Genomic DNA, 60,948 nt, shown 5'->3' with positions numbered 1-60,948 from the left:
TGTAATAATATAAGTTGTAAATAAAAATATAGTATAATTTTTAAGAATAATATATTATTCAATTATTCTAAATTCAAAAGTTTATATTTTTCAAGGATAGATTAATAGTAATTCATATTTTTAAGTGGCGGAGTGAGTACTCTCTCTCTCTCTGTCCTAATTAAGTTGCGTCAAATTTTTAGTGATACCGAAAATTAAGAAACTATGTTGAAAATTAGGAGAAATAAATAAAGTAAGAAGAATAAAGAGAGACTAAAGTAGGTGATGTAATAAAATAAAAGTGATTTGATCTTTTATTTTTTGTTAAAAAAAAATAACTCAACTTAGTTGAGGCCCCTAAAAGAAATATGACTAACTTAATTGGCATGAGGAAATATTATTTATTTACTATTGTACTTATTTCAAACAATATTTAAGGTGGTGTTCAATTTTTCTGGATAAAATAATATCAGGATATTATGATTGAGTTGTAAGATTATTTTTTCAGGGGTTAGGTATGACTAATTATATCCATCTAAGATTAAATTATCTCATAAACCAAACACAGTACATATAAGGCAAAACACATCTTTAAATCTTTGTACTTTGATTTTTTATTTCAATAGGTACATTTTTTCCATTTTAGTAAGTCCTTATACTTTTATATTCGATATATTCTAATCTTTATTTAATAGAACTGTTAACTTTTCCGTTATAAAATAACACATCATATATTAATTATTTAAATATATTCCACGTAATATTCTAATTGAAAAATATCAACACAACATAAATTTTTTTTAAAAAAGACAAAAATAAAATCAAACATAATTAGACGGCGGCGCGCGCCATGGAGATAATTCCGACCAAGGCGGCAGAGAAGGAGATGATCGGGTTGACCTGGTCGCCGGAGACGGGTGCACGGAGAGGAGGAGGATGGTGATGATCACGGCGGCAAGCATCGATAACACCAAATTCAGCATCTTGATGTAAGTGTTGATGGTCGGCATCACGATTGTGTCCAGCATGAATACCAAAACCGTCGTTCCGATAACCTCTCACACCTATTCTCGCCATAACTGTTGTAAAATTGAATTGATTAGCTTCTCCTTTTTTTTTAGAAATTAGGTTTCGAAATAATTGATTTCTGGAAAGAGGATTTATCTTCACCTCTGATGATGCAAGCTCGTTTAATCCGAGTAGCTCGGTTAGGGTTAGAGATTGGAGAAAATATTCAGTGGTCCTTCCACACCAAAGTGTCATGATGAGGTGGTGTACTCAACCATTTAATTCTTAACGAATGTCAAAATAAATGACTAGACATGCCAACTAATAGAGTTATTTATGGAAGATATTCATTAAATCACTTTTATAGAAGATATGCATTAAATAACTTTTATAAAATAATGCATAATTATTAATATTGAAATTATCAATATTTTTTTCCTCCTATGTATACACTACATACTTATATATATAATAATCATATTTTATATATATTCATTATCTTTTGGCAAAAAAAAATAGTATAATCACGGAGTGCAATACTTTGTTAGTATTATTTAAATTTTATGATTATAATTTTCTTTATCTTATATGTTTATACATAAAAATATATATGTAAGTGAAAATGCACACAAATAAAAAGTATGATTATAATTTAATTTTTCTATTTTTGTATTGCATTTAAAGAGTTATATGTACTTAGTAACTTGATATGAATTTAAAAACTAACTTATAACTATTTAAGTACGTAATTATATTTATACATAGGAGCAAAAAATATTGCTAGCAATTTTTAGATTTTAAAATTATACAGTATTACGTAAAAGTGGTTTAATAAATTTTGTAAGATTTAATGCATTAAATAGGTTATATATTTACTTAGTAACTTAATATAAAAATAAAAATTAAATTATAACTATATAAGTGTGTCATTATATTTATATATACTATAAGAAGAAAAAATATTGACAATTTTCATATTTTAAGAATTAAGAATTTAAGATTATGCAATATTCTATAAAAGTGATTTAATAAATATCTTCTAAAAATAACTCTATTAGTTGGCATGTCTAGTCATTTACTTTTCCATTTGTTAAAAATTAAATGGTTGAGTACACCACCTCATTATGACACTTTGGTGTGGAAGGACCACTGAATATTTTCTCGAGAGATTGATGTTTCTTCTTCTCATCGTGAGGCCTGCAATTAATTAGAGATTGGTATTTTTGTCTTCTTTTTTATATTTATGTTATGATGCTATTTTCCAATTAGGATATTACGTGGAACGGGTAATCAATTGCTATAACTCATTATTTAATTGCTAACTACAACTAATTTAAGGTCATATGATTTTAGAAAACGTGTGGTCTACAATTTGCCACGTGTAATTTTCGTTTTTATTAATTAAATCGAAAAAGATAAAAAAATCCAAATTAGGATTTTGGATGAAAATGTCGATATAGTGTTCCGAAAATATCAACACAATGCTTTGAGAATGTCAACACAATGCTTTAAGAATGTTAACTCAATGCTTATATTGACATTCTACATGTATTATATTGACATATTTTATATAGTATGTTGATATTTCTGCTGTACGAAAAAATTAAAAAATTTTAAATTTTTTTTCAAATTTTAACTTTGGAACATATGCATGTAGGATATCATTGGAATCCTTATGAAATAATCTTTAATTTGATATATGTTATATGAATTTAAAGTTTTGAGATTTTTTTTAAAAGTTAGTTATAACTAAACATTTAGTTAATTGACATTAATACCATCTTGATATTTTTTGGAATCAATCATATGACCTTATTGACGTTTTTCGTTGATCGTATTGACATTTAGGGATTGATGATCTAAGCCTTCAATTTGAATATCTAATGACTATTATTTAATTGTAGTTAGCAATTAAGTTATGAGTTAGCAATATAACACTCCACTAGGTGAAATATATGTAAATAATTAATATATGATGTGTTATTTTATAACGAAAAAGTTAACGATTCTGTAAAATAAGAATTAGAATATATTAAGTACATACTAAAATGAAAAAAAATTATACAATAACCTATTAAAATAAAAAATCAAAGTATATACATGTGTTTTGCCTACATATAATTTCGGATAGAGAAATTGGTCTCTAAAATCATGAACTTTGCCTAAAATTTGGTATTTCCCATGAACTTTGAAATTGGTATATAATATCACGAACTTTGCATTTTGTTTGGTATTTCCCAAACTCACTCAAATAAGATATTTTTATCAAAATCTTATTTAACATAGGCAATCGTGATATGTTTTATAATATTTAAAACCACTTTTTAAGTTCATAACATGTAGCATAAAAAGTCACGTTGAAAACCACGTTGATTTAATTGTGCCAAGTATGATAAAAAGCCTCGTAAGTTAGTCAAATATAGCAAAAACATGCCGTGGGAAATACCAAACAAAATGCAAAGTTCGTGATATTATATACCAATTTCAAAGTTCATGGGAAATACCAAATTTTAAGCAAAGTTCATGGTTTTAGAGACCAATTTCCCTTTCGGATATAATCTTGAACATCACCTCATTGAAAACCGAGTGCAGTAAATTTCGGTACTTATTTGATAAAGATTTTTATAATCATAAACCCCAAATAAAAGAAGAGTCGTGTAGAGAGCTGATTGGTTCACATATATACAGGTGGCGGGATTTTCGTACAAATTATGGCTCCCTTCCAATCTAAGCGCCGATCCGTTTCTACCGCGCTTTCTCCCTCTCTTCTCTCTCCATTCCCTACTGTCTCTCACACTCAAACCCTCTATCATTGTCAGAGCCTTTTTTCATTCAATCTGAATCTACATTTAACCGCCTTGATTTCAGGTTGCTTCTATTTACTCTTTCCACGTTTCCTTTTCGTATATTATTTTTTAATTTCAATAATTGACGCAAGCTCCTTTCCCGTGAGTTCCCTTTTCCTTCACACCATTGACATCACATGCAGCGATCGATGCCTCTCCAGTTTCCGAATTATCTATTTTGTCACTACTTTTTTCCGCTGATTTTAATTGATCATCTGTAGAATTTCTGTGTGTAAGCGCCTTTGCTGAGATTTCTGCGTCTGTATTCAGTGATATTTTGGAGTAGATTTAGGCGTTAGTGCAATGGAGAAGGAGAGGGTAAAGTATCCGATTGGAGCAGAGCATTACGAGCTGATTGAGGAGGTAGGGACGGGAGTCAGTGCTTCGGTTCATCGCGCACGGTGTAAATCGCTCGATCAGGTTGTCGCCATCAAAATTCTCGACTTTGAGCGTACTAATTGCGATCTGGTAATCTCTCTGCTTGATTTTTTTTAATTGAGTCGCTTAGAAAGCCCCAGCTTATAAGCTAGTTCATACTATTTGTTTTTTGGATTTTGACACATTTAGACTACAGTTGAAAGAGTGAGCTAGTCTATCACTGTTTCACTGGTAAAGTAACAGAGTCTTGTTGCTCTTCTTTGCTCTATTTCTGGATATTGGTATGTTAATAGTTTGATTGGACGGATTAGATTGATAGTATCTTAATAAAATATGACTGTATCGATAATTTGATATTACTCCCTCCGTCCACGAAAATTCGTCCCGGGTTGACCGGGCACGGGTTTAAAGAAATGTAATGGAAAGTGAGTTGAAAAAGTTAGTGGATTGTGGGTCCTACTTTTAAAGTATTAGTTTTATAATAAAATGTGAGTAGGAATGAGTTAGTGGAATATGGGGTCCACTACCAAAAATGGTAAAAGTGAAATTGGACAAATTTTGGGGGACGGACGGAAATGGAAAACTGGGACAAATTTTCGTGGACGGAGGGAGTACTATTTTGCTCAACCTTGCTTGATCATCATCCTGTCAAGTACCGTTAATTTAGCTGAGATCCTCCGGTTATCAACTACTATTTGATTATATTGGAGTTCTTATATATGATTCATATGGTGCCTTATCATCTTATTTAGCTACAACAGTATATTGATCCTAGAAGCTTGCTTTTCTGTTTATCAGTTGCTTTTTGTTTGCTTTTATTTGTCTCTTTGCATGATAGACTTATCAAATTATCTTTCTGATTCTATTGTTGCATTTTAACCCAGAACAACGTTTCACGCGAAGCACAAACAATGGTCCTTGTTGACCATGCCAATGTTTTAAAATCGCACTGCTCCTTTGTCAGTGATCACAATTTGTGGGTCGTAATGCCTTTTATGGCTGGAGGCTCTTGCTTGCACATCTTAAAGGCTGTACACCCTGATGGTTTGGAGGAGGTTGTCATTGCTACAATCTTACGAGAGGTGTTGAGAGGCTTGGAATATCTTCATCAACATGGCCACATTCATCGGGATGTCAAAGTGAGTAGAAACAGTTAGGCAACTGGGTAATGTCCAATAATTTTGTAATTCAAGCTTCTCATGCATATTCAAACAGGTTTCTCAAAAAAATCAATATCTTCGTCATCTTATTTATATTTGATTTAGTACAAATCTACTTGTCAAGCTTTTGAAAACTAACATGTCTTAAAATGAGAATTTGGAGACATCAAAATCATCTCCCAGAATGCTCTATACAGATACGGATGATAAAGTTTGTGCATTTGTTTAGTAATCAGCAAAAAATGAGAAAAGATTTCACAAAGTCATTATCTATTAAAATAGCCATGTTCTGAAAATTGATGAAAATTTAATTAAAAAGTAACCCACACTATCAGTAGTAATATCATGAACTTTTCCCCTTCATGTTTCTGTTCATTAATCTTAAATTAACAGAAGAATGGTCATCCTTCTTAAGGACTACCAGTAGTCATTTCAATTGCTTGTTATTTCAATTTTAAACATAATTAGCTTGCCAAATTCTTCATATTCTATTATTTTAATTTGGGCCTGGCTTTCAGGCTGGAAATGTTCTTATCGATTCACGTGGTGGAATCAAACTGGGAGATTTTGGTGTCTCTGCTTATTTGTTTGATGCTGGTGACAGACAACGCATGAGGAATACTTTTGTGGGTACTCCATGCTGGTATGCTTTGAAATTTGGTGTGGTTTATGCATGGCATTGTCGCTTAGAATTTTGATTTCCTTTATGTTCACAAGTTAATAAATTGTACAAAGGTTTGTGGAAAGGATTGCTGAGTGTATGATGTAGACATATAGCATACCCAGATATGCAAGTTTGAATTGTTCTGATATGATGGTGCTCTCATAATTTTTCCTAATTTCTTTTGGCTTCTCTATGATGAGAGTTGTTTGTGTTTTGTAGGATGGCACCTGAGGTTATGGAGCAATTGCATGGTTATGACTTCAAGTCTGTTCATCTTTTTTCCAAGATTCATGTTTCTGTTTAATCTGAATTTTCTATTGATTTCTTACCTGTTGGATAATTTCTGCAGAGCTGATATTTGGTCTTTTGGCATAACTGCTTTGGAGCTTGCGCACGGGCATGCCCCTTTCTCAAAGTATCCTCCAATGAAGGTTTGTTCAGATATAGTGACTATCTTGTATCCCCCTCTTATATGGACAGTTAATCAAATGTTATAAATGTTATCATATTATGTAGGTTTTGCTCATGACATTGCAAAATGCACCACCTGGTCTAGATTATGAGAGAGACAAAAAGTTTTCTAAGGTTTGCTTTCTCATGCATGTAAAGCCCAATAACAACTTACTTGTTAAATTAAGATGCTATCAATAAACATCTTCTGTGTGTTTGCTAGTCCTTTAAGCAGATGATTGCGAGTTGTTTGGTGAAAGATCCTACAAAAAGACCTTCTGCAAAGAAGTTGCTAAAACATTCTTTTTTCAAGCAAGCAAGATCTAATGATTATATTTGTAGAACTCTTCTGGATGGTCTCCCAGATCTTGGCGCTCGGCTTCAGGCTTTAAAGGTTTTTCCTCTGCGTTGATACAAGCATGGCCTAGCTGGAGTGTCTTCTTTCCTTTAGGTTATGTTCTAATTAAAATTTATGCACTCACTTTAGAGAAAGGAGGAAGATATGCTTGCACAAAAGAAAATGCCAGATGGACAAAAGGAGGAAATATCCCAGGTTTGATTTTTACATCACTGGAGAAACACATGTTTAGATGAATTTTATTTTCATATCACTTAGCTGCTTACAAGCTTCCTCCTGGGGCTACTGTATTTGAAAATAATAACCAAATTATGTGTGAATTAGAAATATGTTCTTCAGCCCTTGGTTTCTCAAAATTAAAAAGAAATATGGCCTTGGCATGTACTACAAATATCTCACTGGGATTGATAACTCTGTTATAACGGTCCCCTCCAAGATGTGTAATTTAAATTTATAGGGGTATATGTTAAGAGGGCACTTTTAGTCTTGTAATTAACACATTTAGTTAAGTATTTTGTTATATGATTAAATCTCAAGGATATTTTTATGTAATTGGACTCAACTGAAAATTCTTTAGCTGTTCAGTTTTACATGCAATAATAAAGGGTATAAAGAGTAAAATTACCCACTTTCTTGGTATTCGATTTTTTTATGGATGGAGGCAGTTTTTTGGTTATGTATTGTACGGGGTATTACATTGGATTTGGAAACTCTAGGTTGTATGTGTATGTAATGTGTAATCTGCAATGCAATTTCAGATGTTGAAGAGACCTACTGCAATAAATACTTCACTTACTTCATTCTTTCATATATTAGGGTACAGCCTAAGAGCTCCTTAATTATGACCTTGCATCCTAGTAGTACAGTAATTATGTGTCATATGCAGCCAGTAGGATCATGACTGAAATGCTATGATCATGGAATAGGTAACAAGTTTTGTGTTTATGAGCAGAATGAATACAAACGTGGCATTAGTGGTTGGAACTTCAACCTTGACGATATGAAGGCTCAAGCTTCACTGGTATATATGCTTCCTGATTCTCATTTGATTTATTTATTTACTGCAGGACACTCATGTGAAGTATATACCTTCTTGGCTTCTTATAGATACAGGATGACGATGTTATTCCTGACAAAGATGAAGAAATACAAGTTAAACAAAATCAATGCCAGCCATCCTCGTCCAAAAGTTCATTAATACTTCAACACCAGTCTTCCTTTGCTAGTCAATATTCTGATGCTGCAGATTCTGTAAGTTTATAATGTTTTCTCCTAGGATGCACTTTTGGTTAAATTTAACATCTGATTTCTTCACAGGATGATTATACCCCTGCTTCCCTCTCATCCGTGGACTCTACAACTTCCAAGTACGTTATCACGACTTGACAATCTCTCTAGTTCTTGTAACATCACACATGCTTTGTATTACTTCCTGTATAATCTTTTGGCTCTGCTCGTATATTTTCTCGCTAATGCATTTAATTAATGTCATAATCCTGTCTCTTCTGGTTGACAAACATAATCACACACCTCAAGTTTCTCACTTTCACACTTGTAACCAAAAAAAATATTATCCTGTTGCAACTGGTTCTCTTATGCTTTTAGTTATAATTCTGCCCATTATTTCTGATCTTTGGTACAATGCCCTGGCTAAGTTTGATCAAATCCCCTTCTTAGTGCTAAATGTGAAAAATCCGATGATGATAGTTGTGCTCCTGGCTCAACTCCGGAGCAGGCAACAATGAATGCTTCCCCCAGCAATGAGAATCACACCGAAAGCAACTTAACAGAAAAGCTGGTCACAAATGTGAACAGAAAACCATTAGATGGGGTCGCAGCAAGTACTAATCAAAGGTATTTCTCTATACTTTGTTCTCTCTTCTTTCAGTTCTTCATTCCAAATGATTTTCTGTATGCTGCTTAGGAATGAGTAGTAGTCGACTCTATTAATATACTGGTTCACCTGCCAGCCATCATCATAATGGGCATCTCATATATCGCAGAAAGTTTTAACTGTATAAAAGTTGTATCAGTACTTTTATTGATTAAATTTGTGATATTTCCCTCACCTTCTGGCTAAAATACTTTTATACCCTTACAACACACCTTCCTATTGTATATTGATTTCAGCCAAAGAGGATTGAATTCTTATCTGGTTTCCTTTATTCTTCTTTGCTTTTCTTTATTTCTTTAGAGGTAAAAGGCTTCTTCTGCTCTAGGATGGTGTATGATAGTGATATTACTCCCTCCGTTCCTTGATAGCTGAGGCACTTCTTTTTGGCATGGAGTTTTAAGAAATGGATGTTTAGTGTGTTAAGTGATTAGGTAATAAAGTAGATAAAGCCAGAGAGTGAAAAAAGTAGAAAAGTGAACAAAGTAGGGAATAAAGTAGAAGAGAGAATGAAGTAAGTAGGAAAGAAAAAGTGAGTTAATTACCACCATAAATGGAACTGACTCAATTATAACGGAACTTCCCGAAATACAAAAACGACTCAACTATGAAGGAACAGAGGGAGTACTTTACTTTTACAACTGTCGAGAATGAGAACGTTTCTGCTTATCAGGAAAAGGCTGAAAGTCTATTCTCCTTTGCGTAGTGAAATTCCAATGTATCAGTCTCTTCTGCAAATCACAGGCCTTTGCCTCATCTCATACCAATTAAGCTGCTTATACACGCACTCTCTCCTTGAAATAAGCTGATATCTATTCAGAACATGACCCACACTCTATATTCCAAGTCCCAATCTTACTTTAATCTGGGCTCTTCTTATAGAAATTTTTTTAACAGTACACGTCCAATCAGATTGACATTATCTTTTTTGATATCTGTGTTTCTTAGCGACAAAGTCCAAAATCAATGTCAGAACATGTCACGTGGAGCACACACCAATCTCCAACCTTCAGAAGCACAACATGACACAATATCCAAAGGTTCAAAAGCAGCAGGTAACTCATCTGCAAATAGAAGTTCTTCCAATTGTCGTAGCTGTATTCTTGAGTGTCAACATGTTTGTGAATTTTCTGATGCAGTTAATGGAGATGATATGGATGAGAAAGCCAAAAACCCTGTTATTCAGCAAAAAGGACGATTTAAAGTTACATCAGAAAGTGTTGAGACGGATAAGGTTTATATCCAGATATCATTTTGATTAATCCTCTTAACTATCAATTCAATTTGATTTTTCCTTCATGTAGGTGGCTGCAGCCCCTTTACTGCAGAAAAGCCACAGCATGCAGGTTTATTTTGAAACTTGAAACATAATTTATTCTGTTCACACGCTTAACTTTTCCATGAGACTGACTAAAGCAATTTTAGTTTGTCGGATGATTGTATGAGATTTGTTATAAAATTATTCATGATCTTTGATTCGCTGACCTTTTAATGTCATTATGAGTCACTGAATCGATTGGCTGACCTTTTAATGTCATTACGAGTCACTGAATCTTCTGTTATTTGCATAGTGTTCATACATTGAGATCCATCATCAGCTTTTTATCTGTCATACATGTTTCTGAAGCATTTGATTATTTGTTTCAAGGATAATCTTAAAGAGAATATGCCAAAAATAGAAGTGTGTATTTTTTATAGGACAGACGAAAATCAAAATAGCAATAGTAGTCTGTTTTTATAGGGTGGAGGGAGTAGCAATTAAGAGCACTCCTAAATTCTCCAGCCACCATGATTCCAAAAGTGGCCTTCTGCTATCCACGTGTAGTTGACTTCCGTCTAAGATAGATGTCTTGCATGAGATTACAAAGTTTCCATTTTGATTGTTAGAAATTCGGGAATTTGGCAAATCCAAATTATAGCGGCCGGGTTTTAACCAAAGCTCTTTACTCCCAAAAGATTCAAAGAAATAAATGGAAGAAGCAAAACCCAAGAACAGTAACATAAGATAAATGGGGAGTATTGGAGCAGCAGTGTATACAAGGCACCACCACTTGGCTGGACCACGATGATGCTGGGTGTATTCTAAGTGTGGCGGAGAAGGTTACTGCTACCACTCTTTTATAGTTATTGATTACAGAGAGAGGGAGAGTTGGCAATGGAGTTTAAATTAAATGTCATCGTTAACTCATATACCTTTGAAAGTGGTGTTGCAATTGCAAATTGGGTCTTAAGTGGTGATTTTATTGGCAATTAACCCATATGTATGTCTGTAGATGCATGTCTGACTGTTTGTCTGCACTACGCATGGATGAACGAATTAAGCATGACCTTTCTTTTGCACGAATACCTCTCAAAATGCGATATATGTATCAACAAAGAAATTATGTACCATGGGTGCCAGTACTCCCCCATATCTTGCTACTATCAAGATTACTTCAATCAGCATTTTGGATATTCCAGGTGATTGCACAGCTTCCAGCAAGTTCTTCACCATGGCCTTCTGAAGCTAGTCCATCACAACACCCTTATAGTCATACACTTTTCGCGCATCTTCAGAATGTTCTACTTACAAACACTCTTCAAAGGGTATGAGCTCTTGATAATACTAGTACTACATTATTACTATTCCGACTGTTCGATTAAGGTCTGGTCTGTTTTGCATTTTCCCCTAACAGGATAATATACTTAGTGCAATGAAGCAAATCTCCATTGGCGACTTTCCAGGTATCATCCATTACTGCAATATTGATACACACCAACATAGCATGTAAAGTTCTTCTCACTCGAGGTGCCCATCAATAAATATTTGCAGATGCAGGGACCATGCCGATGAACATACAATTGGCAGAGAAATCCATGGTATGATAGCTTAGGGGCATGAAGCAAACTTAAATGTGATTGATGATCGAGTTACACGTTTACTTGCCCAGATTTAATCTACTGATGTATGGTTGCCCTTGAATTTGTCGATCCACAATGCATACTAAAAATTATATGTTGCACACTTTTGCTTTTGTAGCTGGAGGCTGCTCATGAGAGAGAAAAGGACTTGATCCGCGAGATAACCGAGTTGCAGTGGAGGTATTATTTTCTCATCCATGATCAATGTAACATCAACCCATAATCAACTTAAACTAGTTTGTAACAAACTTGGCTATATTATGTAGGCTTGTACGTTGTCAAGAAGAGATCCAAAAATATAAAACAGAGAATCACGGTGAAAAAGAACACAGATGCATTTGATGATATTATTATTACCCAAGTTTGATACATTTATTTGAATGTGAAGGTTTAGCTACATTCAGGTTTCCTTTACTCTTTGCTTATTTTTTATTAGCAGGCTCGAAAATCTGAAGTTGTATAGTTTAGCTAAACGTTCAGAAATCTTTTCATTCGTACCAACCGTCTATTTTCTTGTTGGTGTATGAAACAAAATACTAGTAATAGTAACTTTTAAAATATTGCTTCCTAAACTGTCATTTTACTGGGCTCAGCGGTAGACCTGATTTATATGCTACAGTATTTTTACATACTAGTAGCATTAATTACTTCCTCAGTCAAGATAAATATGGAACATTTGGTTTATGGTACGAAATTTTATGTAGTTTTGTTTTGTGAATCACTAAATAGAGGAAAAAATAGAGAAGATATGATTCTATTTTAAGAAATATTTCATTTTTAGTGAGACAATCCAAAAAGAAAAACGTTTTATTTTTTAATGATATAAAAAAAAATGTTTCACATTATTTGTATCAAAGTGTTTGATTGGTATGAGAGTATAGTGCAAGAAAACTAGATAGAGATAGTGTTTTTGGATCGAAAGTAAGATAGTGTCAAGATAGTCCTTTTAAAATGTTGTTTGATACACAAATTAGTTTTGTAGATATAGAATTGTTTTGACAAAAATACCCTTATGTATTCATTTTCTTTTAAACATCTTAAATGTATTTTTTTTAAATTAATTTAATTATATAATTAATTAATTAAATAAATTGAATGATTCACGATTAATTGGTAAATATTATTATTAATTACAGCAAAATTGATTTGATTATTCTTCATTAAGGCACATAATTAAAGCTTACTTATTTACATCTTCTTCTCTAAATCCAAACAATTTCATCCTAGATCATATTCAAAATATCATAAAAAAAATAAAGAAGATTTGTAAGACAACACAAACCCATAGAATTTTGTCGATAGAACACACAACAAATCGACAAGCTCCCACCCCAATCCACGAGAAATGGATGAGTTGCGAAAAATTAAAAAAAAACTAATGTAGTTAGAAAAATCCTCATCTACGGTGGATGAAGAAATCTTCTACAGGCGGAGGAAGAAATCTGTCGACGGGCGAGAGACTACAATCAAACAGCGGCGAGCCTTCGAAATCGTTTGGTTCTCGTCACTTCCCCCTACGAAGAACATAAAAGAGGCCCAAATCAACAAAATCAGTCACGAGGCGGTGGATGTGTCCAAGAAGATGGAAGCAATGTGGTCTTCTTGATAGAGTAGAGAGAGGGTGAGAGGAAGAGGGAATTAGAAGATAGATATGGTAAAGTTGAGTTGCAGAAGAGAGAGAAAGTGGGAGTGAAAGTGGGAGTGAAAGTGGGTATCATGAACAAAAAGCTTACTATCGGAGGATTTTAGGGAGAGTATCCACAATGACTTTAGACTAGCCACAAGCTCCTTCTGATAAGCTAGCCACAACAATCAAAATTAAAAAACTATTTAATTTTAAAATTAAACACAAAATATGGAATTAAATTTACGTCACATATACGGGAAAATTCATTAATTTCATTAAAATAAAAAAAGTAAATTAATTAAAAAAATTACATAATAAAAAAATACATAAAACAAAAAAAACTATCGTCGTGCAGCCCACAACTTTTCAATTAAATCCTTTTAGAGTTGAATATGAGCATCCACTTGGCGCATGTCGGCTTGTGCCTGGAGGCGGCCGATTTCATCGTGAGGTACCCCCTTCGTACGTTGGGGGTGGCCACGCCGTGGCTTGGACCGGCTTCATCCAATGGCGGATCCAGAAATGAAATATCGTGGGGTCGAACCATATTATAAATATTTAAATAATATTTATATTAATTATTTTTTAAAAATATATTTTAATATCAATAATTTATGCGAGTATGGATATTCTTAAAACAACATACTCCCTTCGTCGCACCCTTTGAATACAGATTTAAGAAAATGATGTTTAAAGAATTAAGTAAAAAAAAATAAAATAGAAGATGAGATAAAGCAAAGAAGCAAGATAAAGTAAACGAATAATTATGTTATACTTTGCCAAAAAAAAGACTTATATTATTTGGGACATCCATAGAAAATACGAGTTGCTTATGGCGGGATGAATCCACGGCAACTTGGCGAGGACTGGCCATTGTTACTAGAGAAAATATGTACACATGAATTTGAAGAATGATAAAGTTGTCGCTTGTTAGTTGAGTGAATTGATCATGGAAAGGCATGATAGATACCTTAAAGTTCAATTCCAAGATAATGGGCTTTCTTGAATTAGGTTGAATTGTTGTATGATTAGCATATTCTTTCTTTTTTTTTAAAATCCTTTTTCCTGTAATTTACAGTAGAACATTTTTGCAGGAATAATTTGTTTAGTTATTGTCAACACAAAGGGTGGGGTTATGTGATGCAGTAGGCAAGTACATGTAGCTTCTTCACCACCAATATTGTTTAACCAATTGCAATTGTATGACTGAGTCTTGTTTTCTTTTCTTTCTTCCATATTTTCTTCTTATTTTCAGCAACATATGTAAATACTAATGTTTTTTTCTGACTTTATTGATGGTAAAAGAGTAAATTTAGGCATTTACACCTTTAAATGAATAGAAGAATATAAATTTTATGAATACGGATAAACAAAAGATGCACTGTTTTCATTTTGGTTATAATTTTCCCTCTTCACAGTATCTCCATCATTTATGATTTCCCAGTATAGCTTCAATCAAATTCAGTCACAAAATACTAACACTATTTGCTATCAAAAATATATTTCTGGAAGAGTTGCAACCAATTGTGTTTAAAATGATAGCAACAATAGAATACAACAACAAAGCAACAATTATTGGTGTTAATAGATAATGAATATAGGGTAAAAACAGATGCTTTGTAAAATTAGTGATGATTTCTAATGGAATGCATCTTCTCCCATGTATCAAAAACTTGATTCCTCTGTGCTTGGACTCCTCAAGTAATATCGCAGACTGTTTGCAAGAACCTGCCGCGATTTTTGGGATCAAAACGACACATCAATATCACAGTCGACTCAACAAAACATCGATGCACATTGTCACTTCTATGCTAACATACCTGCTGAAGAGGTTTAATAAGGGCTTTGCCGTTGTAGCTTACATGAAATGTCGCCTTGGCCAGCAAACCCTACAAAGGGGAAGTCACATTTATGCGCAAACCAATGCAATCTACGAAGCTGTAAAATACTAGAACAACCACTGTGAAATAGCCTGTCCGATGTTACCTCAGTGTCGAACTCTCCAGATTTAACAGTGATATTAATATCAGTGATGATCTTTACGAGATCCACCAGCAATCCCGGACGATCGGCTGTTTCTATAGTGAGCAAGCTGCAAACATGTGTAGTGGTGTTTCAAGGTTCGAACTTCTAACACATTATCATTCCAAATGGGTGAGCAATGGCAACATGTGAAAATGGAGAGAGCCGGGCAACGTGTGTTACCTTTGCTCAGGACCATCATCGTAGACATGGATATGCGTTGCAATATTCACATCGATCTGCATTTATTGCATTCATAAAGAATGAGTACATGACAAATAGGGAGTAATTTTGATCTTTCCAGGCTCATCGTCATTTATAAACATTTTTATGAAATTTTAAAAAATGGTCATAGTATTTCTTAAGACGTTGACAATCATCAGCAGACGCAACAGCACGTTGCGTAAAGCTATAATAGAGGATTCAACTTCATCAATTCCAAGCAATTGAACCTTGAAAATCCATGACTTACGGCCATAATATAATTTCTGAAGATAGTTTAGTACTCTTTGAAATACTGAGTATAAAATTATACGATATGATTCCTTTTCCATCTAAAATTCTTTGAAGCTATAATACAACATCCGTCCACAAAAACTAGTATTGGTTGTGGACACATGGGTTTTAATGAAAATTGGTAAAGTAAGTGAGAAATAGAGAGAAAAAGTAGTTGAAGGGTTGTAAGTAGAAACTGAGACTGAGAAAAAAAACTTACTATATACATATATAGACTTCTTTTGGTGAACAGTCCAAAGTGAATATACAGGACTATTTTCGTGGACGGAGGTAGTAATATTTAGTAAATTTATATAACTTATCTAAAATTCATAACTTTAACATGTTTTGCGTATCGCACTATCGCACATAACATTGTGCTAGTTCTCGTAATAATGTCTAGCTTTTTTTATGCATTCATGCATTTAGAGTAGTTTTACATATTGTGTGTATAGAGGTGTAATCAAATTGAGCAGAGCTAAATACTTGAAACCTTGAGCTTGGCTGCGTGCTTATTCCTTACAAGCTAATTAGAGTTCAAGCTAAAATTAGGAATATATTTTAAGTTTACAATCTTATTTGAGCATAACTATGCTTCAAAAAGCTTTATGAATGTAACGACATTAAAATATCCATCATTTAGTATAAATTCTCAAAAAGTAAACAGTACAATATACTATAACTTGTGATTTTCTTCCCAACTATATCTGCATTTTACGAGTTAACTTGAGTTGGTTCTTGTTTTATTGAGTCACACTAAATGAGCAGAAGCAGTCTAAGTCACGAAAAGCTTGGAAACCCTAGAGATATAGTTCTATTAATAGATGAAACTGTATCGTTTTAGGTTTATGATACATAATACTTACATTTAGAAGCATATTTACCTATGATAGAAATTGAACTTACCAATATAAATAATGCATATAAACACAATGGAAAGACCAGATGGTGGTCTGGCATTTCAAAGAATGACAAATTCCATTATTGAAACTCGTATGAAGCATATGCTCTATTAAGTCCTTATCTCCATATGCGACAAAAGCATCTTCACGGCTTCTGTAGTACTATGGCAGTTTCCTACGTAATCTAGATAAAATCTGGTCTTTAGATGTTAAGATTATAAATTTATTCACACTATTCCACGCCTCTTTAATTGTACATGCATGAGAGAGAAAGAGAGAGTTAATACCGTTTGTGGTGGAGTGACGCCAAATGCAGCCCCCATCGCCAACTGAACACTCGACTCCTGGAAAATTAGCACAAGAGCTTTAAGCAAATAAAACTGCGGAAGAAGGTGGCTTGTAAAAAATTTTAAGAGTCAATACCGGGTGAAACTCAAGCAGATTGTTGATAATTGTCAAACGGATCGCCTCAAGAAGCTCCGGATCGTCAACCTTTCTTCCAGTCGAACTGAAATACATGCAATGAAATACGAATAACAGAATCAGCCTAATAATGTAAGGATATGGTTCTATCATAATCCCACTCGTGTTTGAACATTAAAACATATACTAGTAATTAGTTATTTGTCTTACAAATATAAAGAATGATCCACATGAATATTAGTAGTTCACAAATTATAGTGCTTCAGATGAGATGCAAGAAAATGCTTAGAAAAAGAAATCAACAAATATGAGGTCACGTAATTTTGCTGCCTAGTTATGATGACGTTTAATAAAGTAAAAATCATCAAAAGAGCCAAAATATGCAAAATTTATTTACTTGTGCCTCCCAAAAGATTGACTACCATTTTCAAAGGTTTAATTAACTGAAACTCTGATTTATTTAGCCTATAACAATAGCAACTACTTGGAAATGGAAGAGGAAAATGAATTTTACGAGACTTACGCTTTAGTAATGGCAAACTTGTTGTGTTTGCCCGTATCATCTAGGTATACATTAGCCTTGACAACATTCAGTCCAAGACTCTTGAGAGAATTCATCTGAAACATATGCAGTTACCAGAAATTAATAAATGGGCCGCAAAAATTCTATAGAAATCACTGTGTTTAATCTTGGTGTCAAATATAGAATGTTTCTAAACTCCAATATTTGAATATATAAGGTGCACACGCCATACTGTATCGAGGAGAGCTCCAAGACGATCCCCAAAGGTGATTTCAACAATAGTAGCATCTTCGTCAGAATCTTGATCTATTATTACAATTGGGGTGGGAACTACATCCGTATCCTTAGAACTTCCACCCTGTTTCCAAAATCCCAACCATCAAGTTGTCATACAAATAAGTAGGAAACTGATTTGAACTAAGTATAACGGCACCAGCCAACATTCGATACCTCCACAGCAGTAGGTGGTGACGCTTTTGGTATAAATGCACTACTCATGGAAGACGATAGGCTGACACAAAAGCACAAGTGCAAAATAACATATACAGTCGAGCATTGAATACTCAAACTAAAGTACACCTAACAAATAGTTTAGCCTAGCCAGCATTCTCTTCCAAACATAAAAAGTAATAGGCTACCATTTCTATACCACATCAACTTGGTAAAAATCTTGACTCCAACATACGGAATACCTCTCCTGCTTCTCCTCTTATAAGGCCTTTTAGGGGGAGTACTATATAACAAAGTATTGCTCAAAATCATTTTTATAGGGCAAACATAGCTATAAGCTCATTAGTTTCAGCTGGTAATAACAACTTAAGACAGTCAAACCAATTTCTTTGATAGTCACCATTTCTACAAGGATGAACTCCAATACAAAATCAGATTGGTTCACTAGAGAAACACCATAAAATCTTGACATTGCCTTAAAAGCAAGTACAAAATACACAAAATAAAAAGTTTCTAATAAGTTCAACAGCATAAGCTCGTTACTTTTAGCTGGTAAAATAAGCCCAATATATGAAGATATTCAAACAAATTTCTTTTGGGATCAGCAAACTCAAATATTTCCAAAAATTCATATGAAAAACACTTGAAGGAAATACCTTTTCTTGGGATGAATGCATGGCAACTGAAGTGGATCCAACCCAAAAGAGCAAAAAAATGAAGATGCCCTTGAATTAGGTTGCTTCAAATTGGTGTAGAGCCCAAAATTACTGCAACTAGAAGCCATAGATACAGCCATTCTGTATGCCCAGCAAAAGAAAAAGATTCAATCTTGATTGAATCCTATCTCTTCCCAATGCTAGATAGAGTGAGAGTTTGAAGATAAAAAAAAAAGATGGATTTCTGGGGTGGGAAGAAAGCAGGTGTGTGGCTATTGTAGGAGTTCTCTAGTAGCATCCGCCATCACTCACGAAACCAACACTCGACCTGTCTTTATACAGAGCGATTTTTGTCAGCGTCATACTTTAATTTCTTTTTATTTTTTGAATATTTGCAAAAGATAACGAATTTATGGGCGTCTTTGTTCGCTTTCCAATTTCCATTTCTTTTCTGGCTCTAAGCTTGGCCTCAGAAAATGAATCTATCCATTCGGGAAAAAATTTATCCATTCGTATGTGAATTTTCAGGATGGAAAGATAAAACAAGGTAACCAAGGAGATGATCTTTTTTCTTTTTTCTTTTTTTTTTTTATTTGTCAGATATTTTTATGGAGTAGACATCACTGGTTAATTTAATGATAGAATAATATCATACGAGCCCACGTGTCTAATTTAACTTTCAATAAATTAAAGACAAAAATATGTATGTTGCATCAATACAGAAATAATTAAATAAGACAAAAAGAATTCAGGTTGTCCACTCGAAATACATGTTAATAAGGGATTAATTATGTTTTGGCTAAGGTTTAATTAGGCTGGCCGGTTCTGGTTCTAACCGGATCGGTTAATCGATTTTAATTTTTCATAAATCTTAGAATCGGAACCGGAACCGAAACCAGTCGGTTCCGATTTGGAACTGATCGGTTAAGAACCTGTCGATTCCGGTTCCAAATCGGAACCGATGTATAATTTTAATCCGAATATATTTATAATTTTAAATAGTTCAATACTACAAAAATAATAATTAAACATCTAGAAATATACTTCCTCCGTTTCTTCATAGTTGAGTCATTTTTCCATTTCGGGAAGTTTCTTCATAGTTGAGTCATTTCTATATATGATAATTTTTTTTTTCTCTTACTTTACTCTCTCTTACTTTATTCTCTACTTTATTCACTTTATACTTTATTCTCTCTACCTTTTCCTCTCTCTTACTTTTTTATATATTTATTTAACACATCCAATATTCCTTTATAAAACTTCGTGCCGAAAAGTTTCGCCTCAACTATGACGAAACGGAGGGAGTAACAAATAATACCTAAAAATTCAAAAAAATACACAAAAATTACAAACCAATAATGCAATAATATTCATGTATGGGTAGGAGTGATGTCAAGTGGAGTAGGTCGAACAAGTCTATTTTTTAAAAAAAATATAGGAGTTCTATAATTTAACAATTTTTTAAAAAAATGAGTTTTAAAATTAAATTACATTTTCTCTTTTTTTAGCTAAACAAATATTCAATGGAATTTCCAATACTAATTGATCTTGTTGTGACTTTTTGGATTATAATGGAACAATTAATAAATTATTCACGAACAAATTAAAATCGTATGTTAAATGAATTGTTACGTAAATTTATTATGAAATTAAATTTCTATTATATGAAATGATATTTTATTTGCATAAGTTCTTTTGGAAATTAAAAACAAACTTATGACGCTCTATTCATAGTAGTTAATTCATAAAAATTGGATTAGTTCATAATAATTGTAGATTCAAAGTATCATGGTCTAAAAATCACTCAATGTTTCAAATTATTATACTTCAATTTAATATTAATTCAATTAAGTTAGAATTATTAGTATATTAAATTATATAAAAAAATTAAATTGAATTATAATCCGGTTCCTAAACAGTTTCGATTAGAATCAGAACTGGTTTATTTAAAAAGTTAGAACTAGAACCGGAACCGATTTTCCGATTCTCGGTTCATCAATTAACTGATCGGTTCCGATTCCGATTTCGGTTAATCGAAAACCGGATAACCGTTTAAGCACCCCTAGGTTTAATAATAATTGGCATTGAAATTTATTAATTTATTAATCTCAAATAGAGAAGAGAGCATTCGCAATGGTTAGCCCGCCGAGATGCGGACCTGTCCCGCTGGGATGGACCGTCAATAGGTTGTCGTTGCAGTGGTCTCATCCCGAGGGGCTCCTTCCCATCTGGTAGGTTTAAAGCGCACAATGACGTGACCCGCTCCCAGCTGCGCAGTGACGTCCACTCCACCCTCCGCGAATGGGCGTCATTTTGTTTGTTGGAAATTTGATATAAAAAAATAGGAAAAAATCAAAAAAATAAAAAAGAATTCTCACTTTCCCAATATTATTGTTTCATTACCGTTATTTCAGTTTTTTACTCCCGTACCATAGAACAAGTTATCATATTTCATTTTTCGCCCGTCTAATAGAAATAGTTCATATCCATTTATGACAACATTTTTCTCATTCTCTTTTACTTTAGAATGAACTACATAAATAGTGCATGATTTTTCACTTTCTCACAAAAATGGTACATAATCTTTGTATAGCGTTTTTGTACTTCGTGACAAAAATAATCTTAGGTACCAAACATGTGATTTTTGAGTAATAGAGGGTATATTTGGAAATTTCAAGTAAATAGTACCAAAAATGTGATTTTTTTTTCTTTCTTTGTTCCTTTTTCTTCTTGGTTTCTAGAGTGAACTATACAAATGGTCTATGAACTTACTATGCGCTTCGCACGCAAACGGTACTTGAACTTTAAATATATCATGGATAGTCCTTGAACTGATGTGTAATCACATTTATGGTACTTTTTCATTATTCGTCACAATTTTGCATTAAAAATGCCCCCAAGATATGGAGAGTATTTTTGGACTTTCATATCTAAGTATTGGATATGATATTATCTCTATCTCTATCTCTATGTTGAGTATTGAATATGATATTTTCTTATAAAAAGAGGACAAGCCTCAAAAGACTAAGTCTTCATTATTTTTTAGATCTTTTAAATTGCTTTTTTTTTTTTTTTTTTGTAAGAGTATGAGAATGAATAAATGATGATTATTCCTTTAATAAGATGTGAAAACTGAAAAGAGGTTTTTGTGTAAAATCAGCCGCACTAAGTATGTAATCCAACAAACAAATCCAGAGGGAAAGAAATTGTAATTTAGGGATTTCTCTGAAATCTGGATGCCAATGATCTCCACCGTTACAGCGCCGGCCGACACGGCGGAGGACGGTGTCCCTGCATTCCAAGCCCTCACACCGCCGGACTATGACGCCCTTCCTCATTCTCCAAACCTAGAAACCCTCCCTCCGCCCTTCCTCAACTCAATTTCCGAACTGAAACACTTCTCCGCCGCGATGTCCGCCTTCCTCCGATGCTACGATGACCTCCACACCCACCTCCAATCCATCAACGCCTCTATCTCCGCGATGCTGCCGCCAGAACGCCCTCACATTTCCCAATCGAAACCCCGAGCTCCAGCGGAGAAACACCAGGAGGATAAAAATAAAATCCCCTCGAAATCAGAGCTCGAGGGCCTCTGCAAAGCGATGTGCAGCCGCGGCGTCCGGAAATATCTGGTCTCTCATCTGTCTGATCTCCCAATGCTGAAGGAACAAGTGCCGAACGCGTTGAGGCAGGCGCCAAACCCTTGGAAGCTTGTTTTGGAGTGTTTGGGCAAATTCTTTTTGCAGGGGAGTAAGGCCTTCACTAGGAACTCCCCGATGATCCCTGCTCGCGAGGCATCTATTTTCGTGTTGGAGTGCTTCTTGTTGATGATGGGATTGGGTGTTGCCGGTGAGAGCGATAATGGGATCTTGGACATTGGGAAAGCGGACAAGGAGGAGGCGGATGCTGCAGCCGTGGCGTGGCGGAAGAGGTTGATGACTGAAGGCGGTTTGGCCAGGGCTAACCAGATCGATGCGCGGGGGCTTTTGCTGTTTGTTGCGTGTTTTGGGGTGCCGGCTGTGTTTCATGTTGAGGATATGCGGGATTTGGTGATTGCGGGGAATGCCAAGGAGATTGTCCATGTGTTGCAGAAGTCTCATTTGCTTATGAATAAAATTCTGGGTAAAATTTCTCTCTCATTGTTGATTTAGAGCATGTGTAGTTTAACACTATCTGATAAAACACTGTATAAAGGTTGTGATAATGTAGTATGTGTGTACCTATGTGGTCTTTTCTGTCACAAGCCAGGGATAGGCGAGGCTTCGCATTTTAGTTGATGTTATGAAGAAGTAGAACTAACAGCTGCAAAAATGGTCAAAAGTGAATCATTTTTGCTGATATAAGCAAGGAAAATTCTGAAAAGAAGTGTATAATAGGCTCAATTGATGGAGAAGATCACTTTAATACTTTATGCTCATAGCCAGAATTGATGGTATATGAGTCCTATCTTGCATGCCTGCGGAGCTCTATGTTAGAATAATAGGACTATACATGGAGCCTAATAACGGTTGAGGATCTATTTCCTATCAAATGCTGTCAATACCTTCCGAAAATGCTAAGTACACTCTTCTTATCTGTAAGGTTATAAGCGCTTATGTTAAATTAAAGCATTTAAACACGTTCTCACACCAGTCAACTCTCCTAGAATTCTGAAGTCGGTGTTGATGCAAAAGTTAATCATAAACCTCATAGTCACTAGCTCTGTACTAATTATGATCACTACAATTTGAGATGTCTTTTTATTCAATAAACTTCGGATGCGATAGAAGAATCCAAATGTATGCCCTAGACTGCACACAATGAAAATATAGATAATCTAAAGTATATGCCCTAGAATGAAAATACTTTTTTCATAATATCACAACCCCATTTGAACATTATAAGGTGCTAATTCCTTGGTAAGATTCCCAATCTATTATTTTTGGCATTGTCTCGTTTGAGTCCCTAGTGGAAGTTTTAGGATCTGTCTCTACTCTTTATGCAAGATGAGGTAGAAACTTATAATGAGATAATTTAGTCACATCATCTTTTTGCCTAGTGCTCTTCAATAGATTTTTCTACTTTGAGTCTTTGAAACAATTGAGTCTTGTCTTAGGGTGGATTTGAACCATCTTCAGTGACACTCCATACGTTGTGAGAGTTAATACATAAGCTCATGAGGTTGATCCAATAATTGAATTTTTATTCCTTTAAATGAGGCATGGATGAAACGATATAGTGCTGGCCATTTCTTACCCTCTCTCTCATACATCGAACCCTACATCTATTGCTCTCTAAAACCCTACCTCCACCGGCTCCAGCGCCATCCGGCCACCTCCTGTTCAGCCTCTAACACTGCCCCAGCGCAGCCCCACCACCCCAGCCTCTAAGACTATTGGTAGTAGATAGAGGGAGTAATATGTTTTTATCATTTTCTGAATTTTTGCATTTTAGTACCTTGTCTCAGGTTTTCCCGTCATAAGCTGTCATACGCCGTAACATCATTGATAACATTGTTTATATGTGCACTTTTTCCCCTTAAATGTCAAAACGCCTTTGTTTTGATACTTGGGTGGAAAAGAATTTGACATTTGTTTCTCTCGTTCATCTCTCTCTTTGTGCAAATTGACCACAATAAATTAGTTCTACAACTCAGCTGCATCATTCTCATATTCTTCAAGGGCATCCTCCTCTTTGCACAATTATTACTTTGGGAAAAGAAGAAACTGACCATTCAACCATGCATACCAGAAACATTTGCTTGATTTTTTGCTTTTCAATTAGCTAAGAAATCCTTCAGAAACAATTGATAAAGAAACCTAAAGGCCATCTTGTTTTTATTTTTTTTGAACCTAATCAATGTTTTTGCTGCTTACCAAGTCGTCATGTATCTACCTCTTCAAAATCTTGATTTGAAGCCGCCCTTAAAATTTCCACGACCAATTAGTTTTGGTGAATAGAGGGGAGGGAGTGGATGCATTGTGATTGTTGAGACAAATTGAAGGTGAATAAAATTAGGCATACTATTATGAGCTGCATTATGGTGCTTGATTGCTTGATCTGTAATAAGGAGTTTTGTAATGTGTTTGATGAGAGCAAAAGAGAGGAGGTCTTTAGTGAGAGGCTGAGAGCAAAAGAGAGGAATTAATTCTCCTCCATCCTCAATCTTGGTTACCCGAAATATCCAATTTCCATACTTTGGCTGATTTTCTGCATGTGCAACAATTTTACAGAGATAGTTGAGGAGATGATGAAGAAGAAAATGGAAGTAGATGCTGTTGATATTGTTTATACATTTGGCCTTGAAGAGAGGTTTAATCCACACACAATTTTAATTTCATTTCTACAAGAATCTAGTGAAACTTGGAAAAAGTCAAAAAAGGGACCACAGGGTTCACCAGCTACACTTGTAAGTTAATAATCTAATACTGTGTAATAATTCATAAACAGTTTGTGTCATCCATAGAATACTTCCCTTTCCCCTCGAAATCGGTGGACATTTTTGATCATGGTGTTTTATTTTATCCCTTCATGCAGAATGCAGCAAATAAGAAGCAGTTGGATATTCTGAAATCTATCAGGGGGTGTTTGGAAAGGCACAGCATTGATCCTGCAAAGCTTCTTCCCGGATGGCAAATCAATGAAAAAATTGTAAATCTAGAAAAAGACATCACTGAATTTGATAGGAAATCGGAAGTAGACAAAGCATCTCAGAAAAGAAAACCGAGTGAAATCGAGACGCCAAAAGTCCAAGATGCAAAACGTGTGCGCCATGTTAATCATGGTACACAGCAGCAGAAAGCTAGTGCTCATGTTGATAGCAGAAGGGGTTTGTTGGATAACAGACATTCTAACCGTGTCAATAGTTATGCTGCTCCAGCTGTGATGTATGGAGGACCTGGTGCAGGGTTACTACCAGAAAGTATGATTCCGTCTGGAGTTGGGGCTGCGAGCCATGGTGGCATGCTTCCGACATATGCTCATCAGGAGCCAGTTTTGGCTGATCCAACAGGGCAGCTTAACCGTGGCACTCATCCCTACATGTGGCATCGGGATTCAGCCATACACGAAAGGTATACTAGCCAACCTCCACCTACAGGGCTAGGGTTGACTTCCTTATACAGGGCATCATCATCCGTTGACAGCTTCCCAGGGAATACTACCTCATTAGTAGGTCATGGAAATCGGGGTTCTACATCTGATCTATATCAGTTTGCTGATTCTATAGCAGAGAGTGAATTGCATCCGAGTAGTGTTCCTCGGAGTGGGGTGTCTGGTTCTAGTGTTGTACCGTCTCATCTTTCATCATATTTTTACCAAGCTTAGTTACAGTCGTTCTATAGTACATGTGATGATATGTTGCTCCTTGTGCTCTTGATTTAAACTTGTCCTCTCTCCCTCCCATTCTAGGTGGAGCATTTCTTATTCGGCACGGAATTTTATATAGTGTTGGTTTGTGAGTTAGATGTAGAGAGAATGAAGTAAGAGAGAAAAAGTAGAGAAAGTGATGTTTCTATTTTTAAGAAATGTGTCATTTAGAATGGGATATCCCAAAAAGGAAATCGTGCCACTTAGAGTGAGACGGAGGTGATGTGTCCCTTGCTTTTCAAGAATGTCTATAATACTTGCAGAATGCCCACTCAAGTAAAGGTCTCACATAAACAAAATGACGCAACTATTCTTATGTTCACTTTTGCTAAAAGGAGAAAATATCAAACATTTTAATGTTTTACACAGACTTCACTGTAATGGACATGATCATCACATTTATACTTGCCATTAATAAAATTCTATTTTCATAAAACTACAAACGACCACTTTTCAACGAGCGCAATTTTTTTTTAAATGACAGTTAGATTTCTCCTAAGAATATAACCAGTTGAAAATTCGATTGAAATAGCAGGAATAGCTCGAAAAATCTAATACTACATGACAGCGAAGACACGTTTTTCCTGTAAGTAGCTGCAGAAATTCATGTTTTTTTTGACAAGTACTACATTGCTCGCAGTCGCAGCAAACTATGTCTCATAAATACTAGGATGTTAGCAAGTGCTCTCCTTGCCTATTCATAGCTACTCTGAAATCTTCGTCCGAGAAAATATCAAAGATTACAACCACAATTTCGCAACATGAAGTGGGCATTAATCATGACCAGGAGGATACCCGATGAATACTGAGTGCTGAATATTCATATGGAACAAACCTATTCCTGAAATGAAAAATGTAAACAGAGTATCTGTTAGATTCATATGTTGAGAGAACAGATCAAAACTGATGGGCTCCATATAATCAATTATATGAGGGGAAATTGGTGAGAGAGAAAATGAGAAAATAGAAACATGACATCCAGTATTCTTACGTAATTGTTAATTTTTGCTTTCTGCCACAAATTAGATAAAGATTATTTTCAATTATACCTACACATCTATCTATTATGTCAATCGTAGACACTTTTGATGCACAGAGAACTCTATTAGGGGTAAAACCTCACATGAACAATGCAGATTTTATCTCTTCTAAAGAAGAGACAAACATTTGTGCAGGTTCACACAAAAATGGGCGAAGCCTACACACTCAACTGAAATGCTCAATTTTCTTCTTTTAGGTCATTCATTTTGTCCCATCTTAAAGTATTAGATATTTTAGTGAAACTCATCGCACCTATATGATCAGCAATTCATACTAGTCCTTAAATAGCTTCAAGACAGCAAATTTAATTTTATCACAATCTAACAGTGGAACAAGCATGAGTGCAGCTAAACCAAAAGGACCACAGGTCCACAGTCTATACACATGTAACATTTAAACATGAATATACCTCTTCCATTTCTGATGCCTCATCTTTCTTTTCTTCAGACTCACTTTCTTTAGGTTCATTATTCGCTTCTTTTTCATCTGTGATCATATTATCCTCCTGTTCAGTAGCCTCACCGTTAGGTGCATTGCCACCATCACTGATGTTGAACTCAGCTGGAAGCTGTCCTGATTTTAGTGCCTGCATTCAAGAAATATTAAAACTCTTGTGGTAAATTTCTAAATGAGGTAGGTGGGGAACGAGAACATGAAAAAAAAATCAATATAGACTAATGGACAAGGACGAAAATCAAATATTTTTTGTAAAGGAGTGGCGGGTTGTATTTCATAATTCAAAATTCGACTATCCTATCCTATTTGTATTAAGGGTTGTGAGATTACCTGTTCCAGTCTTGCCACCTCTTCAAGAGTTTGTGAATTCACAATGGCAGCCTGCAAAGTATAAGAGAAATTAAGGAACAATCGATGGTGAGAGAAAAATATAACCAGGTGGACAGTTGGATAGAGGAAAAAGAAATCTCAATGCATTTTGTTTTCTGAGACAAATCTGAAAGCATTCTACAATCAGCCAAAACCCATAATATACGAAAAACTGCTTAAGCCCATCATTTAAAGGGAAAGAATATGAGACACTCCAATTTCACTCACATTTATTACTCCCTGTTAAGAATTGGCATGTTCTTTTACCCTTTCTAAGTCTAACACTTGGCATGTCACAAATATAAATTTCTGCAGTTACCACCAGACTCATGGTGACCCTTGAAAGATAGGGAGAGTGACAAAAGTCTCAAAAAATATAGAATATTCATATACCTTAATAGCCAAAATTTGTTCTGGTGTAGGTGCAGCTGGTTTAGCTGCCTGTTGATCCCTTGCAGATTCTTGGGTACTAGGAGTCTCAGCAGGTACAACCTTAGCAGATTGCCTTTTAACCTCTTCTTCAGCTTCTTCTGATGCAAACAAAGTTTTGGCTTCAGCACGCTCCTGTATGATGTGTAACAGTATTTTGTAAAGTCAGACCAAAAAATACTTCAATATAGTGTGAAGCAAATTGAATAAACAGAGCAGGGTAAACTTGGAGAAAATGAGAAACAAGTTAATCCCCAAACAGAAAGAGGTCTGTAATGAACTAATGATAATGTTTGCACTCTGTAATGGCACTATAAGCATAAAAGAGAGAAAGGTTATCTGCCCATAAAGTAACAGTCATAACCTATAATGTAAAGTGACTTAGCTATAACGCAATTTTAACATAGCTCAAATAAGCTATAATAAGATACAACTTGAACATTTTATACATAGAAGGGTGCACCATTATAATATGATTCTTCTCAAAGAACATCCAGGACAGATGTAATCATGTAATCAGTGTTGTTATGAGCACGGGGCCCACCAGGGCTAATAGGTAAAAACTCAGGTTGTGGGGCGATGGGGCAACGGAACGCAATAAATATGTAATTATGTTGAATATTCACAATGCAATAGTATGAATTAACCGTGAGAAGTTTCTTCTCTGGTACTAGGATCAGCAATTCAATAAACTTGTAAGGAGTAATGTTCCAACAACTTCACTTGTCCTAATCCATATCAAACTTTCAGTTTCTTCTTACCACTTTGGCCAAGCCAGAAAATAACAGAGAAAATTACAATTTAGCAGTTGATATTGGAGGTGGGTGACATGGCAAGTCAGGAGTCTCAACACTTCCAACAAAATTATTCAGTTTATCAAAAAATGCTATTGCAGAGGCTTCATATTCTGTAAATTCAGAAACACCATTAGTTCCTTATACATTGAGCAAACTAGGACACAAACAGCTGCAATTACAAGGGCTAAAATGCATGCATCATTGTATTTCCTTTTAACCATGATATCAAAACAAGGGATTTCATCAGCTCCGAAGAAGTGATGAAATAAAGAGTATACAAAACACAAGCAGTAAACATTTGATTGATATAACCCCTTGAAACCTAACTGTAATATATTAGGCTAATAGAAATTTAAATATTTAATGAACTCAGTAACTTCTGGTTTGTGTAACTGAGTTTTGAACACAAGGAACCCAGTTTTAAGACCACTGAATCATATTTAAAATCAGACACCGGAAATTCGAGTATAAAGTATCGACATAGTGCAGCGGATGCTTAACATTTCAAGTTACTGCCAAAGTATCTTAGAAACGGAGATTTTAATTACATAGTATAGGAATCTATTCTTCCCCCCGAACCCGCTACAAAGAAAGATGTTCACTTCTTAAAATATCTTATATATGTACTATGTAGGAGGAAATAGAGGAAGGGGTCAGATTTATCCCGACAGAAGAAAGAGTAACAACACAGTTTATAATGCCACAGGGGCGGGTATAGTAAAAAACAATAATACGAAAAGCAAAAGGGGGATATGAAATAATCATAACAGATCCATCGGATGGACATCAAGTGGTTGATACATTTTAGTTCCAAATATATAATTTGGTCAACTTAAATTATTATTCATTTTCATATATTTCCTAATTTTCATTTTTCATGGTGTCAAATTTTGACATTAAAGCACAAAAGAAATGTATATACTGATATACTCAGATCTTCAAACACAAGATCCAGCATAAAACCAAAGGTGAATGACAACCGACTGAAGCCTATTATATTTAAAGAATCAAAATTTACATTTCATCCAAAATTACTCACAAATGTATGATTGCATGCCACCGATGTTTAACTTATATTGCTTCATTTGGTGTCAATTTCTAATAAACAAGCATGTCTTCCAAAGACAGTCAACTCCCAACCTCAATGACACACCATTTTTGTGGCATTTCAAAACATCTTAAGTGCAGCAGAACAATGGGATATTTATATTTCAAATACTAACCTTTTGTTTTACTTTCTTAAAGTCCAGAACACGCAAGGACTTCAACTTGTGGATAACATACAGACGGTAATTGGGTTTTTTCGTGATATTGTTGTCAAGCAGACTAAGGAACTGCAGCTTGGGAAGTGATGCAAGGGGATCAATCTCAGCCAAGTTAGTTAACCTATTGTTGGTGAGGACCAAGGTGTGCAGTTTCGGTAAAAACTCTGCCCAAATTCCAAAACAATAACTATATAGCTCAAGATTTCTTATATAAAATATGTCTAAAGTAGCAAAATTGAATTTGCTCAAGTAAAAAAGAAAATAGGGTTTATACCTCCAAGGTTAGGAGTGATGCGAGTGATTCGGTTATTGTTCAATAACAAGGTTCCAAGGCGATTCATGAGAGGGAAGTTCTCAAGCTTGACAATCTCATTATCAGATAAATCAACGGTGTCGAATTGGTCCTGTTAAACGGAAAGTAAAGCAAAATCACAAACGGAAACTAAACATACTCATCGCTAAATGCCAAATGAAGTAGAAAGGGGAAACTGTTCACCTCAGTAGCACCAACGTTCTCTATAACAGGAATTTTGTTGCCTGCTCGGAATTATAGAGAGAGAAACATACACAAGGAGTTACAACACAGAAACATTATGCTAAAAAGAAAGTAGGGTTTGGAAAAAAAAAAAAGAAGAAGAAGAAACCTCGGAGATCAAGTTCTCGCTCGCGAACGGCATTGAAGAAATGGGGGCTTTTCCAGATCAAATCCGCCGTCAATCTCACCATTTTATCACCTCTCTCTCTCTCTCTCTGCCGGCGGCAACAGCAGGATTCAGAATTAGAGGTTTAAGAATCCGAATAGAGGGATCCGAACCCGGATTAAATACTCCACTTTTGAATAAACTTAATAATGGGATTCATTTATTGGATAGTATTAATCAATTTACACCAACCTTTCTCTTATGTAAAAATTGATGGAAATATATCACTACTCTAAAAATAAAAAATCTCTAATCTCACTTGTTTTATCATCTTTTCTCTCGTCTATAAGAGTACAGTACTATATTATCTTTATATAATTCTCTAAACACAATTTTATGGAAAAAAAAAGCTGTCTCAAATAACATGGGACAGAAAAAATACTGTATAATCATTTCAAAACTATGACTCTTTAATTTTGAAAAGGATGAATAGATAATGATTACATGGATGACTAAACAATGTCATTTCGCGCTTAATAAACTAAAAAAAATAGTATAATTTTATTCAAATCAGGGAATTGAATTATTTTTAAATTTCATAACATGCCACTTAAATTTGGAGAGCTACATGACACACTAAAATTTGATCAAACTAATGCTAGGAAGTCAGTGGTTCGGTTAGGGACCGAACCGAACGGTAGTTAATCAACTACCGAAATTGACAATTTTAATAACTAAAACTGTAATTGGTTCGGTTTTCGGTTATCCGGATGAAACCGAAATTGCTTAAAAATATAAAAAAACGTGGAAAATGTTGTTGCAAGCTGTCGAACCCAGGCTAATGCGCAAGGAAAATGCCCAACCAATCATTTCGTGTATATAGTAACATGCCACCTATTCAATTGAATAATGTGTAGTAGTAGCAATTAAAATAGTTACGCCATTATGCAAAACACTTCTTTGCAGATAATTCTATTTGTTGACCATATAAATTCCTTTTGATTTGGATATAATTATCAACATATTTTCCAGTTTTAACTCCATTTATGCTCTTCTTTTCCCCCTCTACCTGGTCTTAGCTGGTTGTAGCAATTATCAATTTCAAAGTTTAAATGGTTGAATATATATAGCGGAGAATCATTCACCAGCCTAATTGAGATGCTCAGGTTAGGGAACTTCAAATGGTCAGGAGGAACAAACTATTATGTAAGTACAGAAAAGATAAATTTTTATATTGAAAGTTCAGAAAATAAATTATGACTGTAGTATACATGATTTGCTGTATATCTTACAAAACTATAAAAAATATGTATATGGAATACTAGTTTACAACAAGGTGGTAACACTATGGAGAATGAGGGCTTCAATTTACGCCCAATATAAATATGAATCGATTATTTACATGTTGGGTTAAAAAATATACAACTCGATCTCCTTATAATTTGGAGCTACTATCGGATAATTCGATCCTATTTGATTTGTTGGTGACGACCGGATTCCCAGAACTATCGACATCGATTACAGCAATGTCACCAGCCTTGTATTCATCAGAGAGTAGAGATTCACTTACCAGATCTTCAATTATAAGTGTGACTGCTCTTCTGAGAGGCCGAGCCCCATAGCTCCGGTCATAGCCTTGTTCGCATATCAACTCCATAATCGCTTCTGATACCTCCAGACCGATATCCAAAGAAGCCAGACGATCTTTAACTTCAAGTAGCATTATATCCAATATTTCAAGTAACTGGAACGAGGGGAAACAGTTCAGAAGTGTGATTCTCATGACTTCGAAGTTTGCATTTATATCCCAACAGATATAAGAAATGAAAAAAATCACTAGCCAAACCTGAGGTTTCTCAAGAGGACGAAACACCACTACTTCGTCTATTCTGTTTAGTAATTCTGGGCGGAAATAACCCTTTAGCTCTTCCACCAGCAATGCTTTCAGCCCACCATATGATGCTGACTCATCTTCATTGGTAAAAAAACCAAAGGAGTTGTGTCTGCCCTTAGCAATGGCAGCAGATCCCACGTTGGAAGTCATTACTACCAGTGCGTTTTTGAATGATACTCTTCGACCCTATTGAATGAATCTTTAGCAGATTAGTGGTGCATGAAAAAATAAGGCCATTTTCTAAATAATCATTAGTGGAAAGAAACCTGAGAGTCTGTTAGGTGACCATCTTCGAACAATTGTAGCAAGATGTTGAATATATCTGGGTGAGCTTTCTCAATCTCATCCAACAGCACAACAGTGAACGGCCGTTTTCTTATAGCTTCAGTTAGAGTGCCTCCTTCTCCATAACCGACATAGCCAGGAGGAGATCCGATTAGCTTGCTTACAGTATGCCGCTCCATATATTCACTCATGTCCAATCTTAGCATGGCAGACTCCTACAAGATAAAAGTAGAAAAGTATTTTACTTTCACAAACCTAGTCTTGATGCATTCAAATTCTCATATCAGGGTTTGAACTTGTGAAGATCATAATAAAAGAAGGTGTAGCAAGGAATGATTTTCTTACAGAACCAAAATAACTTGCTGCCAAAGCTTTAGTGAGTTCAGTTTTCCCAACACCAGTAGGGCCACAGAAGAGCATCGCAGCAATTGGTCTATCTGGGTCATTCAGGCCTACGCGGGATCTTTTCACAGCCCGACAAATAGCAGTGACAGCCTCATCTTGACCAACAACTCTTTTCTTCAGCTGCTCATCAAGGCCCACCAGAAGCATTCTATCATCAGCTGTTAGTTTGTTAACTGGGATTCCTGACCAGAATGAGGCAACAGAAGCTATATCCTCAGGCCCAACCACTGTAATTCTGCAAGAGATGTAAAGACTAAGTTCTTAGCTAATCTAGGATCAGTCAGAGATGACATAAGGCAGAACACATACTCATTATCTGAGGAAGAGGATACCAAAGACGGATTATTAATACGTCCTCCATTCTCATCCAAGCTTGAGCTGTCATCATTTTCTGCCACTGTTGTTGCCAGTGACTGGTCAAATGCAAGAGATCAGATACGGGCATTTGAATATTAGAAAGAGTCAGCAGAAAATATATATATAGCACTTGTAACAATGCGCAAAACGTATTTAACATACTGCTTCATGCATGGCCTGCACCGTTCTAATTTCTTGCCAATAATCACTAGGTGACTTTGAAAGTACAGAAGTTCGCTCTTCCTTTTTGCGCTTGGATGCTTTCATTCGAGCTCTACTTCCAGCCTCATCGATAAGATCAATAGCTTTATCGGGAAGATGTCTATCTGGAATATATCTAGCAGACAGATGTACAGCAGCATTAATGGCCTCCAAAGTGTATAAACATTTGTGGTGGGACTCATATTTTTCACGCAAGCCCATCAGTATCTGAACAGCGTCGGCCTAGAATATGTTTGAAAATACATCAAGGAGCAATAGTCAAAATGTGACAGTTTTGAGTAATGTGTGTATCCTGATTGTCAATAAAGATGATCTCAAACCTGACTCGGTTCATTAATCAAAACAGGTTGGAATCTCCGTGCCAATGCTTTATCCTTCTCAAAATGCAAGCGGAATTCATCCATAGTTGTGGATGCGATACACTGCCACAAGAAATTAAAAATAAAATAAAAATAAAAATGCAAGCAAATAAAATATAAAGATCTGCCTAATTCTTTGCAAATGCATCCAGCAAGACAACCAACATATTCATTCTCTAAAAGGCCAACCCAGGAAACAATATCCTTTCATCTTTTTTTTCATGTTCTTCGATGGTCAGCAGTGTATACATTATAGACTTAATGAAACGAAAGTAACAATGATTACACCCACAGAAATGTTGTAAGGCCAGGTACTGATACCAGAGATTGGTGTGCAGAATGCAAGTAGCTGTATGATATTTGTCTGTGGATAGAGGAGGTTTCCCTGTTTCCTGATGATCGTCCCTTGTTCTGATGCCTTTTAGTCGTTGAATCATTATTTATCTGTTTATTGTTTTAAGGAGTCTAGTTAGTAGTTTGTTATGAGTCTTTAGTAGCTTCTTATAAACAGGACTTTGTTTCCTACATTTTATTTGTTAAGGAGTATAGTTTGATTTCATTTGTTGTCGCCTTCTCAGAGGAATGACCTCTTTGTCCTGAGGCAGGATATTTATCTATGTTCTATTTCCAGCAGCACCACCTTTACTCCATATCAATTTGGTGTGGTGAATTATGGTGTTAACCTGAAGCACATAATCAAGGGTTGATGGATTGGAGACAGCGGTGGAACAACTTGATACCAAGTTCGATAGCATCGATGCCATGTTCAACGACATCATCACCGAATCCAACACTTAGTGCCAACTGCCAAGAAGTGAGATGTACAATTCTGCAGGATATACGGGTCAGGTGATGACCAGGGTCCAATCCACATGGGGGATCTTCCCTGTGTTGCAGGGTTGCATCTGCCACCTTCACTTCGTGCAACCCCTTCGTCTCATCCAACCCTCCGCCAACATTGTGACTCCGACAGCACCCCTTTTTCATTCCTGCCCAGTTGTTCCACCATTTCAGCCCCCATCCCTGCCCCCTGCCCCCTGCCCCAGTGTTTCATCCCAGCAGCCGCTACCCACTGACAATTTTATCTTTTGCCGAAAGTTTCAACCATCTTCTCGGTTCAAAGTGCAGCATCTGCTTCCTCTTGTTTGTTGCCATATATTCTTTTGTTCTGCATTCTGACTCTTGTCCGGAAGCGTGAGTATGAGACTCCACCAGACAAAGAAACGTGTTTATATTTTGACCCCAGCCTTGAGGCATGGCTGTTTTGACAGTGGGGCAGTTGATATTGATCATCCAAGGATAGAGAACGTTTCATGTTCCCTGCAGGTCGTCCCTTGTTCTGTTATCTTCTAGTTGTTAATTAATTTATTTAGCTGTTTTTTTTTGGTTTTAAAGAGTCTAGTTAGTACTTTTAGAGATAGGTTTTATCTTTTAAACTTGTCAGAAAGAGTTTTATTTCATTAGGAGTACTCAATAGCTAAATAAATAGGGCTTTGTTTCCTATATATTCTATTTCTTCAGTAATATAGTTTGATTAGCACATTTGTTGTGGCCTTTTTGGAGGATGGACCTCTTTGTTCTGTAAGGAGGAGATTTATTTTTATTGTATATTATCGTTCTGTTCTTCCTTTTCTTTCTTCTTTTCTGTTATATTTCCAGCAGCATCCCCTTTACTCCATAACTCTCTAGTAGGTATGCATCTTAAAGAAAAATAATCTTCCAAATGATGCATCAACTAGAAAGATTAAGATACAAGTATACAACACAGAAGGATACACTACAGACTTTTCACCTGAAATTCACTCCGTCCAAGTGATGGCTTCAATAGATTGGCTATATCCAGACCAGAACCCTTATTTGCCCGTCCAACTGTGCCGGAACCAATAAGCGTGTGGACCTCATCAATAAATAAAATTATATTTCCTGAAAAGAGGCAACATCAAGCTAAGACATGATCTCAAAGTTTTAAGAATCCATTCACACTCCTAATGAAGTGCTTACCTGACTGTTTAATCTCTTTTATTAACATGGACAGACGTCCCTCTAACTCTCCCCTCTCTTTTGCACCTGCTATTAGGAGACCTATATCCAAAGATAATATACGCTTTTCCTGGACAAAAACACAAAATGACAAACCTCAGCAAGCAACATTCCTAGTAGTAATCGATTATAAATAGTAATTAAATAATACTCCCTATGTCCCATTAGAAATGAAACGTTTTCCTTTTTGGGTTGTCCCAATAAAAATTAAACGTTTCCTAAAATGGAAACAACACTATCTCTACTTTTTTTCTCTCTTACTTTATACTCTCTTCATTCACTCACAAAACAACACTGCATAAAATCCTAGGTCGGAAATCAAATGTTGCATATTTATTGGGACGGAGGAAGTATGTTATTGTGTGTTCAGATCAAATATGATAGAAGAATATTAAAATGCTCGCAAGGAAAATTTATTTGGATGGCCTAAATGACGGATTAAAGAAGTTGATTAAAACATGATCTTACTCCAAAATTACATCTACTCCCTCCATCCCACTATAATTGAAGCATTTCTTTTGGGCATGAGATTAAAGAAAATGATGGTCAGTGAGTTAAGTGGAGCGAGAATAAAGTAAATAATAGAAGAGAAAATAAAGCATGATAGAGAATAAAGTATGAGGGATTAACTTATTGCTCTTTGCCAAAAAAAATTAAGAAATGACTCAACTATAGTGGGACAACAACAAAAGGAATAGTACAACGGAACTACAATGGGACAAAGGGATAATTTTTCATAATTTATCTTTCGGAGCTTTAAAACTTAAGAAGATAGTAATTAAAAACTTGTAAATAGCTTACCTCAAACATCTTATAAGCTGTCGTAATAAGTTTATAAGCTCAGCAAAACACATTCTAAGTTTAAGTAACACCCATCTAAGTATGTAACCATGCATTTGACTATCTCAGAATATACTAGAGTAACATAAACTTTGAAGAAGACTTTTGTCTTTTGTAGAGAGTAAACCCACCATTAGAAGGACGGGAACAGTCCCATCAGCAATATTTAGAGCCAGTCCTTCTGCAATAGCTGTCTTTCCAACCCCAGCTTCACCAAGAAGAATTGGATTACTCTTGGTCCTTCGGCAAAGAATTTGAATGACCCTCTGTACTTCAGTATCTCGACCAATTACAGGATCAATGGATCCCTGGCTAGCACGGGCAGTAAGATCCACACAGAATAGGTCAAGAGCTTTTTTCTCTGTTAAAAGAGTAGTGAATCTCAATGTAATTATTGTGTTTCAGAAAAACTTATCCAGAAACACCATGGAATAACAGGTAATATAGATCCTGACCTGTTTCCCTTTCAGGGGATTTCGACTTGTTGTTTTTCTCAGGAAAGATATTTCCCTGTAACTTTTTGAATGCAGTGGAAGCTGGTTCTCTTCCCTCTTTGGCAAGCTCTCCTTGAAGTCTGGAGACTGCCGCTGTTGCCAAACGGTTTATATTGACACCTAATCTGAAACCATTTGAATCTAGTTCAAGAGATAACACATGAAAATCACTAAGCAACTATGTCCTCTTCAACTCAATTAGCATAAAGCGATGCAGAAAAATAGACTCAGTGAATTACGAAATAGCATCGTTATTTTGATTTCCAAATCCTTCCCAGCTTACATGTTGTGGCCACATGAAATAAACAAGTTTAGAGGAGAATTACCTACGCTACATATTTTTTTCAGGTTTCTATTATGATCCAATATCAAATATGTAGCATTGACTAAGAAAACCTTGACAGTTGACATTTTATCGGATAAAGATAATGGAATTATTGTCCTCTAAACATTTAATTGTATTACCTATAAGGTAATTACATATTCTGAACGAATGGATCAAGAAAGTATTAGCTATAGACATGCTAAAGTCGTCTATAAGAACAAACCATTCACATTTGAGGTTGGCAAAATATATTGTAGGCATGTAAATAGAGAGACAGCTACTACAAACCACACATCCAAATGCAGAAACTAACTAGAATACACCAATATGCACAAAGGGGGAAGCAATGAGCATCACAGAAAAGATTTTCTCCTTAGAAGCATCAGCCAGCTTAGCACAAGACAATCTAACCATCACATAAAAATTGATCTGCTACATCAGGCGTATGTATTTACTCCAAGAAAACTAGATCGAAATCCCTACATGGCTACATACACTCTCAATCACATACCATAGAAACTAAAAAATGATGCAAATTGCAAGTAATGAGAAAGTCAATACAATGCTAAAATTGTTGAATAAACACCGGAGTACCTCTTAAGCACACGGTTAGCATTGCCATCATCGACGGTGAACAATCCAACAGCGATATGCTCCGGTGCTATGTAATTATACCCCATAGTCCTGGAGTAGTCAACCGCAGCCTCAAACACGCGCTTCGTGCTAGCAGAAAACGGCACATCCGTAGCTGAAGTCTCCGACTGCTGCAAACTCCCGTCGCTGTGATTATCTTCCTCCCACAAACTCCGCACAGCAGCTCGTGCAGCATCAACGGTAATGCCAGATCCGAGGAATCCACCGGAGGCGCGATCCTCAGCAACGAGGCCTAGCAACAGGTGCTGCGTGTAAACCATGTCCTTGCCCATAGCCTTGGCTTCTCGCTGCGAGAACATCACCGCCTTGATCGATCTCTCCGTAAACTTCTCGAAGATTCCTGAAACCACGAAAAACGAGCGCCTCCTCGTCTTCTTCAGAGCACCTGCGTTATTCCGATTGAATCCGCAATTTTGAGCAAGCGAGAGTCCGAAATAAGAAGAAGAGCTGCTGCTGGTGCTGCAAACACTAGAAGTGGCGGCAGATGGAGGGCAATTAGGGGGAAACGCTACTAATTTATGGCGACGGCGGTGCGCGGCGGATGCAGAAACACGGCGGATCGGACCGGAACTGAGCACGGAGTTGACGGAGAGCGGCGGTGAACACGACACCTCCATTAAATTTGAAATTATGTACAAAAATAAATATTGAAGATGAATGTGTGGTTAAGAAAAGAGAGGAGGAGGAGGAGGAGGAGAAGAAGAAATCAATAGAAAAATGAAAAATGAAAAATGAAAAATGAAGTTTATATAGGGGAATAGTTGGCGTATGAAGAAGGATCTCTACATATACAGAAAGATGGAGAAGAAAGGTATTGAAGGAAAGTCAAATGATCACGGCAGCGCAGCGCAGCACAACAACACAACACACCCCAATTTTACTGTATTTCATATACTTTCTCTTTCGCTCGTCGGTCAATAATGTCTGTGTGCCCAAAATTTATGACAAATTTAAATTAATTTCACGTTTATTACATGATTATTATGCATTAGGGTAATTTTATTGGTTTGATTATTATTCTACAAGTGGATTCAGATTGTGACAAGTTGATTACTAATTTACCAGCGTAATTCTAAATTACAGTTGATCAAATTTCAGATAGCAAGGTTAGGAGTGGCTACAAATATATCTTATCGAAATCACCGTACCTATAGCTTACCGAAAATTCGATATGTGAAAAAGTCATATATTTACCTTATCAAAATATTCGGTATACCTTATTTTCAGTATGACGAATTTTCATACCAATACATACCTCATTTTCGGTATACCGTACTCTTGGGGTATTACCTGACTTTCAACATCAACGAAAATAGAATATTTGAGTTTTTTAAGAATATTATTTATAGTATTTGATAATTTAAAAAATATATTAAATATATTTTATATATGATTATAATTATATTTCATAGTTATAATTTAAAAATTAATAAAACATATTTTATATATACTATAATTATATTTACTCCCTCCGTCCGGCATTAGGAGTCCTGAAGATCGGTAGTTAGACTGTGTGCAAAGAAAAAGAATAACAAGTTTCTTAGGTCCAGCAAATCCGCTAGATCACAGGGTCCAGGAGCTCACTGGTCGTTGGAAAATCTCGGCCGTCGGACACACATAATACTTCTTCAAAAACCCTCAACCACTTATACTAAAACTTAGCACAGGGAAGTAGGGATCGATCCCACAGAGATGGATGCGTAATGAACATGCTCAAGGATTTGGAAATTATTTTTGGGTTGGCTGCTGCCACGCATTTTTGGGTTGAGGAAATTAGACTAAACTTGGAATTGAAATCTGTTACGCTAACAGCTAGATCTAGGCAAAACAGAAATCATGCATGTAAAATGAAATCGAGACAATCACTAGATCCAAGAAACTATTCTAAATTACCTAGACCTGAGAAATAAACTGACGGTGAGGACCATGACTGAAAAAGCAGAGTACGGACGAAAAGCTGGTAAAACAACTAACTAAAGTACTAACTAACAGCGACATCATCTTCTTCAAATCAAATTTCACAAAAACTCAGAAGAAACAGGTACAAAGCGTAATCGGAAAACAGAGCAGACTGGATTTTAGCGATTTAACGAAAAAAACAATTACGAACTAAGCAGATCTACGGCTACTAGACGAAGTAAAACAGAAAGTAAACAGAAAACTCAAAATCCATGCACAACTCGACTTCCCCTATTCAGATCCAACCTCGGATGCTAAATCCACTTTGGATCCAAGCATCCGACACAAACTACAGCCAAAAACATTCCATAACTACAAAATCATCAAACAACCTCCGATCAACAACAACACCACAGATCTACCACCAAATTCCCCAGATCAAGCACCAAAGTGACAAAAACAGAGATTAACATGCAACTTGCCGAAATAAAACTTCAAACAAGAGGATCAACGTAGATCAACACGAGATAACAAAAATATAACAGAAACTAAAAGAATGCATAGATAATCAGTAACAGCAACAACCAAATTGACTTCCAAAAGTGAAGTTCGAACGAAATAAAGTGCAAAAGAACCGAAAGTAAATAGATTGTATCTTCGCCCTCACGCGGACGGTGTTACGACGGACTTTCTCTGAAGATGAGACCCTTAAAACCCTAAACTACCCTAGAACTCCCATTTCCCAAGTGTGTGTGTTGTGTGTGAGCTAAGAGCGAAAAATCGTATATCGTGTGTGTTGCATGCTCCTTTATTTATAGGCGTTGAAGTGGGGCCCAGCGAGGTATAGATAGACTTTGTTGCCCTCAGCTATTGACTCCCTTCTTCTAGCCTCCTTTTCCTTCAATTCTGCTCACTTTTTTCCTTCATTCCTTCGCTAGCCCGTTTCCTCCAGCTTCTCCTGGATCTAGCGATTCTGTCGCACACCTGGCTTAAAAACTGTGTTAGACCCAGTAAAATATAGTGCTTTTCACTATATAACCGATGCATGAAATTAGGCTTATCAAACTGCTCACACTTAAACCATACTTGTCCTCAAGTATAAAGACAAGAAAAAAGAATAAGGCGAATTTCAAAGCAAGGTTATCCCCTGACCGACTCTTTAGACTCTAGACAGACTCCTAGACCTAGACACAACTTGAAACTAAAACACTTAAAGAAAAACACATAAACACATAAACACATATGCATGAGCTAGCTTCAACTTTTAGGCAACCGTCCCCACAAGATTAAGGTCAATCCAACAGGCTGCACTCCTCCAAATAGGCCCTTTCCCTTCCTCTACGTAGCCAATCTGTCAGTTCGTCAAGATAGCCTCTAACTCACCCAATTGTTGGATTCACTCGATCACTCATTCCTCACCAGGGATGTTAGGATCGATTCTCTCTTAAGTTATTGCCACACCACTGAAGCGTCGGGTTATGAGAGTTTCCTCCTCTTTTCCTGGGTCAGGTTATTATTGTTCCTGCCCTTAAACAACTTCCCCCTGGACTTCGTCCAGCTTATACCTCCTTCTTTTTTTATTTTCATTTTTTCCTTTTCTCCTTTTTTCCTTTTTTCTCTGGACTTCGTCCAACTTATTCCTTCATTTTCCTCTTCTCTCCTCTGGACTTTGTCCAGCTTATAACTCCTTACCCTGGACTTCGTCCAGCTTATACCTTCATAACCCAATTCCCCTTTTTTTTCTCCTTCATGACTATTCTCCCTAAGCATTCAGTGGCGGCCCCTTTACATGTGTTAGCTCGAAGTTATTTAAGGCTTATAACTCGCTTTTATAGTAGGGCTTCACAACTAAGTAAGTGAAGGCATCCTCTATCGTTCTTGCTTCATTCAGATTGACTTGGCTTATTAAAGGAAAAGACTTCTAAGTTGAAATACCTCCTATTTTCAATTATTTCACTAAGGAGATCATGCCGTATTATATTCACTGGCTCATGCGACACAAACAAAAAAACTAGACCTAAAGACTCTTATCATGCTGACGATTACATGCATTGACTCCTCTCCCCCTCCCACTTCACTCAAGCTTGTCCCCAAGCCATCGTCGTGAAGGGGGGAAACAGAGAGATCAATGCAACACACAACAACAGTTTATGAAATTAAAAACTTCTCACACTTAGACCGAACTACGGGCTAAGTGGGAGAAGACTCAACAAAACAGAAAATATAAACTTCTCACACTTAGACCAAGCATTGGGCTAAGTGGGAGAAGACACAACAAAACAGATAGCATTTAACAAATGGACAACAAATACAAAGACAGATAACTGAAAGCAAAAATTAAAAGTTACTTGGTCATGGGGGTGATTCACTTCTGGGGCTGGCTCCCTCGAGAGCCGGACTGGGGTGGGATTCCGGGTCGGGCCATCTTCACTTTCTTTTTCGCCGGCTGCTCTGGCTCCACTTCTTCCTGTTCTGGCTGGTCGGATACTGGCTTCTTCATCAGAGACTTTGATTTTGTTGGGATTGACACTTGCTTGGGGACGGGTGGGGAGACCATCTGCTTGAGCGGTTGCGGTGGTCGCTGGACGGAGGGGCTGCTCTGGATGGGTTGCTTGACTTCACTGCTGGACCCGGGAGTTACCTTCGACTGGGTCAAGGGGAGTGTCTTCTGCAACCATTTCATCATCTTCATTACAAGGTCCACCGCCTCCGTCATGCGCTCGTTCTGTTTGGCGGATTTCACCGCCAAATCTGCAATATTGCCCCTCAGGGTCTTCACCTCCTCCCGGCTCCCGTTCAATTCTTTTCTTATCCCTCCAAGTTCCTTCACCATTTCCTTCCTCATTACCTGTATCTCTTTTCTCACATCCTGAATATCCTTCCGCAGCTCTTCAACTTCTTTACTCGGCATGGCCTCCGCAACCTCCTCTGTCTCCGCCTTCCTACCGTGTAGAAGAAGGTTTGTTTTCCGTGCGCTTGAAGCAACCCCTTATTGAAAAAGTATTCAACACTGAAAACCTCAGGGGGTTCGCACATTACGACTAAAGGTGCGGCTTTGGCTATCTTCATTTCAACGTTCCGCTGGAGGTAGGCGCCTAGGAGGTGGCAGGTATACATATGTCGAGCAGGGTTGCTGGTCATTTGATGACATACTTGAGCCAGCCAATAACCCAGATGTACCTTAACGCCCTTTGCCATGCACCAAGTGAAGTAAAGGTCGGTAGTTGTAAAAGCTGAATTAGCAGTTCCCATTAAGTTGTAGCTGATAAACGTCTGAGCAAAACGGAGGATTCTGTCCTCGATGTGAGAAGCCTTGGAGTAGCTTGACTTGAATGTCCCTGCCTTGGAGTGGGTGATCAGTTCCCATGCTGCTTGCACTTTAAAACCCGGCGTATTCTTCGGCACACCGATCATCCTCTCGTTCCATATTCCTTCATCATCCTCAGCCAGGGTGAACAACCCCATTTTCAAGGACCATTCCCGGATGCTCATCTCGTGTTCTTCATTAAAAAGCCTGAAAGTTATGGAGTCCGCGTCAAGATCAGTGGTGTTCTTCAATCGGAACGTGGAGAAAAATTCCCTTGCTAGGTCCACCGGCACTCTCTCCTGGCTATGCTTTAGCAACCACTCGAACCCTATTGAATAGATACATGCGCAGAAATCTTCATCGCATGCGATCATCCGAAGTTCTTTGGAGCTGTACTGCTTCCCAGACTTAGCCATTTTCCCTGCATTGCATCGTTCCTTGTACACTGTGGCCCTTTTCTGATCGTCGAACTGCTTCATCGACTCTAGCAATTCCTTAGTCAGCCAAATCTCTGGTCGTCCCGGGACAAATTCCTCTTCAGATTCCCCAAGTTCAGAGTCGGATTCATGGGTAGGCTTGTCTTGTTCCTCGGCAGAGGGATCTTCGGTCACTGGGGAAAGGGTCTCCTCAACCTCCTGGACGGAGGGAGATTTCCTTGACCATGTAGACGTGGTCGCCGCTGCCTTTCCTTTTCTCGCTCTCTCCTTGACCAGGCGACGTTCCTCTGCCTCCTCAGCATCTGGAACTAAGTCATCAACTTCGTCGAGCAGACTCCTCCTGGCTCGTCTCCTCTCTGTCCTCTTATCCACTTGGGGTTCATCCTCTTCCTGGTCATCCACCAGGTCCACGATCAAATTCAGCCCTTCCTCAACGGGCTCTGGTACTCCAGTAACATGTAGATCTGTTTCTTCCACAGATTTTTCCGGGGTTTCCCCCACATCATCCATCATCAGGGTTGCTCCCTCAATATAAACGGGGGTTTCCCCCTAACATCACTTGGGGTTGCCCCCTCTTCCATGGGTTCAGGGGTCGCACCCCTAAAATCCGTAGGGGTCTCATCCCCAGTTTCCATAGGGGTTTCCCCCTCAGCCATCAATTCTTGAATAGGGGTTTCCCCCTCCGCAACTTCTACCACAACAGGGGTTTTCCCCTCAACAATACTTTCCACAACAGGGGTTTCCCCCTCAGCATCTTTCTTACCCTCAGAATTAGGGTTTCCGTCACCTTGTTATTCGGTTTCCACCTCTGTTTCGTCGTTCGTTTGCCCACCATCCTCCGGCCGTTCGTGCACCGCCTCTTCTTTATCCGTCTCCCGTGAAGCGGTTTCTGCATGTTGAGATTCAGAGTCTCGAGGCCCTTCTTCTTGGAAAACTGCTGGTTGCGCCGCCGAATCCGCCGGAATTGTCAGTGATGGTGTGGCCGCCGCGGATGTCATTAGGCTAGCGGAGAACAATGCGTACACTTCCTTCGCTTTCTCGACGCTCCCCAAGCTAACGGGAGTCTTGAGGAGACCATCTACATGGAACAACCCGAAGGCTATGTGGTAAAGGGCAAGGAACACATGGTTTGGAAGCTTAAGAAGGCCATTTATGGCCTCAAGCAAGCATCTAGATCATGGAACCAGTGTTTCGATCAAACTGTTCAAAAGTTTGGATTCGAAAAATGCCCTAATGAAAGCTGTGTGTATAAGAAGGTTGAAAAGGGAAATGTTGTGTTCTTAGTTTTGTATGTAGATGACATTCTTCTAATTGGAAACAATAAAAAGATGTTGTCATCAGTGCGAACTTGGTTGTCCAGCCAGTTCGAGATGAAAGATATGGGTGATGCATGACACATTCTCGGTATCAAGGTTCTTAGGAACCGAGCTAAGAGAATGTTGTGCTTATCCCAAGAATCTTACATCGAAACGGTACTTAGACGCTTTAGCATGCAAGATGCCAAGAAAGGTTTCCTACCTTTTAGACATGACATCCATTTATCTCTAGAGATGTGTCCTAAGACAACATCTGAGATAGCAGAGATAAGAAGAATACCATATGCCTCGGCAGTTGGTAGTCTCATGTATGCTATGCTTTGTACTAGACCCGATATCTGCTTTGCTGTTGGCATGGTAGCAAGATATCAATCAAATCCCGGCCAAGGACATTGGACTGCCGTAAAGAACATACTCAAGTACCTTAATCGGACTAAGGACTATGTTCTAGTTTACAATGCAGCCGAACTCTGTCCTTTAGGATATACAGATTCAGATTTTCAAGCTGATGTAGATTCGAGAAAATCAACTTCCGGATGTGTGTTTACCTTAGGAGGTCGAGCCGTAATTTGGAAGAGTGTAAAGCAGAAATGCATTGCAGACTCTACCATGGAAGCAGAGTATGTGGCCGTGATAAGGCTCGTTTCATGCATCGGTTTAGGGTTAAAATTCTGTGCATTTGGGGCGCTAATGTGCGTTATTGAGTTCAGGTGCGTAGTAAATCTGTCGGACCCAGGAGTTGTTGTTACCTGACCTGGTAGATGCAAAAGAGATGAAATTGAAGCAAAAGTCAGAAGTCGTCGTTCAGACCTGGGAGAATCAAAAGTTGGCGACAGGAGCAGAATGGAGCGAGAGCAAATTATCTTAAAGAGTCTTACTCAAGGGCAAGGGCGTAAAATCACCGGAGGGATACCCTAGGGATCAGAGCCTCACATATATAAAGAGCTCAACCTTGAAGAACAAAAGAGAGGATCGGTCAACAGCCACTTCTGCACTTTCTTAGCTCTAGCTTTCGTTCCATGCTTTAGTTCCACACTTCAAGTTTCTCATTTCGACTGCTGCGCACTTGGACATGGAGGATTCTGGCCACCGTGGTTCTCATCGTCGTCATTGTTATTTTGCTGCTGTGTAACACCGCCTTGTGGAGGCGAAGAAACAATTTTATTTGCTTTCGTCTAGTACCTTGTTGGTTTTTTAAGTTTCGCAACTCTAGTTTCTTGCTTTGATCTACTGGATTCAGACCTATTTCAAGTTATTATGGAAGTTTATGTTTGCTTTTGGTTGAATATCTCTGAGTTTATGTTCATCTCTAGTTTTTAGCTCTCTTTTTTGTTTGTTGTTGGATGTTTGGAGCTGAGATCTGTGTTTGTTGTTGGAGGTTGGGAATTTGCATATGAAGGTGTTTGGATTTGTTGAATCTTGGTGTTTCGGAGTTGGAGTTTCGCATATTTGATGCTTGATGTTTACGTTATGCATGATTATGGCTATTTACTTTCTGTTTCTGCATCCTTTAGGTCCAGTAGCGTAGATCTTTTAGTTTAGGCTTTAATTTCTCGTTTTAAGTGTCGTTTGAAGTTTAGATTTAAGGTTGCTCTGTTTTCATGGTGTTTAATACCCTGTTTTCTCTGCTATTCTCGTTTGGTTCCCGAAGAAGATGAAGTTGGTGGTAGTTAGAACCAGATCTGCTTTATGTCAGTACTTTTCTGCATGTACTTTACTTTTTCTGCATATCTGCTAGACCTGTCAGTACGATCTACTTTGTCTCTTTTACTTTTCTGCATGCTTTTCCAGACCCTGGTAGTTTAAGGAACTTGTCTTGCTTTTTCACTTTATGCTTGTCTGTTCAAATTAGGAAAGTCTGTCTAGTTAAGTTTACCCCAGCTGTCTTAGAACTTTAAAATATCCCACTTTCTCTGAGTCATGTATGTTCCGTACGCTTTCGTTTCTTAGGTCCAGTAGGTAGAGTAAAGTTCTCCTGATCTATTAGACCCAATAGGTAGAGTAAAGTTTCGCTTATCTCTCAGACCCAGTAGTTTAAGTTCTCGACCCACAAAAATTGCGTGGCAGCAGCCAACCCTTTCCCAAAACATCCTCAATTACAGTTCCGTGACACCTGCTTCCTCGTGGGATCAATCCTTTACTTCCCTGTGCTAGTTGTAGTATAGTGGGTTGAGGTTTTTGAAGGGACAGAGTGCACCCAACGACCCCTTTCTGATAAGTCTCATGGTTTTCTAGCTTCTGAAGTCTAGTCGAATCCTCTGGACCTATTAGATCGAGTGATATCACACACAGCACAAACCTGCACTGCACTCTTTGGACCTGTCAAATGGCGCCGTTGCCAGGGAGCTGCATGGTGTTATTAGTGTGCTTGCGAATGTTTTGGTCTAAATAATTTATTTAACATGTTTTCTTTTGTTTCTTTTTTCAGTTTATGAACAGGAGCTACCGGTTCGGACACTGGAACAACTCACCTGGTTGGAGAAGCGCCCAGACTAGTTGGCGGGTCAAGGAAACTATATTCCCAGTCACCACCAGATCGGGGCTTACAACAGGGGATCCAGTTCACCTGAGTTCGGAGAGCGACGAGGAGTCAACTTCGTCAGTTAAGAAGGAACCAAAGTCAACCTCAGAAACAGAGGAGGAAAGCGTAGAGAGCATGGCCAACGCAGGCGACGACGACCCAGAGATCGGCTGGCTCACTGCCCATTTAGATGGCGAGCCTGCCCAGGCCATCGTCTCTACCCAGCGCCAGAGGGCGATCGACATCAAAACTAATGTACTGGGCATTATCCCCACTTTCTCGGGTCGGAGGAATGAGTGCCCCTATGAGTTCCTCAATGAATTCAGTAAGCTTTGCAGCATTCAGAAGAGGCCCAACGATGCAACAGAGGAGGATTATCGATTACGCGCGATCCCGTTCGCGCTAAAGGGGGAGGCTAACACGTGGTTGTTAAGGCTGCCACCCGACTCAATCAATACGTGGAAAGACTTCAAGTTGGAGTTCTTGGATTACTTCTTCCCTTCTAACAAAACAAATGCTCTCAAGAAGGAGATCCAAGAATGTAAGCAAGAATATGATGAATCGTTGAGTCAGTATTGGTCCAGGTTCAAGGGGTTGCTCGACGCTTGCCCAAACCACCGGATGATGGAAGCCGAAACCTACTATCTATTCTATGAAGGGGCGAAACCTGAGTCCAAAGATCTGATGAACACCGCTAGTGGAGGAAATTTCACCAAGAGGAAGGTGAGCGAGGCCCGAGAGATACTGGGAAGATTAATTGATGCAAAAAAGGCATACGATTCACCTCGTACCATTCTAAGGAGAGGGAATGCGGATGCAGTCACAATACAAAATGAAGAAAGGATGGATGCCCGAGTGGATGCAAGGATGGATGTCAGAATGGAGCAGCTCGAGAAAACTATCCTAGCTGCCCTAGGGAAGAATGAGTCACCGGGTCCAACAGAAAGAGAAAAACAAGCACTGGGTCCAGAGGATGGTTACAATTATTGCGGATCTCAAGGAGGGATGGATTGTCCAGCCCATATAAATGCAGTAGGAAATTGGAACCAAAATAATCAAGGCAACAATTGGAACCAGTGGAAAATCAAAGACGCTCCATGGAGGGACAATCCATGCTTTAGGTGGTCCGAGGGGAGTCAAAATCCTCAACTCCAGATTACTAATTCGGAAGGAAACCAAGGAAACCAACCTAACTGGTCCGGAAGGAGTCAAGAGGGGCAAGACAACTGGAATCAAGGAACACAAGGTAATTGGAGTCAAGGAGGTCAAGGAAATCAATCCAGCTGGAACAATAGGAACCAAAATAACCAAGGAAGCTCATATGTACCCCCACACCAGAGGAACAACAACTATCAGGGGCCAGGGAATAAGTACAACAATAACCAAGGAGGTCAAGGGAATTTTCGCCCGCATCAAGGGGGTGGACCGAATCATGGTCAAGGGCCAAGTGGTAGTCAACCCAACACTCGGGTCCAGAGGAATCTGGATGATATGGTCCATGACCTAGTGAATTCCCAACAGCACATGCAAAACAACTTGGTGGCAAACAATGACGTGGTTCACAAACTCCAGGATGCTCAGCAGGAACACAAGGCCGCGATGGATCTGATGTCAAAGCAACTATCTCAGATCGCAACATCCCTGAGCGACATGCGAGGGAATGAGGGAAGGATTCCAGCCTCAGTAAAGCCACCAGAAAGGGCAAACATCAGCCAAGTTACCCTGAGATCTGGGAAAGCATATGAAGGACCCAAGCTGAAGGAAAATGATGAAATGTCAGTGCCAAGGAGCGAGGATATTATCCACCCGGTCCAGCAAAAAGAAGAAGTTGAAGCAGAGGATGATCTTCAAGCCGGTGATTTGGGAGGATCGTTGCCTCGGATGGAAGACCCATTTTTCTTAGACCCAGAGCCTGAGGTAAAAATTGAAAAAAAAGAAGAAGGAGAGGCGGAAGAACCCTCTAAGGAAGATCCTACCAACACGATAAAGAGGGTGAAACCTTTTCCATACAGAGGAGAAGCCAAGAAGAAAAAGGACAACCCCGTGGATTTAATGGAGATCTTTGGAAAGATGGAGATCAACCTTCCGTTCCTAGAGGCTTTGAAGCTTCCCCCGTTCAGCAAATTCATTAAGGAATTCGTTGCAGGCAAGGCAAAATCTGACGGGAAGATCGTGATCGGGGAGAATGTGTCTGCAGTAATTCAGAAAAGGATAATGCCTTCAAAGAAAACTGACCCAGGTATGTTTACCTTACCTATCACTATAGGAGGTGTCAGAATCGAGCATGCAATGTGTGATTTAGGTGCATCTATTAATGTGTTACCGCTTTCCATATACAAAAAACTGGTAGGAGCGAGAATGACTGATACGAAAGTGGTAATCCAACTAGCTGATAGATCATGCATTAGCCCAGAAGGAGTGTTAGAAAATGTGATAGTAAAAGTTCATAATTTTTTATACCCTGCTGATTTTCATGTGATAAAGATGAGTGACAATGAAACAGCTGAGTCTAGTGGCGTTCTTTTAGGGAGACCATTTATGAGGACCGCTAAGACTATAATCGATGTTTTTGATGGCACCATCTGTTTAGATTACAATTGGGAGAAATTCACTTTCAGCATTGATGAAGCTATGAGGAAACCATTAGACGTGGAAAACCTCCATTTTGTCGATGTCATTAACCCCCTGGTCCAGGAGTTTCTTGAGACCGAACTATTGCAGGAACAGGTGGACACCTCGGAAATGACTGAATCCATGAGGAGAGAAGTTGCAGGATGGTGTGAGGCAATTATGGGACAAGGGCTGTCTGACGGAGAAATCACAAAGGCAATAATGGATTTCTGTGGCAAGGCAAGATCACCTGGGTCAAAGGAATCAGTTCAACTGGCCAGTATGGAAAAGTTGCCAGAGTTGGACAAGCTGGTCAAGAAAGGTACGGAGAAAAATCCATTACCCCCTGAAGTACCCCCTCCAAAGAAGGAATTGAAGAATCTTCCTCCGGGTCTGAAGTATGCTTACCTGGGAGAAGGCGAATCCCTGCCTGTCATAATCAACAGCCTTCTGACCCAGGAGCAGGAAGCTAGACTATTAGAAGTGCTGGGGAGGAACCAGAAAGCAATAGGATGGACTCTGTCTGACCTAGTGGGGATCAACCCCGATCTATGTATGCATCACATCCGTTTGGAAGAAGGAGCCAAAGCATACCGAGATCCACAAAGAAAACTCAACCCCAATATGAGGGAGGAAGTCTTAAAGGAAATATTGAAGCTGCTAGCCCTGGGGATCATTTACTCTATTCCCGATAGTGAATGGGTGAGTCCTGTCCACATGGTGCCGAAGAAATCAGGAATACAAGTAGTCAAGAATGACCGCAACGAGCTTGTGCCCACAAGGTTAGTCACGGGATGGAGAATGTGCATAGACTACAGGAAACTCAATGCAGCCACACGCAAGGATCATTTCCCACTACCCTTCATCGACCAAATGCTGGAGAGGTTGGCGGGAAAACAATACTTCTGCTTTCTAGATGGTTACAGTGGGTATTTTCAAATCTATGTCAACCCAGAGGATCAGGAGAAGACCACATTTACCTGCCCCTTTGGAACGTATGCCTACCGGAGAATGCCTTTTGGTCTATGCAATGCACCTGGGACATTTCAGAGATGCATGATGAGCATTTTCTCAGACTTGCTGGAAGATTGCATAGAAATTTTTATGGATGACTTCACCGTCTATGGAGATTCTTTCGAAGCTTGCCTGGGGCACCTAGATGTTGTTTTGGAGAGATGCAGGAAGAAGAACCTGGTGCTAAACTACGAGAAGTGCCACTTCATGGTCAAGGAGGGGATAGTGCTGGGACATGTTGTATCAGAGAGGGGCATCGAGGTAGATCAAGCAAAGGTGGAAGTCATCTCTAAGCTTCCATACCCAACGAATCAGAAGGAAATTCGTGGATTCTTGGGACATGCAGGGTTCTACCTAAGGTTCATAAAAGACTTCGCGAAAATTGCTCAGCCCCTAACACGACTTCTGCAGAATGATGTTGAGTTTAAATTTGATGATAAATGTGAAGAAGCCTTCCAGCTACTCAAGGATCGTTTGGTCACAGCCCCGATAATCCGCTCGCCCAACTGGGATTACCCCTTCGAGGTAATGTGCGATGCGAGTGATTTTGCCATAGGAGCAGTTTTAGGCCAGAGAATCGAAGGAAAAAGTTATGTCATATTTTACGCCTCGAAGACTCTCAACCAGGCCCAGAAGAACTATGACACCACCGAGAAGGAGATGCTGGCTGTGGTGTACTCATTGGAAAAGTTCCGACCATATCTACTGGGGTCAAGGGCCATAGTGTTCACTGACCATGCAGCCATTAAGTATCTTCTAGCCAAGAAGGAATCAAAGCCAAGGCTAATCCGATGGGTGCTGCTATTGCAAGAGTTCGACTAGGAAGTCAGTGATAAGAGAGGGACCGAGAATAGAGTGGCTGACCATTTAAGCAGAATTACCCAGGGAGAAGATGAGGAAGCCGTCCCTGATGCTTTTCCAGAGGAGCACTTGTACTACTTATGGGAATCCACTAGACCAATCAGATGGGTAGCAGTATTAGCATTAACTGGGCCCGAAGAGTCAGAGAAACGTAAAGGTAAGCTGAATGACGAGCCTTGGTTTGCTGACCTGGCGAATTATTTGGTCACTGGAGAACTACCTACTGCACAAGAAGTCACTAGGGCCCAGAGGATGAAGATTAAAAGCGATTCCAAGTACTACTTTTGGGATGACCTATACCTCTGGAAAATGGGTCCAGATCAAGTAATAAGAAGGTGTATTCCAGAGTGGGAACAAAGAGACGTGCTAAACCATTGCCATGCATTAGCGTGTGGTGGACATTTCGGCCCAAGAAAAACGGCGAGAAAAGTTCTGGATAGCGGTTTCTACTGGCCTTCGCTGAATAGAGATGCTTATGAGTTCTGTCAGAACTGCAGCAGGTGCCAACTGACCGGAGGGATTTCTATGAGAGATGAGATGCCACAGACTCCAATAATAGTTTGCGAGATCTTTGATGTTTGGGGCATGGACTTCATGGGCCCATTCCCATCCTCGTATGGAAATACGTACATATTGGTTGCTGTAGATTATGTGTCCAAGTGGATCGAGGCCAAAGCTACAAGTTCAAGCGACGCGAAGGAAGTCTCAAGATTCCTAAAGGCCAATATATTCAACCGGTATGGCGTGCCCCGAGCGATCATCTCGGACCAAGGGACTCACTTCTGTAATAGGACGATTGAAGCGCTGATGAGAAAGTATGGAGTCCACCATCGGTTATCTAATCCGTATCATCCCCAGTCCAATGGGCAGGCTGAAATCTCGAATCGAGAAATAAAGGGGATCCTAGAGAAGACAGTGAATACCTCGAGAAAGGACTGGAGCAAACGTCTAGACGATGCTCTCTGGGCCTACAGAACCGCTTACAAGACACCAATAGGAATGTCACCCTACAGATTGGTATTTGGAAAAATGTGCCACTTGCCCGTGGAGATAGAGCACAAAGCATACTGGGCAGTCAAGGAAATGAACATGAAGGCTCAGGCCTGTGAGGAAGAGAGGAAGATGCAACTGCAGGAACTGGAGGAATTGAGGATGGAGTCATATGACTCAGCCATGTGGTATAAGGAGGGGACCAAACTCTGGCATGATAAAAACCTCCGGGTCAAGGAGCTGCAGGTTGGGCAGAAAGTACTCCTTTTTCAATCAAAGCTCAAGCTCATGCCTGGGAAGCTGAAGTCAAAATGGATAGGGCCTTACACAATCGTTAGCATTCGACCGCATGGAGCAGTGGAAATTCAGGGAGTCAATGCTAACTCTGTTCCGTTCCTTGTTAATGGTCATAGAGTGAAAGTGTTTAGGGATAGTTCGGAGTTGTGTGAAGTGGAAGAAATTCCACTCCACACACCTTCCACTATTGCCTAGTAAGCCATGTTTAAATATTCTTCGGGAATTACTGGGTCAGGTAGATAGGGTAAAGTTTTCGATCAGCTGACTGGACCAGTTAATTCCCAAGAATATTTAAAACATTTAGGTGTAAATAACATGAATAAGTTTTTTTATGAAAATATAAAAAAATTATATACTTCTAAAACCCAAAAAGATTTTTGAAAGTTCTGATCGTCTGTGGAAATGCACAAGCGTGAAAGGCTCATCTCTTTGACCCAGATGTTCAGCAAATTTCATTATTTTTACTAAGTGTTTCAAGTTACCAGGTCAGAGGGAAGTGAGGAAAATCAGGGGGAAGTTTGAATTTTGAATTTTAAAAAGCTGGCGAGGCGTACGGTTGCTCGCGTCAGAGACGCGACCGTTCGCCTGCAGCCAATCATGATATTCCTTCTTTTATTTTATTTTTATTTTTATTTTATTTCCGTTTTCTTTTCCTTTTAATCATTTTATTTTCCTTTCATTTTCTTTTTCCTAAAATAACTTCCCTAAACAAACTATATAACTTCCCTCACCTAAAATTATTTTCTCATAACTCCTAATTCCCAAACCTTTTTTTTTCTCTCTGCAGATCCGAGAACCATTAATCACCGCCGTTAGCCACCACCACAAAGACACCGCCGTAAACCACCACAGTAGATAAAGATGCAGAGAAATCCATCGGTGCGCACAGCCCGCGGGAAAAACCCACCAAAGAAAAAGACCACAAAGAAGGTGACGGAGGCGACGAGTTCGGCTCCCATGGCAGAGAAAACACCCACGCCGCCACTAGAAGAAAACCCCACCGCACCGGAACTTCCACCGTGCCCATACCGACTGTAGTGCAACCACAGCAAAACACGGGACAAGAAAACCCCGCCGAGGCGAAATCCGAAGAAGTAGAACCGGATCCCGAGGAAGTCATAGAAGAATTCATGAGGAAGTTCGGGAAGGGGCCGAAGGCGAGCAAATTCTTCGCAAAAATGTCGGAGGCATGCTGGAAACAAGAAGAGGTAATTCCTGCCCTAACCCCACTTACAATTCCACCAAGACCCCATACATTAATCGAAACACCCACTGCACAAACCTTACCCACAGACACAGAAAACCCCCAAATTTTACCCGAAACCCTAACTCAAGAGACGAACCCCCCACACAATATTCCTCAAACAGAAACTGAGCCCCACGCCGAACCCTCTGAAAATATAGAAGAAACTGATGCTGAGGAGGGTGATAGGATGGGTATGGAGGAATTAGAAAGAGAGGAGGGAGGGGGTAGTCTAGGTGAGCAAGAAGAAACACCGGATGTAGAGGCCGCTGGGTCAGGGGACGAAGGGGAAAAAGAGGAGGGTGAGGATGGTAGCGAGGGTGACAAAGTAGAGGACGTGGAGCAAGAAGAAACAGGGGATGTGGAAGAGATGGAGGAACAGAGTGTAGAGGAGACTGTTGATGATGGGAAGTGTAGTGAGGGCAGCGTAGGAGAAGAAGGTGAGGCAGTTGTTGACAAGGAGGATGAGAAGGAAGGTGAGAGTTTTGATGAGGAAGTTGCTAAAAAGGAGACCGAGGAGGAAGAAAAGGATAAAGGAGAGGATGTTGAGAAGGAGGAAGAAAGAGACGGCGGTGAACAAGATGCCGTGAAAGAGTGTGAAGGGATAGAAACTGACATCGTCGTGATAGACGATATAACTACTGATGAACAAGGGACACCAACTGATGAGAGGCTGACGAGGAGGCACTCCCGTCGTAATAAGAAGCCAGTGGATGAGGCAGAGGTAGGCAGGCCCGAGCGCCTAAGGCTGGAGGACACAGAGGAGGCAGGGGATGATACCCCCCCGGTCCAGGAGACTGTGGCAGCTGAGAAGGAGATCTCTCTAGAGGCTATGGAGACGAGATACGAGGCTGAGAGGAAAAGGAAGGGGAAGCATACTGCTAAGCCCCAGCAGAAGAAATCTCGCCCCGCAAACACCACTGTGGTGATTAGCGAGCCGGAGGCGATCCGTGTGCCGTTTGCTCATCCAACAGACAAAGAGGAGCCTGAGATACCAGCCGTGGAAGAGAGCCCATTTGAGACGATGGAGGTCCTTGTGACCAAGAGGCTGTTGGAAGCCATGGTCCAGTTTGAGAACCCAAAGCTGCAGAAGGCATGTGATGGCCGAGCCACGAATGGAAAATCGGCAAAGTCCGGAAAGAAGTTGTGCCTCTCAGACCTGGAGGAACTGGGAGTGGAGAAGAAGTTCATTTCCTACTTCAAAAGCATCGGGTTTGAGTGGCTTCTCAACCACAGCAATGCGGAGGTGCCGGTGGCTCTGGCCAAGGAGTTCTTCACATCATTCAAGTTCAAACAATCTACGAATCTCGATGCGGACACAATCTCCTTCAGGATATTCAACGAGGAGATGGAAATGAGTATAAGGGAGTGGTCGTTGAGACTGGGGCTACTGACAGCCGAGGAGGAGGAAGAAGGAGCGTGGAATGAGAGAGAGATCGGCGCGTCCAAGAATACAGCTGGCTTCGATGCTGAGGAGGCCTGGAGGATGGTTGCCCACAAGAAGGTAGCCAAGTTCAAGACAAGCACATCAAAGGGGATGCACATCACTGACCCTGTACTCCGATTGGCACAAGTATATATCGGGTACAATCTCTTGGGTCAAGTGGGTGCAACCCTCACTACTCCAGAACTGTATTTCATGTGGTGCATGCTAAACAATGTGAAGGTCCACCTCGGGTACTGGACTGCCTATGCGTGCCAGAGAGTCAGAACTCACTCCGACCGCCATCTCTACACGTGCAACTTGCTGGGAGCATACCTCCAGAGAAATGTGTCAATGAAGATAGCCAACTCGGTCATCAACCTGCCAATGTGTAGCGATCCAGGATACTTCGATCTCCCGTTCTTCTTCAACAAGGGATTGACGATAATGAAGGACGACGTGTTGAGATTCTACGAAGTAGGGAAAGCTGACGGAGTGAAGATAAAGACAGAGAAGGTAGATGATGAAGGAGAAGAGAAGGTGGAAGACGAAGGGTGGCGGACGAGAATGGAGGAAACGATGTTGAAGCTGGGAGCAAATACGGTGCAGCAACAAGAGATCTTGCTGAAGCTGCACCAAGAGGCGGTGGCTCAGAGGGAGATGATGGCCGCGCAAGCTGACAAGATGGCCCAGGCCGTGGAGACAATGATGAAGATGGTCACTGTGGTTGACCAAAAGATCCTCCGGGCCCAGCAGCACCGCATGCCTCCCAAGTTGCCCACAGAATCTAGGCAACTGACCCCAGGAGCTACCCCAGAGAAGACAGCCCCCAGCACCCAAGGAATGCACCAGAGAAGAAGAGAAAGGACAGTGAGACCACAACCAGCGTACCAGTGAAGAAGGATACCCCCAGGCCAGGGGAACAGAAGGCCAAAAAGGATGATGAACCCAAGACCAGCCAGAAGAAAGCAAAGACGATGCCCAAGAAGTCTGGTCCCACGGGGGACCAGAGCCAGAATTGACCCCCCCCCCAACCAAGTAATTTTAAATTTTAGTTTATCTTTTTACGCCTTTTTATGTTTTAGTTCGTTTTTTTTACAAAGCATGCCGTTTTTTTTATGTGTCTGTGAATACTTGTGTTATCTTTATGTATATACGTGTTAACTATCTTCTCACACTAAGCCCGATGCTCGGTCTAAGTGTGAGAAGTTTGTTTTTATATAGCATGCTTTGGTGTTTGTTAATTTGTGTACCTTCTCCCACTTAGCCCGATACTCGGTCTAAGTGTGAGAAGTTTATTTTTTTTAATATGTGTTTTGTGAGTCTGTTAGGTGTCGCACTAACTTAGCCCTGTTTTCCACTTCACAAAAAATGCTTGGGGACAAGCATGGTGAAGTGGGAGGGGGGAGGGAGTTAGTGCAAGTTAATGTCAATTATATGTGTCTGTTTACTAGGTCTAGGAGTTAGTAGTAGTCAGTTAGTAGGAAATTATGTGTTTATGCATAACTGGTGAATAGAAAGCAAAGTCCCTTAGTGAGAGTGATTGAAGAGAGAATGCATGTCAACTTTGATGCCCTTTTCCTTAATAAATCAAAATCGGTTTGGATGAAGTAAGGACGATAGAATATGCCTCGACTAATCTAGCTGTGAAGCCCTTCATAAAAGTGAGTTATAAGCCTTAAACACTTCATACTAACAAAAAAATGAGAGGGCTGCCACTTGATGCTTAGGGAAAGAACTTAGAAGGAGAAAAGTTTTGGTGATAAAAGTAACCTCTCGGGCCTAAGGGAAGGGTACTGGAGGTATAAGCTGGACGAAGTCCATGGTCTAAAAAGGGAGGAATAAACTGGAACAAGGTCCAGATAAATAAAAAAAAAAAAAAAAATTTGGAGTTATAAGCTGGACGAAGTCCAGGGAGGTATAAGTTGGACGAAGTCCAGGAGGGAAGGAGAAAATTATAATAAGAGCTAAGACAGGGGAACTATCTGACCCGAGGCATTAGTGGTATGGCATATAAAGAGCGAACGATCCTAACATCCCTGGTGAGGAACGAGTGATCGAGCGAATCCAACAGTTAGTGAAGTTAGGGGCTATCTTGACAAACTGACAAACCGATTAGATAGAAGAAGGGAAGGGGAAGATTCGGAGACTGTAGGTTCTTGAATTGACCTTAATCTTGTGGGGATGGCTGCTAGAAAATGAACCAGTTTGTGCAAATTATATGTTTATGTGTTTTTATCTGTTTTCTTTGTCTAAGTCCTTAGCGTCTAGGTCTAGTAGTTTGAGTCTTTTTCTTTTCTCTAGTAGAGTCGGTTAAGGGGAAACCATGCATTGAAACGTGCCTTATTCCTTTTTCTTGTCTTCATACTTGAGGGCAAGTATGGTTTAAGTGTGAGCAGTTTGATAAGGTTCGTTTCATGCATCGGTTTAGGGTTAAAATTCTGTGCATTTGGGGCGCTAATGTGCGTTATTGAGTTCAGGTGTGTAGTAAATCTGTCGGACCCAGGAGTTGTTGTTACCTGACCTGGCAGATGCAAAAGAGATGAAATTGAAGCAAAAGTCAGAAGTCGTCGTTCAGACCTGGGAGAATCAAAAGTTGGCGACAGGAGCAGAATGGAGCGAGAGCAAATTATCTTAAAGAGTCTTACTCAAGGGCAAGGGCGTAAAATCACCGGAGGGATACCCTAGGGATCAGAGCCTCACATATATAAAGAGCTCAACCTTGAAGAACAAAAGAGAGGATCGGTCAACAGCCACTTCTGCACTTTCTTAGCTCTAGCTTTCGTTCCATGCTTTAGTTCCACACTTCAAGTTTCTCATTTCGACTGCTGCGCACTTGGACATGGAGGATTCTGGCCACCGTGGTTCTCATCGTCGTCATTGTTATTTTGCTGCTGTGTAACACCGCCTTGTGGAGGCGAAGAAACAATTTTATTTGCTTTCGTCTAGTACCTTGTTGGTTTTTTAAGTTTCGCAACTCTAGTTTCTTGCTTTGATCTACTGGATTCAGACCTATTTCAAGTTATTATGGAAGTTTATGTTTGCTTTTGGTTGAATATCTCTGAGTTTATGTTCATCTCTAGTTTTTAGCTCTCTTTTTTGTTTGTTGTTGGATGTTTGGAGCTGAGATCTGTGTTTGTTGTTGGAGGTTGGGAATTTGCATATGAAGGTGTTTGGATTTGTTGAATCTTGGTGTTTCGGAGTTGGAGTTTCGCATATTTGATGCTTGATGTTTACGTTATGCATGATTATGGCTATTTACTTTCTGTTTCTGCATCCTTTAGGTCCAGTAGCGTAGATCTTTTAGTTTAGGCTTTAATTTCTCGTTTTAAGTGTCGTTTGAAGTTTAGATTTAAGGTTGCTCTGTTTTCATGGTGTTTAATACCCTGTTTTCTCTGCTATTCTCGTTTGGTTCCCGAAGAAGATGAAGTTGGTGGTAGTTAGAACCAGATCTGCTTTATGTCAGTACTTTTCTGCATGTACTTTACTTTTTCTGCATATCTGCTAGACCTGTCAGTACGATCTACTTTGTCTCTTTTACTTTTCTGCATGCTTTTCCAGACCCTGGTAGTTTAAGGAACTTGTCTTGCTTTTTCACTTTATGCTTGTCTGTCCAAATTAGGAAAGTCTGTCTAGTTAAGTTTACCCCAGCTGTCTTAGAACTTTAAAATATCCCACTTTCTCTGAGTCATGTATGTTCCGTACGCTTTCGTTTCTTAGGTCCAGTAGGTAGAGTAAAGTTCTCCTGATCTATTAGACCCAATAGGTAGAGTAAAGTTTCGCTTATCTCTCAGACCCAGTAGTTTAAGTTCTCGACCCACAAAAATTGCGTGGCAGCAGCCAACCCTTTCCCAAAACATCCTCAATTACAGTTCCGTGACACCTGCTTCCTCGTGGGATCAATCCTTTACTTCCCTGTGCTAGTTGTAGTATAGTGGGTTGAGGTTTTTGAACGGATCTAACAGCAAGACTTGTCCTTGGGCTATCTACTGAAAGGCGAGGTCTTGATAATATTTGTTTCTTAATCAATGTAGGTTAGCATTGAGCATATAGTATCGATTTCTAGTATTGAAGATC

General features: G+C 38.7%; 5 protein-coding genes across 9 annotated transcripts; 2 read left to right on the top strand and 3 right to left on the bottom strand.

Moving 5' to 3' along the window:
• Positions 1 to 3,725: 3,725 nt before the first annotated feature.
• On the top strand, positions 3,726 to 12,207 carry LOC148923075 (serine/threonine-protein kinase BLUS1-like). 5 transcript variants are annotated; one of them, XM_089062007.1, is made up of 21 exons: positions 3,726 to 3,855; positions 4,104 to 4,301; positions 5,096 to 5,350; positions 5,890 to 6,014; positions 6,255 to 6,299; positions 6,385 to 6,466; positions 6,552 to 6,620; positions 6,709 to 6,879; positions 6,973 to 7,038; positions 7,796 to 7,864; positions 7,951 to 8,094; positions 8,161 to 8,210; positions 8,551 to 8,697; positions 9,683 to 9,789; positions 9,874 to 9,968; positions 10,039 to 10,080; positions 11,195 to 11,320; positions 11,410 to 11,458; positions 11,547 to 11,593; positions 11,754 to 11,815; positions 11,902 to 12,207. In XM_089062007.1, the coding sequence occupies exons 2-21, from the start codon at positions 4,137 to 4,139 to the stop codon at positions 11,975 to 11,977; spliced, it is 1,992 nt and encodes a 663-aa protein (XP_088918133.1). In that variant the 5' UTR covers positions 3,726 to 3,855; positions 4,104 to 4,136; the 3' UTR covers positions 11,978 to 12,207. The 5 variants fall into 5 exon arrangements, 4 of the variants coding, with proteins under 4 accessions (XP_088918133.1, XP_088918132.1, XP_088918134.1 ...); XM_089062006.1 differs by having other exon boundaries at positions 8,521 to 8,697; XM_089062008.1 differs by lacking the exon at positions 10,039 to 10,080 and having other exon boundaries at positions 8,521 to 8,697.
• Positions 12,208 to 14,746: 2,539 nt separating this feature from the next.
• On the bottom strand, positions 14,747 to 19,088 carry LOC148923074 (ACT domain-containing protein ACR11-like). The gene is made up of 10 exons (XM_089061748.1): positions 18,734 to 19,088; positions 18,078 to 18,138; positions 17,860 to 17,985; positions 17,628 to 17,722; positions 17,105 to 17,189; positions 16,969 to 17,025; positions 15,468 to 15,523; positions 15,249 to 15,354; positions 15,083 to 15,151; positions 14,747 to 14,990 (listed from the first exon to the last, which is right to left on the bottom strand). Exons 1-10 carry the CDS (start codon positions 18,871 to 18,873, stop codon positions 14,928 to 14,930), a joined length of 858 nt encoding a protein of 285 aa, XP_088917874.1. The 5' UTR covers positions 18,874 to 19,088; the 3' UTR covers positions 14,747 to 14,927.
• Positions 19,089 to 21,847: 2,759 nt separating this feature from the next.
• Positions 21,848 to 26,176, top strand: LOC125189735 (protein FRIGIDA). Its single transcript, XM_089060938.1, has 3 exons — positions 21,848 to 22,855; positions 24,946 to 25,121; positions 25,250 to 26,176. Exons 1-3 carry the CDS (start codon positions 21,970 to 21,972, stop codon positions 26,036 to 26,038), a joined length of 1,851 nt encoding a protein of 616 aa, XP_088917064.1. The 5' UTR covers positions 21,848 to 21,969; the 3' UTR covers positions 26,039 to 26,176.
• Positions 26,177 to 26,618: 442 nt separating this feature from the next.
• On the bottom strand, positions 26,619 to 31,268 carry LOC148923073 (U2 small nuclear ribonucleoprotein A'-like). The gene is made up of 8 exons (XM_089060939.1): positions 31,082 to 31,268; positions 30,934 to 30,974; positions 30,712 to 30,841; positions 30,396 to 30,601; positions 28,340 to 28,510; positions 27,908 to 27,958; positions 27,531 to 27,707; positions 26,619 to 26,921 (listed from the first exon to the last, which is right to left on the bottom strand). Exons 1-8 carry the CDS (start codon positions 31,161 to 31,163, stop codon positions 26,916 to 26,918), a joined length of 864 nt encoding a protein of 287 aa, XP_088917065.1. The 5' UTR covers positions 31,164 to 31,268; the 3' UTR covers positions 26,619 to 26,915.
• Positions 31,269 to 32,289: 1,021 nt separating this feature from the next.
• LOC125189155 (chaperone protein ClpD, chloroplastic) lies at positions 32,290 to 39,821 on the bottom strand. The gene is made up of 12 exons (XM_089061130.1): positions 38,894 to 39,821; positions 37,936 to 38,099; positions 37,612 to 37,841; positions 36,602 to 36,710; positions 36,393 to 36,523; positions 34,562 to 34,663; positions 34,182 to 34,463; positions 33,972 to 34,075; positions 33,603 to 33,897; positions 33,239 to 33,472; positions 32,925 to 33,158; positions 32,290 to 32,822 (listed from the first exon to the last, which is right to left on the bottom strand). The coding sequence occupies exons 1-12, from the start codon at positions 39,568 to 39,570 to the stop codon at positions 32,514 to 32,516; spliced, it is 2,871 nt and encodes a 956-aa protein (XP_088917256.1). The 5' UTR covers positions 39,571 to 39,821; the 3' UTR covers positions 32,290 to 32,513.
• Positions 39,822 to 60,948: the final 21,127 nt, after the last annotated feature.

This window comes from Salvia hispanica, chromosome 6, assembly GCF_029641045.1.
Source record: "Salvia hispanica isolate PSC_SH4W2 chromosome 6, Shi_PSC_v1, whole genome shotgun sequence".
Lineage (NCBI taxonomy): Eukaryota > Viridiplantae > Streptophyta > Magnoliopsida > Lamiales > Lamiaceae > Salvia > Salvia hispanica.
This window is presented reverse-complemented; position numbering and strand designations above follow the sequence as displayed.

Bases quoted from the DNA above. Each gene is read 5' to 3' on its own strand.
- LOC148923075 (XM_089062006.1), top strand. From the start codon at position 4,137: ATGGAGAAGGAGAGGGTAAAGTATCCGATTGGAGCAGAGCATTACGAG. The intron at 7,039-7,795 runs GTTTGATTTTTA...GTTTATGAGCAG, and splicing joins AAAAGGAGGAAATATCCCAG to AATGAATACAAACGTGGCAT. The intron at 11,321-11,409 runs GTATGAGCTCTT...TTCCCCTAACAG, and splicing joins TTACAAACACTCTTCAAAGG to GATAATATACTTAGTGCAAT.
- LOC148923074 (XM_089061748.1), bottom strand. From the start codon at position 18,873: ATGGCTGTATCTATGGCTTCTAGTTGCAGTAATTTTGGGCTCTACACC. The intron at 17,723-17,859 runs GTATGGCGTGTG...CATATGTTTCAG, and splicing joins TTGGAGCTCTCCTCGATACA to ATGAATTCTCTCAAGAGTCT. The intron at 15,355-15,467 runs GTAACACACGTT...ACATGTTTGCAG, and splicing joins GATGATGGTCCTGAGCAAAG to CTTGCTCACTATAGAAACAG.
- LOC125189735 (XM_089060938.1), top strand. From the start codon at position 21,970: ATGCCAATGATCTCCACCGTTACAGCGCCGGCCGACACGGCGGAGGAC. The intron at 22,856-24,945 runs GTAAAATTTCTC...ACAATTTTACAG, and splicing joins GCTTATGAATAAAATTCTGG to AGATAGTTGAGGAGATGATG. The intron at 25,122-25,249 runs GTAAGTTAATAA...CCCTTCATGCAG, and splicing joins AGGGTTCACCAGCTACACTT to AATGCAGCAAATAAGAAGCA.
- LOC148923073 (XM_089060939.1), bottom strand. From the start codon at position 31,163: ATGGTGAGATTGACGGCGGATTTGATCTGGAAAAGCCCCCATTTCTTC. The intron at 30,975-31,081 runs GTTTCTTCTTCT...AATTCCGAGCAG, and splicing joins GCGAGAACTTGATCTCCGAG to GCAACAAAATTCCTGTTATA. The intron at 28,511-30,395 runs GTTAGTATTTGA...CACATCATACAG, and splicing joins TTAAGAAAGTAAAACAAAAG to GAGCGTGCTGAAGCCAAAAC.
- LOC125189155 (XM_089061130.1), bottom strand. From the start codon at position 39,570: ATGGAGGTGTCGTGTTCACCGCCGCTCTCCGTCAACTCCGTGCTCAGT. The intron at 36,711-37,611 runs GTGGGTTTACTC...GTTTTTGTCCAG, and splicing joins CTGTTCCCGTCCTTCTAATG to GAAAAGCGTATATTATCTTT. The intron at 36,524-36,601 runs GTAAGCACTTCA...GCCTCTTTTCAG, and splicing joins AAAAGAGATTAAACAGTCAG to GAAATATAATTTTATTTATT.